Source organism: Carcharodon carcharias, chromosome 3, assembly GCF_017639515.1.
Source record: "Carcharodon carcharias isolate sCarCar2 chromosome 3, sCarCar2.pri, whole genome shotgun sequence".
Taxonomy (NCBI): Eukaryota; Metazoa; Chordata; class Chondrichthyes; order Lamniformes; family Lamnidae; genus Carcharodon; species Carcharodon carcharias.
In genome coordinates, this window is record NC_054469.1 from 51,229,914 (window position 1) to 51,302,002 (window position 72,089).

At 43.9% G+C, this 72,089-nt stretch overlaps 1 protein-coding gene and 1 long non-coding RNA gene across 6 annotated transcripts in view; both read left to right on the forward strand.

Annotated features, from left to right (window-relative positions):
• Nucleotides 1-874: 874 nt before the first annotated feature.
• map3k8 (mitogen-activated protein kinase kinase kinase 8) lies at nt 875-39,512 on the forward strand. Of its 4 annotated transcripts, none has more exons than XM_041184824.1 (8): nt 875-946; nt 18,039-18,388; nt 19,984-20,154; nt 22,066-22,327; nt 22,441-22,547; nt 27,747-27,899; nt 30,325-30,571; nt 37,542-39,512. In XM_041184824.1, exons 2-8 carry the CDS (start codon nt 18,065-18,067, stop codon nt 37,667-37,669), a joined length of 1,392 nt encoding a protein of 463 aa, XP_041040758.1. In that variant the 5' UTR covers nt 875-946; nt 18,039-18,064; the 3' UTR covers nt 37,670-39,512. The 4 variants fall into 4 exon arrangements, with proteins under 4 accessions (XP_041040758.1, XP_041040757.1, XP_041040754.1 ...); XM_041184823.1 differs by lacking the exon at nt 875-946 and adding an exon at nt 13,696-13,800 and having other exon boundaries at nt 18,034-18,388; XM_041184820.1 differs by lacking the exon at nt 875-946 and adding an exon at nt 13,706-14,144 and having other exon boundaries at nt 18,034-18,388.
• Nucleotides 39,513-67,986: 28,474 nt separating this feature from the next.
• Nucleotides 67,987-72,089, forward strand: part of LOC121276512 — a 7,632-nt gene continuing 3,529 nt past the window's right edge. For both annotated transcript variants that reach the window (XR_005942670.1, XR_005942671.1), the window contains exon 1: nt 67,987-68,066. This is a non-coding gene — a long non-coding RNA (uncharacterized LOC121276512). The remainder of the gene's footprint in view (nt 68,067-72,089) is intronic.

Below are 72,089 nucleotides of genomic sequence, written 5' to 3' on the forward strand. Positions count from 1 at the left end.
TTCCATCTACCACTTATCTGCCCTTTTGACCATCCCTTCCATATCTTCCTGTAGCCCAAGACACTCATCCTCACTGTTAACCACCTGGCCAATCTTTGTGGCATCCGCAAACTTACTAATTCAACCCCCCACATAGTCATCTCTGTTGTTTATATAAATGACAAATAATCGGGGACCGAGCACAGATCCCAGCGGTACACCACTGGACACTGGCTTCCAGTCACTAAAGCATCCTTCTGTCATCACCCTCTGCAACTAAGCCAAATTTGAATCCATCTTATCAAATTACCCTGTATCCCATGTGCATTTGCCTTCTTTATAAGTCTCCCATGTGGGACTTTGTCAAAGGCTTTGCTGAAATTCATATAAACTACATCAACTACACTACCCTCATCTACACACCTGGTCACCTCCGTCCCCTCCCCCCACCCCACCCCCACACGGGCCATCTGTCACTTTCCAGAGTGCTTACCCTGGTCCTGCCATTATCACATTCAGCTTTCCACTCTTAATGTCACCATTAGCATCTTCTTTAGCCAGTACCACCACTATCAACAACCCTTTAACCTTTTGTTTATGACATCTTTCGCAACCAGTATCTGGCCTTCTATCCAGCTTCACCTGTCCCACCCTCCTTAAGCAGTATATATTTCACCGCCTTTCTACTTCCCTTTAGCTCTGAAAAAGAGTCATATGGACTCGAAATATTAACTCTGTCTTTCTCTCCACAGATACCGTCAGACCTGCTGAGTTTTTCCAGCATTTTTTGTTTTTGTTTCAGATTTCCAGCATCTGCAGTATTTCACCTTTACTCCATTCCCTCAGATCAGAAAGTGATACAAAACTGGATCTGGCAGGCTCCTCCTTTCCGAATAGGCAGTGCTTTCAACCATCATGACGCTCTGAGGTGCTCTGAGCACACACTATGGGGTGTACCTGAAGCAAGGTGAAGTTCACAAATACATTGAGCTTTGTGTATGAAGCATATTATTGCTGGGTGCAAAACAGGATTTTCTGTTCCTGACTAACAATCCTCAGAAACACTTAAAATTGAAGCATTGTTCTATTTTATTGAACCCATGAGCAATGTAGGTTAAAAGGACTTAGGGTTTAGCAAAAACGAAAGAAGGAACTTCCCATTTTCTAGATTTTAGCGGGGGAAGTACATGAAGAAACTACCACTTCACCACGAATTTAGATATGCTTTCCTTCGTTTAGATGCATGAACTGTTAGGGGCTGGGGGATGTAACTGCACAGTTTGGGAAATAATTCCCACTGACATTCCCGTTCTTGCAATGTGGGCTGATGTAGGATTGCAAACAGCGAATACGCGCTGTGGGTTTTATGCACTGCTTACAACTGCCTTGCTGACCCGCTTTAAATGGTGAAAGCAGCAGGGAAACCGAAGCTGATTAAGTTTCGATTCACTTCGCTAGTGTGGAGCTCACGTCGGTCAGACATTGAACTGATTCTCGGAATACTTTCTACAACAACGACCAGGCCGAGCCAGACATCTCATGATTGGGATTTTAATGTCAATACGCTTTTTTTAGGGGAAAAAAGTGACTCATTTTTATTATCTTCCATATGCATGAGTAATGTTTATGTATGTGCTGTGTCCTTTGGGATTGAGGTTCGCATGATTACAGAGGAATCATCATTACTGATTTCGCAGAAACTCAGCAGCTCTTGGCACAAATTATATCACAGCAGCGCATGATATAATTTTAATATGCATATATCTTCTATCCTTGAAAGGAATTTATACCGCCATTCAAATTCCACCCTGCTGTGGTGTTGGACTCTACTAAACATACGTGCCTGGCCCTGTGTAGCCACCAAAGTAAGCCGTATATAACATGGTTTTCACATGTTAATGAATCGGCTAATTAAATGACCGGAGCAGGCAGCAATCCAAGCCTGAGAGAAGTCAATTCATAAACAGCAAAATAAAAAACCCTCGGGCAATCACGTCCATCAGCAAAAATGAGAGATTTGTGCTTTTGAAGCACAAATGTCCAGACTTTCCAGAACCTAATTCTGGAACATAGAGTGGTAGTGAATGGGTCACCCACAGCACAGTCATACTCCAGAATTATAGAATCACAGAATGATTACAGCACAGAAGAAGGCCATTTGGCCTATCGTGCCTGTGCCAGCCTTCTGAAGTAGCAAATCATCTAGCACCACTCCCCTGCCTTTTCCCCGTAGCAATACATTCTCCCCCCTCTGCAGATAATGATCCGATCCTTATGAAAGCCACACTGGGCTTCTGAAGGTTACATTATGAGGAGACTTAAAAGGACTAAAAAGGTGAATACAGAGTTGGGCTTTCTAGAACAAGGGAACATAGTCTTCAAATTTAAAGCTAGACCATTTCAGAGGGAAATAAAGGGGCATTTTTTTTCCACACAAAATGTGATAGAAATCTGGAATTCTCTTCCCCAAAAGGCTGCAGAAGTTGAACAGAGCTTTCAAACCTGAGCAGGACAGATCTTCAATCCAATCTGAGCTATCGCCATGTTTTCACTATCCTCTCTGAGCTGACCTTAAATGACCAGTCCTCAGCAAAGGCCTTAGCTTCATCGCCTTATGCGCCCACTTCAATGAATTTCAAGCTTAGCCATCGCTGAGTTCTCCCATTGTCTTTGCCTCTGCATTCACTTCTTTAGCCAGGAGTCCTCATCCCACAAGGTAAATCCTTTTCCCTGTCTTCAGAATTCCCATTCTATCTGGAGCTCTCCCTTTGGCCTCTTCTCCACATTTCTGATGAGGAACTGCTGCATGACATCAGCCATCTCATTTTCTCTGTTTCCCTCACTGTCTCTACCTCCCTCTGAAATTGGATTCCCATGTTCTCTCAGGTCTGACTCTGACATTGTCATTAAACCTGTTGACAAGAGAAGGATTGTTGTAGGGCACACAGACCTCTACCTTGTGATGAGTGAATGGCAACTCTCTGGCACCTCCTTTTACTTCTCCTGGAACTTGACCTCAGCATTGAACATCAAGCCATTGTTCCCCAGTCCATCACTAATATACCCTGGAGACCTTCCTCCCTGGCCTTCAGTTTTATAGTCCATCAACCACACATAGTTTCCATTCCTTCTCAAGATCCACAACAGGGTTATCCCGGTAGATCCACTGTTTCAGCCTGTTCGTGCTTGATAGAATTTATTCCTTCCGACTTTGACTTTACTTTTTCCTCCCCTTGTCCTGTCTCTATTAAGCCCCATATGCAACTCTTTCGATACCCTCCACCACTTTAACAGTTTCCAGTTTCTTAGCCTTAACTGTCTCCTTTTCGCCTTGGACACCCAATGCTTCCATAACTCCATCCCCATCAGGATGGGCTGCAGGTTCTTGGTTTCTTCCTTGTATAGAAGCCCAACCAATCCATAATCACTTCCCCCATCCTGTGTCAGGCTGAACTAGTTCTTACTTTGAACAACTTCTCTTTTGATTCCTCACACTTCCTCCAAAATAAGGTGTCACTATGGGAACCCATTCAAGGCCTAGCCATGCTTACTTCTTCATGGGATAAATGGAACATTCCGCATTCCAGTCCTACACACATTCCCTCTCTCTTCTTTTTCCTGTGCACTGATGATTTTATCAGTGTCACTTCCTGCTCATGTTGTGAACTGGAAAATTTCATCACTTTACTTCTAATTTCCACACTTTGCCTTCATACGGTCCATATCGGACACTTCCATTCCCTTTTTAAATTTCTTTATGCATATTTCCGGGAATAGGCTGTTAACAAATATTGACTATAAATTCACAGACTCCTATCATGCTTCCTGTAAGGATACTATTCAATTCTCCCAGTTTCTCTGTTTCCCTCACACCTGTTCTGATGATGCCACCTTCCTTACCTGCAGCTACTGCTACCAGGAAATCTGCTGTCATGCTATGTCTCGCTAAGTTGTCTTGCGTCATCCTCACACATTCACTGTAACTTGTCTGCCAGCTATGCCTAGGCTGACTCCTCTTCCTGCTGCCCTCCACATTGCCTTCCAGAAGAGATATCTGTAGCTTTTCAGTTCTGATCAAATGGCCAAAATACTGACATTTTCTTTTCTGGATGCCACTTTTTTTAAAAGTTCTTTTTGACCATCCTTACCAGCTCTTCTGATTTGTCTTCCATTGTGGTTGACAGGATCCTTGACTGTGTCGCCAATTGTGCATTTATCCATTCCCCTCCCTCGCAGAACCAAGATAGAATTCTCCTTGTCCTCAACTTCCACCCCACCATCGTCCATATTGTGAATCATTTTCTGCCATGTTCACTGCAATGCCACCACCAAACACATCTTCTTCTCCCTTTTAAGTATTTCAAAAGTATTATTTCCTTTGTGACATCTTGGTCCACTCTTCCATCACTGCAAACTGCTGCTACCCTTTCCATGGCATCTTCCTGTAAAAGCACTGGAGCGATTTTCTTGTACTACTTCCAATTTAGTATACTGTATTTGCTGCTGAAAATGCAGTCTCCCCCCATGCTGGGGAGACCAAGTGCAGATAGGGTGAATGTTTTTCTGAACACCTCCTTTTAGTCTACAAGCATAATGCCAAGTTTCCAGTCACCTGTCATGTTAATTTTCCGCCCCACTCCCAGTCTGTGCTCTCCGTCCTCCACCTTCTAGACTGTTTCAATGAAGTTGAACACCTCCATTCAGTCCACAAGCTGACCCTGAGCTTCTGGTCATTTGCCATTTTAATTCTCTGTCCCATCTCCATTCTGACCTCTCTGATTATAGCCTCCTAATGAGCATTCTAATGAACCTTGACAGAAGCTCGAGGAACAGCACTTCGTCTGTTGATAAGACACATTACAACTCAGCAGCAAGTTCAAGAGTTTCAGATCATAACCACCGCTCCCATTTTTTTCAGACAGCAGATGCTGGTAAAGATTCTGGTGTTGCCATTTACAGCTGCTGTACATCCATCTCTTCCTTCTTTCCTTGATCCACTTGCCTTGCACTGTAATTGCTTTTGTCATTTCAATCTCTCCTACCTTCCACTTTGAGCTATCCTTTCATTCCTTCCTCCCCCTTTTCCCTGCCTCTGTACTTGCTTAAAAGCTGTTAAGTCTCTAACTTGTTCCAGACCTAATGGAAAGTTGTTGACCTGAAACATTAGCTCTGATTCTCACACTGCAGGTGCTGCCTGTAGAGATGTACTGCCGAGAGGCTTCTTCAGTTGAACAACCTTCTTCAGTTGAACAACAAGCTTTATTTACAGAGGTGTTGGATTAGCTGCCTGCTTCTAGAAAAGCTACAATATACTCCCCCAGGCCAGAAAAACTCCACCCCCTTATGAGATTCCCCACGTTCAGTGTTGATTGGCTGTTCTGACCACATGACCCTTAGTAAGGCTATCTTTAAAGTAACAATCACCACATCCCTTTAATTCCTTGTTTTACATTCCTTACACAAATTACTTTATACAGGTGAATAGAAAACAATATGAAAAATCTTAGAAATAATCACACTTGCACTTTGTCATGAATTCAGATTATACACTTATATACATAGACCCAGCAATTACAAATCAAGTCATTGAGGGAGTTTTCTGTTTCAGGTAGAGTGGTGTAATTCTATAGCCCGAGGCTCTACTTCAGGATCGACACTACCAGGAACCGTGATAAAAGGTACCTCTTTTGGCACAGGCAGTTCATCACTATTTGATTCAATGGAGACATCCATGTCTATAACAGGTTGATCAGGTACTTTGGTGCTTAAGGGTTCGATAACATTCCTTGATGGCAACACTGACTGTGGAAGCGTCTCCCTGCTCCTTAGGTGATTCACATGATCAACCTGGCCTTCCACGTCTACTTGGTATGAAAGGGATCCTGTCTCACAGACAATAATCCCTGGGATCCAGCTTGGACCTCTACCGTAGTTCCTAATATATACAGCTTCATCTACCATAAATTTCCAGCCTCTAAAATGCAAATTGTGGCTTGTTTTCTGATTACCTTGATTCTTCTCTACCCTCCCTAGAAAATTTGGAAATATGAGGCTCAGTCTTGTTCTGTGATGATGCTTCATAAGCATTTCTGCTAGTGGAACTCCCACTGTTGCACCCGGAGTCGTGTGGTAGCTAAGAAGGAAGTGTGAGATTTTGGTTTCCAAGGTTCCTCCCGACAATTTTTTTAGTCCTGACTTGAAAGTTTAGACGGCCCTCTTGGCTAGTCTGGTTGATGCTGGCTGGTAAGGTGCAGTTCGGATGTGTTTAATGCTGTTTAGACTGGTGAAGTTCTGAAATCAGCACTTGTAAATACGGCTCCATTGTCTGATACAATAACTTTGGGCAATCCATGAGTCGAAAAGCATTGGCGTAACCTTTTGATGGTAGCATGAGATGTAGGTGATTTCACCTCAAAAATCTCCATCCATTTTGAGTGTGCATTGATTATAAGCAAAAATGTTGTGCCTAGGAATGGACCCATGTAGTCTGTATGGATTCGCACCCATAGCCAGCCAGGCCATTCCCAAGGGCTGTGGCTGGCAACTTTTGCTGCAGTTGGCATTGTTGACAGTGCTTGACTAGCTTCTTGATATCGGCACCTATACCAGGTCACCACACCTAACCCCTTTCATCTTAGAAACACCAGGATGAGCACTGCGTAATTTGGTTAGGAGCAGTTTCCTGCCTGGTACAGGAATGACTACTCTTGATCCCCAGAGTATGATGCCATCCTCACAACTCAATTCATATTTGCGGGTAAAAAATGGTTTCATTTTCTCAGAGACTGCCGCATTTAACCATTCTGGAAATATCTGGTCTCACTTTCGACAGAAGCAGATCTCGATTGGTCCAGTTCCTGATCTGCTTCGCACAGATGGACGATGTGTCTAAGAAGTTCAATGCAAGGACGATGTCTTCGGGTATAAGAATATACACAATGCTTTCTTGCAAGGGTAAGCAGCTAAGAGCGTCCGTGTTCACTATGTGTATCCCAGGTCAGAGCTTGAAAGTGTATTCGTAGGCGGACAGAACCCATTGCTGAATTCTTGCTGAGGCTATCAGCGGGATAGCCTTGACTTCTTTGAAAAGGCCCAAAAGCGGTTTATAATCGGAGATGATAGTAAAGTGCCTGCTATGTAAGTACTGGTGGGATTTTCTAACTCCAAAGACTATTGACAGTCCTTCCTTCTCAATCTGAGAATAACCTTTGTTGGCCACTGAGAGCGCTTTTGATACGTAACCTATTGGCCTCTCAGAGCCGTCCTCCATTTCATGGGACAATGCTGTACTATTGCCATATGGAGAGATGTCGCAGGTCAATATCAATTCTTTAGATGGGTTGAAGTGCACTAACAAGGTTAAGTAGTGCAGCAGTTATTTTACTCTGTTGAAGATGTCTTCCTGTGGAGCCTTCCAGGACCAATGATGGTGTTTCTTCAGCAGCATATGCAAGGGGGCCAATACAGTCGATAAGTTGGGTAAAAATCGGCCATAGTAGTTTACCATCCCTAAAAATGATTTGTGTTTTGTGATATTTGTGGGGGAAGGTACCTCCTTTATCGCCTTAACCTTTTCTTCTATGGGGAGTAATCCTTGTGCGTGTACACGCTGCCCCAGATAGGTAATCTCGGTTGCTTGGAAGGTGCATTTCTCCTTTTTTAGGTGAACTCCCCTTTCAGAAATCTTTTTAATACATCCTCTAAGTTTGCTAAATGCTCGACTTCTGTCGATCCAGTTATGAGGACATCATAAAGGTATTCTACAACCTGTGGTAGTCCCTGTAGCAGACTCTCTATTATCCTTTGAAATATTGCACATGCTGAAGACACCCCAAAAAGGAGGCACGTATACTGGATCAGGCCTTTGTGCGTGTTTACTGTGGCATACCCCCGGTATGTGTTATCTAACTCGAGTTGCTGGTATGCGTGGCTCATATTGAACTTATTGTAGGATTGACCTCCTGCCAGCTTTGCGTACAAGTCTTCAATTCTTGGAATTGGATATTTATCCAACTTGGTGGCCTGATTAACTTGTTAGCTTATAATCCCTGCAAATGCGGATGGTCTTATCCGGTTTCAGTATGGGGACAATAGGTGCAGCCCATTCTGAAAATTGAACTGGCTGTGTGATGCCTAGTTCCTCCAACCTGTTTAACTCAGCATCCACATTTTCTCTTAAGGCCATTGGTACCAGTCCTGCCTTAAAAAATCAGAGAGTTGCCTCTGGAGAAACATAAATCTTGGCTTGCAAGCCTTTAATATTTTGTTGCGAAAGATGCTGTTGTATTTTTTCAACAAATCTAGTCCTCCTGCCCACACTTGAAAAATCTCGGAACAATTTAGCTTGATTTCTTTTGGCCAATCATGGCTTCCCCAGTCACTATTATTACTGGGAGCTGGGCTGACTGCTGCCCATAGCTCACAGGTACCATGGTGGTGCTTTTTACTTTTATTGCTTCTCCCATGTAAGTCTTCAACTGGGCAGAAGTTATCTCTAGGCTTGAGGGTTGAGTACCTTCCCTCAGGTACTGAAATGTGTGCTCACCCATCACTGTGGCTAATGCCCCTGTATCTATCTCCATTACAAGAGGCTTCCCATTCATGTGGAGTGTGATAGTAACAGGGTCTGCCTTGACTGCTTTAAGATTAAAAAGAGAGTGACTGTCAGAATCAGTAACTTCAGGTTCTTTCACATTATGTACTTCTAACATCTTTGCTGGCTGGTTACTTGGCGAATGGACTAAGCTCTGCACAGCTTTATCAAATATCCTGTTTTGCGATGGTAATAGGCCTCCTTAATTCTACGTATTTCAGGAGTGTGGTTACTCCCACATCGATCACATTTCAACTTCAGGATTGCGGTCTAATTGCCTCCAGTATTTTTTTTGATTTCTGGGTAATTGAGAATGATTCCGACTTCACTGCTGCTTCAGCGGTTTTAGTGCCATGCCTGGTTGCAGGTTCCTGTCCTTACTGGTAAATGGCATTATTTGGCAAGCTCTGTAGCTCCTGCGAATCTTTCTCAGTGCCTTCCATGTACTGTGCTATCTTCATTGCTCATTTATAAGTTAGATCATCTTCTACAAGCATTCGACGCTGAATGGCATTGTTGCGCACTCCAAAAACTAACTGATCCTGTAGAATGTCATTCAATGTCACTCCGAAATCATAGTGCTCTGACAGTTGCTTCAAGTTGGCAATATAAGTCACGATTGATTCACCTGAGGCCCTCACTGCCACATTAAATTTGAAGCTTTACATATGACCAATGGTTTGGGCTGAAAATGGTCCTTCGCTAAACCCTTGAGCTCACTGAACGATTTGGAGTCTGGCGTGCCTGCAGCTGTGAGACTGCAAGTAAGGTTTGACTCCGACAGATGCTCAAGAGAATTGCTTTGCCTCCTCCCCTATTTCATTGGCCTGGAAATAAACCCCAAGGTGCTCGATGTATTGACTCCAATCCTCCATGAAGGAGTCAAAGGGTTGACCCTCCCGAAGAGAGGCATCCTGGTGAGTATATATTTTTTCTTTCTTTCATTCTTTAAAATGAGATACTCACAGTTGCAGGGCGAGAGATAGTGCCAGGATCACTTATCCTCATCACTAGATGTAGAGATGTACTACTGAGCAGCTTCTTTAGGTGGACAACGAACTTTATTTACAGAGCTGTTGGATTAGCTGCCTGCAAGGCCACAATACAGTCCCCCAGGCCAGGAAAACTCCACCCCCTTATGAGATTCCCCACGCTTGGTGTTGATTGGCTGCACTGACCACATGACCCTTACACTGTAGGGCTGGTTTTAAAGGACTGCAAGGTCTCAATATTTCCAGCATTATCTGTCTCTATTTGATTTCCAGCATCTGCAGTATTTTGAACTTGTGTTAGAGCTTTGTTAGGTATGGGTATCAACAGATATGGAGCCAAGGACTGAAAATGGAGTTTTGATAGAGATCAGCCATGATCTAATTAAATGGTGCTACAGGCTTGAAGGCTGAAAAGCTACTCCATTTCCAAGATCCTATCTATCTAGTAGACTAAGTGCTGAAATGGTGGAAATGGAGAGATTTCTTGGTAGGGAAGGACAGCCCCCGAACATTAGCAAAAAACTGCGGATGCTGGAAATCCAAAACAAAAACAAAAATACCTGGAAAAACTCAGCAGGTCTGGCAGCACCTGCCAGTTCAACAGAACTGTTGAAAGGTCATTTGGACTCGAAACGTTAACTGTGCTCCTCTTCTCAGATGCTGCCAGACCTGCTGAGTTTTTCCAGGTATTTTTGTTTTAGTTTCAGCCCCCGAACATGATGGCTGTAAGTCTGTGACAGTGTCAATGCTGCCTCCTGCACTGGGAGGAACTTTCAGGGCATTTGGAAGAAGAAAAGCAGAGAGCAAGCAATAAGTATTAATGTAGAGAATCCAGCTAAAAAGATTTATGGCAAAAATACTGTATTGACACTGTCATGATATGACATTTTATTTGCATCTTTGACATGACTTGGAACAGGGTTTTAATGACTTTAACTGGCCTTTCCTCAAGCATTTCTAATCGGCGCACCTTTTTTTTTGGAGATTGGGAATGCTTGGTGCATGATTGAAATGATGATTCTGGCATCAAAACAGAAAATGCTCAGCAGGTTTGGCAGCATGTGTGCAGAGAGAAAGAGTTAACCATGTTTCTGATGAAATGACATTCACATGAAGCAATAATAACAATAATAAAAACAAAAACAAAAAACTGCGGATGCTGGAAATCCAAAACAAAAACAGAATTACCTGGAAAAACTCAGCAGGTCTGGCAGCATCGGCGGAGAAAAGCAAAGTTGACGTTTTGAGTCCTCATGACCCTTCAACAGAACTAAGTAAAAATAGGAAAGGGGTGAAATATAAGCTGGTTTAAGGGTGGGGGGGGGGGCCGGGGTGGGGAGTGGTGTTGTTGGGACAAGCAAGCAGTGATAGGAGGAGATAACCAAAAGATGTCACAGACAAAAGAACAAAGAGGTGTTGAAGGTGGTGATATTATTTGCCCTCACGCCTTCTCCTCCCTCCCAGAAACATGATAGGGTCCCCCTTGTCCTCACATCACTCCACCAGCCTCCGCATTCAAAGGATCATCCTCTGCCATTTCCGCCAACTCCAGCATGATGCCACCACCAAACACATTTTCCCTACACCCCCCCGGTGGCATTCCGCAGGGATCGTTCCCTCCATGATACCCTGGTCCACTCCTCCGTCACCCCCTACTCCTCAACCCCCTTCTACGGCACCTCCCCATGTGATACAGAATATGCAACATCTGCCTCTTCACTTCCTCTCTTCTCACCGTCCAAGGGCCCAAACACTCCTTTCAAGTTAAGTAGCATTTCACTTGCACTTCCCTCAACTTAATCTACTGCATTCGTTGCTCCCAATGTGGTTTCCTCTACATTGGAGAGACCAAACGTAGACCAGGTGACCGCTTTGCAGAACACCTTTGGTCTGTCCACAAATTACCCAGACCTCCCTATTGCTTTCCATTTTAACACCCCACCCTGCTCTCTTGCCCACATGTCTGTCTTTGGCTTGCTGCATTGTTCCAGTGAAGCCCAACGCAAACTGGAGGAACAGCACCTCATCTTCCGACTAGGCACTTTACAGCCATCTGGACTGAATATTGAATTCAACAATTTTAGATCTTGAACTCCCTCCTCCATCCCCACCCTCTTTCTGTTTCTTCCACCTTTTTTTTTCCAATAATTTATATAGATTTTTCTTTTCCCACCTATTTCCATTATTTTTAAATGTATTCCACCCATTGTTTATTTCACCCCGCCCCCACTAGAGCTACCTTGCTTGTCCTGCTCTCCACTCTTAATTAGCACATTCTTTTAGATAATATCACCACCTTCAACACCTCTTTGTTCTTTTGTCTGTGACATCTTTTGGTTATCTCCTCCTATCACTACTTGCTTGTCTCAACAACACCACCCCCCACCCCCCTTAAACCAGCTCATATTTCACCCCTTTCCTATTTTTACTTAGTTTTGTTGAAGGGTCATGAGGACTCGAAACGTCAACTTTGCTCTTCTCCGCTGATGCTGCCAGAGCTGCTGAATTTTTCCAGGTATTTCTGTTTTTGTTTTGGATTCATATGAAGCATCTCTGTCTTACCACAGATGCTGCTGAGCATTTATTTTTATTTCAGATTTCAAGCTTTTGCGATACTTTGGTCAGTTTCGCCCTGCTTTTTTTTCCTTTGAATGAATCATTAAACTGAGAGACCGCCCATCCCATCAAAGTTCCCTGGTACTATTTGGTGCTTGAAAACTCATCTTGGAGTCAGAGTGAGGTGGGATCAAGTTTCATTCCAGGATTTGACTATATAATCTATGCTGATTGAGCATATCATTTACATAGTCTAGCACTGTATTTTGTTTTGAAAAATATACTTTATTCATAAAATATCTGAAAGAACATTACAAAACATTTCTAAAGCACCATCACAAATAGTACAGATTCAACTTTTACACGGATCACGAGGTGCTTCAATACAATCAATGAATATTACAGTCATTTCAATATGGCCATTACAGTCAGTGCAATGGTATTGGCATTATCAACATACATCATGTTGCACTCTGAGATGCTTCAATATAATTATAATACAATTAGTATTCAGTGCATATATTCAGTGCATACATTCATTGCTGCACAGCCTGTGGGGTCTATACCTTTCCCAGCCCCTGGGTGCACAATGGCAGAAAGGTCTTAGACAAGGACCTTTCCCCATTGCGCCTTTGCGGTGGCAGCCCCAAGCTTTAGTGCGTAGCACCGTATTGTTGAAGCTATTTGCAGAATGACTGACACGTCCCTCCACCCACATAACAGTCAAAGTATTGTAGATGTAAGAAGCGCTTGAGGCAACCATTGATGAATCATGATAAAGGCAAGTATTTCTCCCAGTTCTAGTATTTCACCGATCTGTTCACAGGTTTTTGCGTTTGTTACAGCTCTACAAGCTCTACTCAAATGCCGATCGATAATAATGCAAACTCGGCGGGTCGCTAAATGAAAGCCACATTGAAACACTTGCAAACTGCTAGGAGCATTTGTGAACGCTTTTACCAGTCAAAGTCCGTTCATGTATTTTCACTAGCTAAGCATATTCTCTTTGTAGCGATGGCTGGAATCGGTATTATGCAGTTTCTAATGCATAAAAAAGAGTTCAAATCCAGATAACTGAGGGTTTAAAAGGAAAATAAACCTCATGACTGGAAAAAAAAGGCTCTGCGTACTATTGACGTACTCAGGGTAGTGGTTATTTCACAAAGAGACCAGTGAATGACCATAACAGAAAACAGGAAGCCATTTACTGGCAATAGGAACAAGTTTTAAAGTTACATGTCCCCTAAAGAGGATATGCTGGGCAGCCCAAGTTTTTATATTTTAGCAAAGTCAATCCCGATAGTGGCCGTGCTCACAGACCTGAGAATTTTGCACCATATTGGAGCCCAATGAAGTAAAAATCGGTTGCATGATTATTAGGGTCGATCAGATGTTGCCTTCAAACTGCGGAAAATGTAAAAATAAAGCGTGAAACCCTTAAAACAAAAGACGTATTTATAATCACACTCAAGAATTGGATTAAAATTAAAAGTTAAACGATGGGTTTATTATGACTAAGATATGACAAAAACACTTGGAGAAGTTTCTAGGCTCGGTTCTAAACTGAGTCAGCCTCAGCCCTGACTGGTCTTGGTGCACAGAGGCTCTCGTTCACACCCGGGTCACTGAGAACGTTGCCGATACTAACTCAAGAGTTAATATAAAACATGCTGCAATTCCGTGAGTAACCGAAGTGATAACCCCGCTGGTAGCGCAGAAAGGGGGTAGCCTTCCATGAATTGTGGAGGAGGTATGAATCGGTAGGGGAGGAATTTCCCAGTGGTTGCCACACAGGCCAGACGCTCGCAAATTGCACGCATTTTTCTTTTCCGGATAGACAGCGTACCCTCATTCGGAGTATTTGTTTTCACCCGCCATGGGTCGAGTTGTTTTCGACAGCAGTTGTAAACCTTTTATTACCGCGAAACGGTCGGCACATTTCCTGTTTTAATTGTGTTGTTTACACCGTTGGCTTGATTCGGGGTGTGTGCAGAGGAGCGAGGCGCTGGGCTGATTCATTAATGGTCAGTTTGCAATTCGCAGTTTTATAATTTCCTCTTCCCGATCTCCACTCTTTCCTGATTAACAGCTATAATATTGTCGGAAATGTTTCCCTCCAGTGCCTGGATACAGGATTCTCGGCAACGATGGTATGGTGTCTGATGCAAGGTTATTGACCTGAAACGTTAACTGTTTTTCTTTCCAGAGATGCTGCCAGACCTGCTGAGTATTACCAGCATTTTCTGTTTTTATTTCAGATTTCCTTCTGCAGGACATTGTCTTTGTTCTAATCCAAGAGCCCTGGACAGTGCTTTGGAGAATTCAGTTCAAATCTCACCACACAGCTGAGGAAATTAAGTTCAGTTAATTAACTATGGAAAATAAAGTTGTCTCAGTAATGGTGACCATGTCACTATCCGGTTGTTATAAAAGGCCGTCTGGTTCACTAATGCCCTTGGGGGAAAGAACTCTGCTGTCTTTACCCAGTCTGGCCTATATGTAACTCCCACAGCAGTGTGGTTGACTCTTAAGTGCCCTCTGAAATTGGCCTAGCAAATTACGCAGGTGTATCAAACTGCTACTTCAAAGACTAATTATATTAAAACTGGCAAGGCTACCCAGCATTGGTTTTGCATGTGAGGAAAGCATTACCCAGCCCAGCTGAACCTGCAAAGCCCTCCTCGCTTACAGTTGTGCTTGAATTGGGGAAGCTATCCACCAGATTAGACAAACAACAGCTTGATATAGTTATGCTCACGTAATTATACCTATAATCCAAAGTCCCAGACACTTCTGTCACTATTTGTGGATATGTCTTATCCCATCAGAAGTGGTGACCCAGTGGTGAGGAGTGACCCTGGGAAGCCTGAACATTGACCCCAAACCTCAAAGTCTCATGGCATCAGGTCAAACATTTGCAGAGAAACCTCATGATTACCACCTACCATCCTCCTTTAGTTTAAGAATCAGTACTCTGTCATGTTGAACAGAGCTTGGAAGAAGCAGGGCATAGAACTTTCTCTGGGTGGGGGATTTCAAGACTGGCTCAGTAGCATTGCAGCTGCCTGAGCCCTGACGGCTGGCCTTGTAGCAGAGTAGTGAGCGAATTAATATGAGGAAATAACTTGCTTGAACTTGTCCTCACCAATCTACCCATTACAGATGTATTTTTCCATCACAATATTGATAGGAGTGACCACTGCGAGGTCTTTGTGGAGACAAAGTCCTGTCTGCTCACTGAGGATACTCTCCACCATGTGTGGCACTATCACTGTTCTAAATGGGATAGATTCAGAACAGGTCTAGTAACTCAAAATTGGGCATCCTTGAGGTGGTGTAGGCCATCAGCAGCAGAATTGTATTCAACCACAATCTTTAACTTGGCACTTTTTAAAATTCATTTTTTAAATTCATTTGTAGGATGTGGGCATTGCTGGCTGTCCAGCTTTTATTGTTCATTCCTAATTGTCCTTGAGGCATATCCCTCACTATACCATTACCATCAAGCTAGGGGATCAACCCTGGTTAACATAAAAGTCAGCCAGAAGTAGCACTAGGCGTACCTAAAAATGATGTGCCAACCTGGTGAAGGTACAACACAGGATTGCATGCATGCTAAAGGTTGGAAACAGAATGCTCTGGACAGAGCTAAATGATCCCATAACCAATGGATTACATCTAAGCTCTGCAGTCCTGCCACATCCAGTTGTGAATGGTGATGGACAGTAACAACTAGCTAGAGGAGGAGGTTCCATTAATATCCCCATCCTTACTGAGCCCAGCACATCAATGCAAAAGACAAGGCTGAAGCATTTGTAATCATCTTCACCCAGAAGTGTTGAGTGAATTATCCATTTTGGCCTCCTCCCGAAATACCCACCATCATAGATGCCAGTCTTCAGCCAATTTGATTCAGTCCATGTGATATACGGAAATGGCTGAAGTACTGGAAATAGCAAAGGCAATGAGCCCTGACAACATTCCAGTCATAGTGCTGAAGACTTGTGCTCCAGTCCTACCTGTGCCTTTAGCCAAACTGTTTCAGTACAGCTGCAATGTTGCATTTACCTGAAGATGTGGAAATTGCTCAGGTATGTCTTGACCAGAAAATGAAGGACAAATCCAGTCTAGCCAATTACTGCCCCAACAGCCTATCTCAATCATCAGCAAAGTGATTAAAGATGTTATTGACATTAAGCGGCAATTACTCAGCAATGATCTGTTTGGGTTCCACTGGAAGAACTCAACTCATTAAAACTTTGGTCCAAACATGGACAAAAGAGCTGAATTCCAGTGCTGAGCAGAGAGTGACTACCCTTGACATCATGGAACCACTTAATCCATTGTGGCATCGAGAAGCACTAGTAAAGTTGAATTCAATGAGAATCAGGTGGAAAAATCTGGTTGGAGTCATATCAGAAGAAAGGAAGTTGGTTTGTGATTGTTGGAGGCCAATCATCTTAGCCCAGAATATCACTGCAGGAGTTTCTCAGGACAGTAACCTAGGCCGAGTCATATTCAGCTGCTTCATCAATGACCTTCCCTCCAACATAAGGGCAATGTGAGAATATTCATTGATGTTTCCATAGTGTTCAGTCCTGTTTGCAACTGCTCACAAGCAGCAAGATCTGCACAACATTCAGGTTTGGACTGATAAGTTCAAACCATGCAAGTTCCAGATAATGTCCATCTCCACCAAGAAAGATTCTAACTATCTCCCCTTAGCGTTCAATAGCATTGCCATTGTTGAATCCTGCACCACCAGCATAGAATAGAATCATAGATTAGAACAGAAGGATCCCAGGGGTTACCATTGATCAGAAACTTAAATGGACCAGCCACATAAATACTGTGGCTACAGAGGCTGGGAATTCTGCAGAAGTGCCTCCTGACTCCCCAAAACCTGTCTGCCATCTACAAGGCATGTGTCAGGAGTGTGATGGAACACTCTCCACTTGCCTGCGTGAGTACAGCTCCAACAACAATAATGACATTCAACCCCATCCAGGATAAGGATAGCCTGTTTGATTAACCTCCAATGCTCCGCCACCTTAAACATTCACTCCCTTTACCAGTGTGAATGGCCTACAAGATTCACTGCTGCAACCTCACCAGGTTTGTTCAACAGCACCTTCCAAACCCTCAACCTGTACCATCTTGAAGGACAAGGGGAACACCACCACCTGGAAGTTTCCCTCCAAGTCACACACAATCTTGACTTTGTACTATATTGCTGTTCCTTCATTGTTGGTGGGTCTAAATTCTGGAACTCCCTCCTTCGGGTCACAATGGGCATTGGGTCAAGATTGCAGCTCACCACCACCACCTTCCCAATGCATACTGGCCTTGCCTGGGATATCCACATCCCGAATTAATAAGAACAATGAATGAATAAGTGAACTTGTTGCATTTTGATCATTTAATTAGTGTGACTCACCAGCAGTTCCTTCGTGCTTTGCAACTAGTTGGCTATGTTACATAGGCTTATAGTATAACAGCATAGTAATGGGCCATTCGGCCCAACAGGTGTGTCCCACCCTATTTCATCTCAACTAGAAATAACTGTATTTAATTGAGACATGCATTTTGTTGGAACATTGGCTTTGCCGACATTGATATGCTAAATCATAAGAGTCACACGGCACAGTATGTGATATTCTCAAACCGCGCAATTCTATCAAATCTGGGGCAACCCCGTCTCGTTTGCCGCCCGCCTCCTTCAGCTTCCTGCCCACTCAGAATGTCTACGTACTGAAAGTCCGCTCCTCTGTGCCGTGGGGAATCTCTGCTTGGTATCACATGCTTGGCAGCATAGACAGCAGGATGGCAGCAGCGAGCGGCAGCTGCTGTGTGTTCGGTGTGCTGAGGAGCTGGCGGGCGTGCTGATGGTTTCTGCTGCCTCTCTTTTGTCAGGACAGACTGCAGCGATCGAAAGAGGAAGGCAATGGAGTACATGTTCACGCAAAATATCGATAACGCCAGGTTGGAATTGCTGCTGGAACATATGAACGTGATGGATGTCCTAGGGGCGCTCTACCCTTTGGAGGACACGGCACTGTACCGGGACAACCTGCTCTCGCTGGCGCAGCACTCGGGTGAAGACATTTTAGAGAACGGGGCCAGGGACGGGCAGCAGCCGCCTTTCCTCGCCTCTGTCAGATATGGCACAGTGGAGGATTTACTTAACTTTGCAAATCAGGTGTCCAATACTTCCCGCAGTCTCTTCCAACACTTCCGAAACCGCGAGGCAGGAGTGATATTAAACAAGGTGAGTGGGGCACTTCATTGTCTTGTGTGCACGCAGGAGATTATTCACCATACAGTAGCTCGTAAAAATAAAAACAAAAAAACTGCGGATGCTGGAAATCCAAAACAAAAACAGAATTACCTGGAAAAACTCAGCAGGTCTGGCAGCATCGGCGGAGAAGAAAAGAGTTGACGTGTCGAGTCCTCATGACCCTTCGACAGAACTTGAGTTCGAGTCCAAGGAAGACTTGAAATGAATTTGAAATATGCTGCCAGACCTGCTGAGTTTTTCCAGGTAATTCTGATACAGTAGCTCGTGCTGGATGGCCTGAATTTATTTTAAAATTAGGCTTATGCCCTATAACCTTGTTGCAGTTGCTAAAGATGGAAATTGGCCTGAAGCGGGTCCCAAATTTTCGGATATGTTGAATATTGAAAGATAAGAAACAGTTGCATTTATGTGTCGCCTTTCATTTACAGCCAATGAAGTGCTGTCGAAGTGTAGTCACTGTTGTAATAAAGGAAACACAGGAGCCCAAAGGTTGCTACCTATTTCACCCAAAGAGCATTTATAAACAAATTTCCCTGAAATAAAAGCTATTGGGAACACAACATAAAAATTTGGCATTTCTAAATCAAAATATTTGGCAAATTAGCAGGTGTCTCTAGTAGAATGTATAGTTTGCATATATACCACATAAGGTACATTTATTGAACTTATATATCAGTGGAAAAAATGGAAATTAAAATAGATAACTGAATTATCACATTTTTGACTTTTTTACTGTAATTTTGTCAGTAAAGTCATCTTTAAAACAAACTTTAACTTAAGCATGGAATGAAGACGATCTTTTCCGCTATTGATTCTCATGATAAAAAAGTAGCTTCCAACAACACAGTCAGAATATTTATCGCCTCAGCTATGTTAGGAACAATAACAGTTGCAAACTATAAAACCTGTTCCTCGAATCAGAGGCATTAGCTTTAACCATAGTGTAGTTTCAAATTTGTTTAGAGTACCGTGATTTTTTAGAAAAAATAATTATTTGAAACCATAAAGTGCAACAAGTTGATTTAGCTTTTTAATGCCCACAATTAAAACACAGCTCTTACTTTTTTCACGTTAATGCAATCCAACTGAAACAGGTCGGGAGCTGCAAATAAGATGTACGGCTCCAGAATTGCAGATTTCAGACCCTTGCAGCAGCCAGTTTGTGCACAGCAAAATCCCACATGCAACAATGGGATAAAGGTCCTCCTTTTTTTAAATGATACTGGGGGGAATTCCCCTGCTCTAATGCAAATAGCACTGAGGGATCTTTAACATCCATTAGAGAGGACATAGGGGACATTGGTTTAATGTCTCATCTGAAAGACAGCATTCCCTCTGTACTGCACTGATGTGTCCACCTAAATTTCTTTGTAAATGGAAAATGCTTTGCGGCACAAACTGGTTTTAATCTATTTTAAGCCTTTCACAACTGCTATTAATGTATAAATATGAATTTTCCATTTCCACAGTAGGCGTGTGTACCTCAAATTTACATGGGGGGAGGAAAGACTGAATTAGTTTTCTTATTGTGGTTTGATTGTTGTGGCTTTCTTTTTATTCTACAGAAGGATATAGCTATTAAAAATGGACACTATCAGGTCGATTCTGAAGTATTCTTGTTTCCATGGAAATTTGCCCATAGGAACATTGGTCCTGGTTACATTCCTCGAGGTACTTTTGGAAAGTGTCACCTTGCACAGGACAGAGAGACAAAGAAGCGAATGGCATGCAAATTAGTAAGTCATGTAAAAGTTTAAAAAATAAATTCCTTTAACTACTGAAAGATATTTTCAATTTTCAAAGCACATAACCAAAATTATATAACACAAGAATTTTTAGTAAAAGGAAACATCCGTTGTCTCATCAAACCCAACTCATTTTGATAGATCTCAGTGTCTTCAACTCACTTTATCATGTATCTCAGTCTCTTCTTTCTAGAAACACATTCATTTACCTCTTAAAACCATTTATATTGTTCACTTTAATGGCCTCCTCTTGTAACTTGCATTACAACTCTTTGTCTAGAAATGGTTCTACATGACTCCTCTTTTCACTCCTAACTTCCTAATTTTAACTTGAGACTCCTGGTATTTGAATCCAACAACACAAGCAACAATTTACTCCAATCAGCTTTGTTATTTCACATTTGGTATAAAAGTATTTAAATGGAAGGGCAGTTGGACAGAAGATTTTAAAGATGTGCACTCTGTCCTACTCAATCTTCTGGCATTGCTGCAGCCAGACAATGCAAGCCCAGGAAAGTTTCCCCTGTAATGCCATTATCTATTTAATTTGAGTGAAAGAAGACTAGTGTATCCCTGAAACATATGATAAAACTGAATGTCCTGTATGTTGCTGGGAAAAGCGATTGCGGTTTGTCTCATAGTCCACGAATCAATCAAGCTATGACTGGATTCATTTAGTTTACTGCATAATTTTTTCCCAACAAGGTGTATTTTGTAAACATAAAGATGTGGGTAAAACTAATTAAACCACAAAAAAGTCATTACCTTTATCTGACCAGTTAGTGATTAAAAAGTAAATGAATTTGCAATATCTTGAATTAATTCTTCAAATGTCGGCACATTACAATTAACAACAATGTTAAAATGGCACATAGGTCATTTTACTACATAGTGTTTGGAACACAGAGCAGCAGGAGGAGATGTCATGCCACAAATGCTCATGAGGCAGTTTCCCACTTTCAGATATGCTGTCAGTGGAAGTGAAAGCAAAGGCCGAGCTCTTATTTGACAGGAGGTAAAATTGGGTGGAGGGAGGAGGAGACATTACTTCAGGCCTCTTTCACTTGCCTCCCGGGATTTGAACAAAGGCTGACACTGTACAGGTGTGACTGTAGCTTAGCCAATAGGTGGCCAAGGGAGAGCTGAAATGTAAAATAATAAATTATCAAAAAAGAAAAGGGAAGACAGGAGGAATGAGATGTAAAAGAGAAAAAGATTTAAAAAAATATAGGCTGAAAAACCTTATCAGTGATTTTAGCAGGCCCTTATTTTTGGGGTTTCCCTGAGGGCTCTGTGAGTATGTGCTTTGTATGCTGTATTTCTGAGCTGTACAGTCTATAAAGGAACTGAATTTTGCCACTGGTTTGTATTGAGTTAACCAACACAGCATAAAAAGTTGGCCTCAGTATCGTTGGGCTTAGGCTGGGAAAGGCTAGCCAGGAATCCAACTTCTGTTTGGTATCTACTGGTGTTATTGGAAAGTGTGAAGCTTTATAGATGTCAGCTGAGGACTATATCAGGCTTCCCAAAATGGCAAAAATGCCAGCTGTGCTGCACAGTTTAGTCATAGAGGCCTACAGCACAGAAAAAGGCCCTTCGGTCCATCGAGTCTACACCGGTCAAACAAGTACCTAACTATTCTAATCCCATTTTCCAGCACTAGGTCCATAGCCTTGTATGCCATGGCATCGCAAGTGCACATCCAAGTACACATGTTTATATTCTCACTTCAATAATGGCCACTTAGGTGACACCCAATATTCCAACTTGTATCATTGCCAGGGAAAGGATGCAAGAAAATTGGGGAAATAAATGTTCTTGTTCCCCAATTTTTGATAGAATTACAATATGTATGCAAATCTTCTTTTATGGGTCACACAATGCATTTGTTTTAAATCTAAGATTCCAGTGGAATTTTTCAAGCCTGCTGACATACAAATCCAAGCACAGTTCCGCCATGAGAACATTGCAGAGTTATATGGAGCCTTGCTGTGGAATGAGACCATACACCTCTTCATGGAGGCAGGAGAGGGAGGCTCCATCTTGGAAAAATTAGAAAGCTGTGGGCCTATGAAGGAATTTGAAATCATATGGTTGACCAAACATGTCCTCAAAGCACTTGACTTTCTGCATTCCAAAAATGTCATCCATCATGACATTAAGCGTAAGTTTTTCGTCCTTTCTATAATTTGTGCATAACAACAAATCTGTTGAAAGAAGTCTGTCAGCAAAAAGGAATGTTGGAATGATTTGTCTCATTTGTTCATGTCCTCCCAGCCAGCAATATAGTTCTCATGTCAACCAAGGCAGTGCTGGTAGATTTTGGTCTCTCTGTCCAGATGACTGAAGAAACCTACATTCCCAGAGATATTCGAGGAACAGAGGTGAGAATGGTTACTGTGTTCCCAATGCTTCAGTTATGTAGGGCCATGATTTTTTAAAAATAAGGTTAATCTCTTATCTCTTTCAAACTGGATGCTTTTAGTTTGCTTGGCTCTTTATATAAGTTCCTGGGACTTCTTAAATCATTCACAATAACTTTTGGCAAAATATCCAAATGACTTTCCCTGAGTTAGTATGTTTCTCTGGTCCTGGGCAGACTGGGACTATGAAATGGCAGTGGTGTTTTTCATACATCCACTTAACTGTGAAGAAACTGTAGAGGTTTTGAGATCTGTCATTGTGCGTATATTCAGAACTGAGGTTTCACTTCCTCAAAAAGTCTCTAATTTAAAAATAAATTTGGTGTGCCACTTGTTTAACACTTTGGAGTACTTGTACCTCTGGAATTGTTTTTGCACCATTGCACATGTTTGTGACAGAATTTCTCCATCTTTGATGACTGCTTCATCTTTGGTGAACTATCCGTTCCATGTTTGGGGAAATATCCGTTACAGGTTTTGCAATGAACATGGTTTGCTGATCGACACAGAAGGCTTATGTAGAGGCTATGATATAAGTGGACAACACTGAAGAAAATGGTGGAATGAACACCAGTGCAATGCATCTAAATTATTTTGAACAAAAGTGCCCCTTATGCACCAAACAATCTTTTCACACAATTTTTTATCAAACCTGACTTTGTGCAGATTTTGCAAGAGGTGTATTGCAGGGTAAAACAGAGCAAATGTGCAGGCTTATAGAAAGTTAAAGAAATGGAACCCCACTGAAAGTCATGATAGCACTTAATGTAGGCTATAGTTTGTGACTTTAAGTTGATGCATTAAGAGTTCCTAATTTAAGGAAGACAAGACAAGGCACTCAGTGCTTCTTTACAGGGCGTGAGGGGAAATTGAAGCCATGAGATGTTTTTTGAGGTTTCCTAGCAACCAATTACACTGTGAAGCTGGGAGATGCACAGAAGTATGGAAGCCCTGTCAGCTGGGGACAGCCAACAAGTGTGCCTGCTGTGGGGAGACTCAAAGATGAGAGGAGTCAAACCAACCAAAATAATTAATAAATACCAACTGGCTCTGCCAATTAATACGCTGATGGTTGATCACTTTCCTGCTGGCTCCTCATATTCATTGATTTTCTGAGAGTCTGGAAATCTGTCTTTCCCAGCCTTAAATATACTTTACGATGAAACATCCACAAACCTCTGGGGTAGAGAATTCCAAAGATTCACAAACCTTTTAATGAACATATTTCCCCTCATTTCAGTCCTAAATGATCACCACCTTAGCCTGAGACTGTTCCCACATGCTCTAGATTCACCAGTTAGTGGAAACATCCTCTCAGTTTCTGCCCTATCAAGCCCTTTCAGTATCTTGCATGTTTCAAAGGGAACACCTCTCATTCCTCTAAGGCCCAGAGATTATAGGCCCAATTTACCAAGTCTCTCATCATAGGACCCTCTCATTAAAGGGACCAATCTAGTGAACCTTTGCTGCATCGCCTCCAGTGCAAGTATGTGCTTCCTTAAATACGGAGACCAAAATTGCACACGGTATTCCAGGTGTGGTCTCAGCAAACTCCTGTGCAATTTAGCAAAATTTTTTTATCCTTATATTCCAATCCTCTTACAATAAAGGTCAACATGCAATTTTCCTTCTTAATTGCTAGGTGTGCCTGCATGCAAACATTCTGCACTACTTGTACAATTGCACCCAAGTCCTTCTGAATGTCAACATTTACAAGTTTCATGTCTTTTAAAAAATATTATGCTTTTCTATTCTTCCTACCAAAGAATAACCTCATATTGCACCACATTATACTTCATCTACCCCAAATTTCCTGATGACTGAGTCGTTAAAGGCTCCACCCATTCTGCAACTGAGCCACACCAACCAGGAAAGTTCCTGGCTCAATCCTGGGTCTGTCAAATTAGTTGACTTTGGGCCAGGAAGCAGTTGGGATGATGAAATTACCTTTGTTGTCCCTGGGATAGGGAGGCCAAACTATCTACCAGAGTTTCTGCTTCTGATCACTATCCAGTAACTGTTGCAGGTAACTGTGGACATTATACTAGAATACGTCAAGACTGTCAGCATCCCAAGGAACTGTGCTCCAGTATTCTTTTGGGATAGGAGGGGTGGAACATGTGAAAACTATGCCAAGTAAAATTGCTGATATAAAATAAACTGCAAGGGTGGAAATGAGTTTAATTAATGTCAGTAGCAGCAGTTTATAATGTATATATATGTGTAGTAGTGTCTTGGAAAGTTCTACATTAAGTGTTGAAAATAAACATACGAGCATATGAATTAGGAGCAGGAATAGGCTACTCAGCCCCTCGAGCCTGCTCCATCATTCAATAAGATCATGGCTGACCTGAATGTAACCTCAACTCCACATTCCTGCCTAACCCTGATAACCTTTCACCCTCTTGTTAATCAAGAATCTATCTAGCTCTGCCTTAAAAATAGTCAAAGACTCTGCTTCCACCGCCTTTTGAGGAAGAGAGTTCCAAAGACTCTCAACCCTCTGAGAAAAAAAAATTCCCCTCATCTCTGTCTTAAATAAGTGACATTTTATTTTTAAACAGTGACCCCTAGTTCTAGATTCTCCCACAAGAGGACACATCCTCTCCACATCCACCCTGTCAAGACCCCTCAGGATCTTAAAAGTTTCAATTAAGTCACCTCTTACTCTTCTAAATTCCAATGGATACAAGCCTAACCTGTCCAATCTTTCCTCATGGGACAACCCACCCGTTCCTGGTATTAGTCTGATAAACCTTCTCTGAGCTGCTTATAATGCATTTACATCTTACTTTAAATAAGGAGACCAGAACTGTACACAATCATCCAGAAGTGGTCTCACGAATGCCGTGTACAACTGAAGCGTAACCTCCCTACTTTTGTAATCATTTCCCCACACAATAAATTATAACATTCTGTTAGCTTTCCTAATTACCTGCTTTACCTGCATACTACCCTTTTGTGATTCATGCACTGAATCTCTGAATCTCAGAGATGCGCAATCTCTCCCCATTTAGATAATAATCTTCTTTTATATTCTTCCTGCCAAAATGAATGATTTCACATTTGCCCACATTATACTCCATTTGCCAGATCTTTGCCTACTCACCTAACCTATCTATGTCACTTTGTAGCCTTGCTACATCCTCTTCACAATTTACTTTTCTACCTATCTTTGTGTCATCAGCAAATTTACCCACCATACCTTTATCCAAATCATTTATATAAATTGTAAAAAGTTGAGGCCCCAGCACCATCCCTGTGGCACACCACTCATCACATCCTGCTAACCAGAAAAAGACCCATTTATGCCAACTCTCTGCTTCCTGTTAGCTAACCATTCCTCTATCCATGCCTACATGTTACCCCCAACACCATGAGCTTTGAACTTTTATTTTCTGCAAAGTCAACTCCATTCATCAAGCTTATTTCCAAGCATGAGGCAATTAAATAATTTTTTAGGCTATAGATGGATTTCTGCCAATAGAGTTTCTCCTTGGTAAACAAGGTCACATTTCTTCCCACTAAAGAATGCATTATCAAGTAAAAGAGAGGTAAAACGGTAAACGGGTTTTTGTTTTATTCCTGTAAGTTATTGTACAAGTTTAAGGGGACACTGTTTCCACGACACTGTTTTGACAGGCTTTTTTATTTGTTGTCATTTTGTCACCGTGCTTTTGCACACAATTGGCAAAATAATGAGTTTCTACTCTTAAGTGCCATTTCATTGTGTGCTGCAGATCAAGTAAGCAAGTTTGAAACAGCGTTTCATGAAGATAGTTCCCCTTTAAATGGGATAAACATGGGTCTAGCAAAACAGGTTTTACATTTATGTGGATCTTGAATAGTCTTAATAAGTAACTTTTGTTCTGTGAACAAGTACATTCCTTCCTGGAAGACTTTTAGTACAGGTGATTAGCAAGATAGCGTTCACATGCCTTTGTGAATGGTGGGTCACACGAGGTTCATATAAAGTTTTGTTCACCTTGGAGAGCCCTTTTTCTTGTAAATTTATTATTAGTCTATTCTCGTTTATCTGGTATCGATAGTACAGAGCTATTTAATTCTCTTTCGTCTGTCTCAGTATATCACTTTGGATGGTGGTTATGAACTAACTGTGATGCAGGAGGTTTACACAAAGCTGCATTGGACCCCTGATGCAATCCTCTCAGCAAAGTTGATATATCAAGCTGGAAACCAAGTGGGTGTGACTGACTGAAGATTTATGTACAGAGTACAAAAGCACATAGACATTCTTATGGCAATAAAATGAAGGATAGAAGTGGTATAAATGCAAATATTATACTTGGTCACAAAACCAAGTATTGATGTTTATGTTGGAAATTTTAAAAATGATTAATGCTGGGAATGTGGCATTTGTTGCCCATCCCTAGTTGCCCTCAGTTTGAGACAATTGAATGGCTTTCTAGGCCACTTCAGAGGGCAGTTAAGATTCCACAAAATTTGTGCGGGACCTAAAATCAAACTAGGGATGGACAGCAGGTTTCCTTCCCTGAAGGGCATTAGCAAACCAGTTGGATTTTTACAATGATCCAACAGCTTATTTTACCAGATCTTTAAAAAAAAATAGGCTCTTAACTGACACGATGGGATATGAACTTTTGTTTTCTGGATTATTAGTCCAGGTGTCAGGATTACCAGTTTAGTAACATAACCATTGCCCTAATTCCCATCTATTCAGAGAATATTGGCAACAAAGTGCTTGCAGTACATTAGAAATATTTTGTCTTCAGTTTCTGCAGCGAATGTGCTCACTAATCATTTTTGATGGGGTCACTAATCTTGATGTACTTATCAGTTATTGCAATGAATGGCAACAGTATTTAGTGCAGATTGTTATTTTTTAGGACAGTACATTCGGTAGGCAGATAACAAGAGTCATAAACATTCTTCTGGAACCTTCTGTTGTCTGTTACTTTTAAAAAAGGTTAACATGTCTTTAAATCTCAGTTTTTCTGGAAATAATGGATGATAACCAAGACATAAGATAGATTGCTAATGGCTTTGCATTTAAAACATTTTAAGTGTGCAGTTGGCTTTCCCATTAATCTACTTTGACGTTTTGTTATGGCTAGATGACAAACTTTGTGAGAACAATTGGAAGTCATGAATTAACTGTAGATTTATATTTTGTTTTAGTTCTATATGAGTCCAGAAGTTATTACCTGCAGAGGCCATTCAACAAAGTCAGACATCTACAGTCTTGGTTCTACTATCATCCACATGCAGACTGGGAATCCACCCTGGGTGAAGAGGTATCCTAGGTCAGCTTACCCATCATATCTGTACATTGTAAGTTTACATAACAACAAATCTAAATAACAAGTAGGAATCACATCGAAGTTAAACAGTGGTCTAATCATACAACTACCATGTTGAGTAAGAGGGCAAGCAAGTTTGGAAAACTGTGTTTCATGAAGATAGTTCCTCTTTAAATGTGATCAACATTAGTCTAGCAAAACAGGTTTACCATTTATCTGGATTTTAAGTCGTCTTAATAAGTAACTTCTGTTCTGTGAACAAGTACGTTCCTTCCTGGAAGAGTATTGGTATAGGTGATTAGCAAAATAGTGTTCACATGCTTTTGTGACATGGAACAAATGTGTACATCAAGGAAACTGCATTGTTGTAAAACAGTGAAACTCTATTTTAAGTTAAGAAACCTGGGCGAGGAGCCAAGGTACAGAATGCAGGACACCACCAAGTTTGAAAAATAAGACAAATGAAATAAACCAAGTGGTAGTGATTAGATATTGTCATCTGATGGATAGATAATGGAATGTAGACAAGACTGAGAAATATAAGTTCCAGTTTTAAGACCCCAAGTCCTAAGTTTAAGCAAAGCTTTTTTTAAATTAACTAATGCAATTTTATTAGAAAAGGATATTTGTCCTCGTGTCTTCTCCATGACCTAGGAAGTCAGTTTACTCGACTTGTAGAAATGTGGTTTATTCAAGACCGTAATTAATAAGTGTAAAACTAACTGCCATTGGATTCGATTTTGCTGAAACAGAGCATCTCATAGTGTGTAATGTTAGACTTGTCCCTGCACCATTAGCTCAAAACATTTTTTACCTATTAAGTTGTACAAAGTGTGAGCTGACAATGGCACAGTGAGGAAAAGAGGACATCCAAGCGGACAGGGCAAGCAATTGTTTATCTCCTTAACCAATCAGACTGAAGGATTGAGAAATGAATCATGGGAGGAGTAAGAAGGAGGGTGAATTAAAATAGATATATTTAGTATCAAATCAGGCACAGAAAGAGAAATAAAGGGGAGAAAGTTTAGAAAACATATATAACAAGGAAAACTAAACATTTGAAAAATCATTTTGGTATTTACAAATTCTCCAACTACAATTAACACCTGAAGGATTGAATCTCCATGCTTTAAATCATTCATTTTCAGTATTAGAGAGGCTGATTGGCAGTAAATAACAATGATCACCTTGTTAAAAGGATACTGGTACTTGTGATGATGGGATTGAACCTTCTGCAGTAAATTTAGTTCATATCTACCACTCTGAATGTTATTTTCCTCAATAAACCCATATTTTTGTTCTTCTTCCAGTTAGCAAATGTAACAGCCTGCTTTGTTGACTAGTATGCCCTCAGATTTGACCAGGTTAGCTAATCTCTTGGTAGGGGTTTTACATTTGGTTTTAGTGATCCTGGCTTAGTGAGAAAAATCATTCAGACATTTAATTGCTGATCACTCTTTAGTGATCACTATTTGAATGAGTACGATAGTGGTAGTGGGATCAAGCTCAGCTGTGATGCCATCCATATTCAGATTTCGTGCCAGCATTCACTATCTTGGTTAACAAATAAAGAATAGCCACCTTGGTAAAGTGCCAGAGTGTAGCTGATGATCTTATATCCAAAGTTCATCACCAGTCAGACAAAGAGAGGAGAATTAGGACAAATTAGGCTGCCTCGTGCTGTGGTGTGTAAGCAACACCCAGGTAGTTTTGGAATTTAATTCCTGGCAGCTGTCAGTCAGGCCACATCAATAAGAAGTTCCCCAAAAAGCAGAACAAAAACTCAGGCAAGGAAAGGAAGTCAGACAAGGCACACCTTGGTTGAAGGGTAAGGGTGGAAGAAGCCTAATAGCTGCTTGACCGCTGTCTCATTTAGACATTGGTAGCTAGCTGTAGAGAACCCAGAGAGAAAGAAAAGAAAATGAAAGTGGAAGAAGTAAAGGAATAAATGCTCATGAATACTTGCCGCCAAATTTCCACTAATAGCCATTGAGTATCTGAATCATACAGAGCAGGAAAATTCCCAAATTGTTTACCAACTGATTGGCTTGTTAATCTCCATCAAGGTGGAGATATGGAAATTAACAATAGGCCTGTTTGCCCTGGGATGGGGCGGGGGGGAAAGTTGTTCTGATTTTCGGCTCCTGATCCCCAAATTCATGGATCCTGCTGAGAGTGCAGGTGCGGACATCAGTCACGAATAGGGTCAAACTCGACCCCTGCCTTCCAATAATGTGCAGGCGTGTGTAAGGGAGCTGTTTTGTATATGTGGAACTAAGTCTCTGAAATGAAGGGTGGGGATTGGAGACAGTTGGTGAGCAAAATAAAGGGGCAGGTGCTGCTGCAAATATAAAGATATCAGCAACACTACTTCTTGCTTCTCTTTGCGACAGTCTTATTTTTCTGGTCTGTAAACTCGATGAGCTTTTGTGTTAATTCTTTTACCTCTGCTGAAGATCCACAAGCAGGCTCCACCATTAGAAGACATTGCGGAGGACTGCAGCCCTGCCATGAGGCAGTTTATTGAAGCCACGTTGGAGAGAAACCCAAAGCAAAGGTGGTGTGCAGGAGAGCTGTTGAAGCATGCAGCGCTGAGCCCACCTCCTGAAGATCAACCACGCTGCCAGAGCCTTGACTCTGCTCTCTTCGAAATCAGCCGCACCTTCAGGAGAAAAGAGCTGGAGTTACCTGAACAAATTTGTGGTACGTCCTTCCGATTTCTTCCAGCTGGGGCAAAAGAAGTTATTTTGAGACATGATGCAGGCAATTTTAACGCAGTTCACCAACTGGGTGACCCATGGGATCAGGTGGAGCTACGTTTTACAGCCTGCCCAATATTACCCTCTGTTGACTACAGTGGGGAGTCAAACCAGTTGGAGTATGAAACCAGTGTTGCACTTGATCCCGCCAGTTTCGCAATGGGTGGGAGAGGTTAAAATTGTCCCCAGTGATTTTAATGATACTCTGTCAGCACAGGGCTGAATCCTTGGTCTGTGCTGGGTCTGGCTGCTACAAGAATCTCAGAACCCTTGAGCTGGGGAGCTTGGTAGGTGAGCTAGAGTTTCCATTCCTTATCTTGCTCAACAGTGCAGCTGTGGTCATTGATTGAGGCCATTATGTGGTTCACCTGTGATTTTCCCCTCTCTCCCCACCCCATCCAGTTGATTAGCCTGCCAATGTTTGCTATCTGGGTTCGCATGAATGAACAAACAAGCTTTTTAAAAGAAGCTTTGGTGAACTCAGGAGGTCTCAAAGCATGTTACAGCCAGTGACATACTATGTTGAAGTGTAGTTGCTGTTGTAATGTACGAAACACAGATTTCCCACAAACAGCAATGATAGAATGACCAGGTAATCTGTCTTTACTGATGTTAGTTGAGGGATAAATATCCTTGGCCAGGATATCAAGTTGAACTCCCCTACTGTCCTTCAAATAATGTCTTGGAATCCACCTGAGAGCCGATAGGACCTCGGTTTAACCTCCTATCTTAAGGATGGCACCTCCAACAGTGCAGCACTCGCTTGGTGCTGAGCTGAAATGCCATCCTGGTTTATGTGCTCACCTCAAGAATGGCTACCGGGGTTTGAGATACAGAGGTAGGACAGCATCTGAGTAACTGTGCTCAGCATAAGTTAGCACCTTCAGGAGTGGAAAGGAATCAGTTTCAGATGGTGGTGGGTGCTGGATGAGGGGTGTGGGCGGGGGGAACATGAGAGTTACAAATGAAAAATAATCTTGAAGCCAAACACACAATTGTGGAGTTTCTTAATTCAAATCCACTATACATTTATAATTTATATTACTGGAGTATTAGATGCACCATTGAAGATAGTAAGTGTATAGTGAGGAAGAATATTGCAATGTCAATGGCTCGACTCAACCCTGAGGGATAAAATTTCCACTGTTTATGAATGATAATAAATAACGTTTGAGCAAAAATAAGGTTAATGACCATGTTTAAATAACAAAGGGATATCATCTGAAGGCATTAACTGGTTTGTTCAAAATAGTACAAAAGGAATTAGTACTTGTACCGATGATCACTGCAGCCTGGATGGTGAAAGCCTCTCATTCTAGTACAGGATCTGTGCAGTTTTCAGCCCAGACCCATATTACCTTCTAGTTGTAGCTTGGGAATATTTTATTCTTAATGGCTCTGTCTCATTGGTTACCATTTTCTCCAAATTTCTCCCCTCCTTTCCTAAAATCAATGGCCCCTAGTGGATTTACCACCACTTACAACCACACGTTCAGATTTTCTCCTTGCACATGGCTATTGTTCAGAGCACCCATTGTGTCAAATGACTCGTGGCAGTATGACTCCATGGTGTTTTGTTGGAAGGATGCATTAGAATGGAATTTATTTTATTTTCCATTCTTGCCCCCCATCCTATCTGAATTAATGGCAACCAAATTCAACTGTCAATTTGGAGGGAGAAGAGGCACTTGAAAAATCAAATGGAATACTGGGTTTTATTGCAAGATGCATGCAATATAAACCTCCATATAATGGTGACTGATCAGTAAACTCACAGTTGGAGTACTGTACAGTTCTGAGCTCCACACTACCAGAAGGTAAAGGCAATAAAAAGAGTGCAGCACAAATTTGTTGGAACCCTACCTGGTAGGAGGAAATCAAATAGAAAAGAAGACTTGGAAGAATTGGAACTGTTTTTGTTCGAACAGCAGACATTACAGGATGATTTGATAAAGGTGTTTAGAATAATGCTGCAGTGGACCAGAACTAATTGAAACAGATTGTATGCGGTGGTTGAAGGGACTTTTTTAGAAGATTAAAAGTAAGGGATTAAAGACAAAGTAGAGGAAAGTATTTTGCACAGAGGGGTAGTAAGGCTCTGGACATCACTAGAGCTAGTAATTGAAGCAGAGAGTATCTCATCATTTACAAATAGTTTAAATAGGTGGTTGTTGAATTTCAGACATATGGCAGTCACATGCTATTCGTGCGGAGGATAAATGGTAACATGGACTGCCCTCCATGCCATTTTTGTGTTATGGAAGGGTGTATATAACCTGGATCTGATGTTGGCGACATTTGGTAACAAAAATCGATCAGTGACCCAAACCTAAGACTTGTCTATCTCATTCTATAGCAAACACACATCAGTGGAACTCACTGGTGCTGTTTATGAATAGTGTACATGAATATGTGCACCTCCTTCCTTATCCCAGACACTTTGCATGTATTATAGGCCTTAACTTCTGAGCTCCACAGCATCATGCTGGGTGGTGGGGTACCTCAAAGTTGCAGTGGGGAGTCCCCTTTGGAAGTTCCCAGGTAAGGTTTGCATGGCAATTGCTGGGAAGTACAAACTTCCCCTGGGCAATTGCCCTGCACTGGGAACTATCCTAATAATGCAACTTAAATCACAAACTTCAGTTGGTTCCAACTGGGCTACACCAGTATTTACCCAGAAAAAGTTAGAAGAATTAAATCTAGCTTCTGGATAACTACTGTACAGACCCACACTCCTCCCCCTTCCCCCTACCCCCCCGGCACCCACACACCCCCAGGGGCCTCCACCCAATCCTTGATAGCCCAGGGATGACCCTCAACCCCCTGCAAACACTCCAACGCCCCCCTCCCCCCCCGCAAGGCCTGACTCTCACCCCCACCCCCAAGGGCCCGACCCTGCCTTACGCCCCGGAGACCCAATCCCCCCACCCCACCCTTAGGCCTGATTATCTCCCTCCCCACTTTCCAGGACCATTAAACTTACCTGCTTTATGGCAGCTGGTGCCTTAAAAAAAGGAGGCGTGACTTCCTTGCATCTGACAGAGCTGCACTCAATGCTAGGCCCTGGGGACTTGCTGCACTGCTCTGATCTCACCTGGCCTGAGTCGGAAGGTTGGCCAAGACAGAAATTCAGGCAAGAAACTGGGAAAGCAGTGGCAATCCAATGCTGATTTCCACACTGAGGAAACTCAGACCCTATATTATCAATCTGGCTTAGTTTTTATTAAAAACTGAAAATTCCAAATATGCCCTAAATGGGTGATAGATGGCATTTCCCTATATGCTGAGTGTAGCACTTTGTAAAGAAAATGTTACATACTGCATGCAGAAGGAATCTTCCTCTATAAACAATACCTGTGAAATTAAAGCATCTTCCAGAAATTCAAAAGTAAACTGTATTTAACCATAAAACAGAAATGAGAGCATTGTTTTGGAGTAGATGAGATTATTTTACATTGCTTGCAATTGATAGTGGGATGCTTTTAGATGTGATTATTCAATTGTATTCCTACAGAAACAAAGATATGGCGCTGATATTCCTTTAATAATACTGTAAAATAAACCAGCCTTTTGTGGAGAAAAAATGCGGCTTTGTAATGTAGGGAAAGCAAAAAAAAATGTGGAATTTAAACATAGCAGATGGAAGCATCCAGCACATATCATTTGCATAGATAGGAGATTAGGAAAACAATCTCACCCACTGTTACAGTGACAAAGTTAATCTCATCATGATCCTTGAGGGCAGAACTGAAAAGCAATGTTACCCAACCTGTCCTGCACCAATTGCCTGCACAGCACTGAGCTCTCCAAATCATGGTGAATGTCAACAGCTAAGCAAGTTTGTGGGTTTTGAGCTGATAAACATTGACCTGAGATGCTGGGGCCAGGGGAAGCACAGAGTAAGCAGATTAATCATGATGGGGAGACCACAGTCAACATGGACCTGCCAGGCCCCCACCCCTCATAAAAAGCAGTCCTAATTTCAGTCAGGTGGAGGCGAGGGGAATAGGTGCCTACTCCCATTATATACTGGGGCTGCTTTGTGGGAGGTGGAGGGGGGCGTTTTTGGAGATTTCCCAAGCTACCTGAGAAATTGTGCTCATTACACCCACAGTAAACACCATATAAATTCATGCCAGCTGAGCTCCTCGGGCAATGGAATTGACAGGGCGCCACTTTAATTTTCCATACAGCTGTTGGGGCGGGCACCTCTCTTGTTCCAGTACAGGAGCAGGCTGCCTGCAGCTCCTGTGAAAATGACGGTCCTAATCGTTTCCTGAATACCGATGGGAATCCAGCTGCACCATGCTTCCCCCTGCAGGCCCTGGGCCACTTGGTTCAGCTCACATTTTCTCACAGTGGCCAGAAGGAATACCTGATGTTAATGGGTGTTCGTACCTCCTCCATTTCTTAGCCACAACTGCCACAAGAGGCAGATTTGATGAAGGAACCCTTAGGAGGAAGTGACCATAATATGATAGAATTTACCCTGCAATTTGAGAGGAAAAAACTGGAATCAGATGTAACGGTATTACAGTTGAATAAAGGCAACTACAGAGACATGAGGGAGGAGCTGGCCAGAATTGACTGGGAGATGAGCCTAGCAGGAAAGACAGTGGAACAGCAATGGCAGGAGTTTCTGGGAGTAATTTGGGAGACACAGCAAAAATTCATCCCTAGGAAGAAGAAGCATACTAAAGGAAGGACGAGGCAACCATGGCTGACAAGGGAAGTCAGGGACAGCATAAAAGCTAAAGAGAAAGCATACAATGCGACAAAGAGCAGTGGGAAACCAGGGGATTGAGAAGCCTACAAAGACCAACAGAACACAACTAAAAAAGAAATAAGGAGGGAGAAGATTAAATACGAGAGTAAACTAACCAGTAATATAAAAGAAGATTGCAAGAGTTTTTTTAGATATATAAAGGGTAAGAGAGAAGCAAAAGTGGACATTGGGCCGCTGGAAAATGACGCTGGAGAAGTAGTAGTGGGGAACAAAGAAATGGCGGAGGAACTGAATAGGTACTTTGCGTCAGTCTTCACAGTGGAAGACACGAGTGACATCCCCAAAGTTCAAGAGAGTTGGGGGGCAGAGGTGAGTATGGTGGCCATTACCAAGGAGAAGGTGCTAGGAAAACTGAAAGGTCTGAAGGTGGATAAATCACCTGGACCAGACGGATTACACCCCAGAGTTCTGAAGGAGATAGCTGAAGAGATAGTGGAAACGTTAGTGGTGATCTTTCAGGAATCACTGGAGTCAGGGAGGGTCCCAGAGGACTGGAAAATCACTAATAATATAACCCCCCTGTTTAATAAGGGAGTGAGGCAAAAGACGGGAAATTACAGGCCGATTAGCCTGACCTCGGTCGTTGGTAAGATTTTAGAGTCCATTATTAAGGATGAGATTTCAGAATACTTGGAAGTGCATGGTAAAATAGGGCAAAGTCAGCATGGTTTCATCAAGGGGAGGTCATGCCTGACAAATCTGTTAGAATTCTTTGAGGAGGTAACAAGTAGGTTAGATAAAAGAGAGCCAATGGATGTTATCTACTTGGACTTCCAGAAGGCCTTTGACAAGGTGCCGCACAGGAGGCTGCTCAGTAAGATAAGAGCCCATGGTGTTAGAGGCAAGGTACTAGCATGGATAGAAGATTGGCTGTTTGGCAGGAGGCAAAGAGTGGGGATAAGGGGGTCCTTCTCTGGATGGCGGCCGGTGACTAGTGGAGTTCCGCAGGGGTCAGTGTTGGGACCACAACTTTTCACTTTATACATTAATGATCTAGATGAAGGAACTGAGGGCATCCTGGCTAAGTTTGCAAATGATACAAAGATAGGTGGAGGGACAGGTATTATTGAGGAGGCGGGGAGGCTGCAGAAGGATTTGGACAGATTAGGAGAATGGGCAACGAAATTGCAGATGGAATACAACGTCGGGAAGTGTGAGGTCATGCACTTTAGTAGGAAGAATAGAGGCATAGACTATTTTGTAAATGGGGAGAGAATTCAGAAGTGTAAAGGGACTTGGGAGTCCTAGTCCAGGATTCTCTTAAGGTTAACTTGCAGGTTGAGTCAGTAGTTAAGAAGGCAAATGCAATGTTGGCATTTATTTCGAGAGGACTAGAATATAAAAGCTGGGATATGCTGCTGAGGCTTTATAAGGCTCTGGTCAGACCACATTTAGAATATTGTGAGCAATTTTGGGCCCCATATCTCAGGAAGGATGTGCTGGCCCTGGAGAGGGTTCAGAGGAGGTTCACGAGAATGATCCCAGGAATGAAAGGCTTAACATATGAGGAACATTTGAGGACTCTGGGTCTGTATTCGATGGGGTTTAGAAGGATGAGGGGGGATCTGATTGTAACAACAGAATACTGAAAGGCCTGGATAGAGTGGACATGGGGATGATGTTTCCATTAGTAGGAGAGACTAGGACCCGAGGGCACAGCCTCAGGGTAAAGGGAAGACCTTTTAGAACAGAGATGAGAAGAAACTTCTTTAGCCAGAGAGTGGTGAATCAATGGATTTCATTGCACAGAAGGCTGTGGAGGTCAGGTCATTGAGTGTATTTAAGACCGAGATAGATAGGTTCTTGATTAGTAAGTGGATCAAAGGTTACCGGGAGAAGGCGGGAGAATGGGGTTGAGAAACTTATCAGCCATGATTGAATGGTGGAGCAGACTCGATGGACCGAATGCCGTAATTTCTGCTCCTATGTCTTATGGTCTTATGGTCTTATGGTCTCATTACTGAATGGAGAGATTGCGCAAACTATCGAACTGAAGTGTTGAAAATTGAGACAGAAATGCTGAAGCAATATATTTATTGTTTCCTTTCCCATAAAGCAGCTTTTGTTTTTTGGAAGTTTTTGAGTGTGGGAGGCTTGACTTTCCTAACTTACTTTATTTTAATTCCAGATACTTCTGTGAGCAGCGCTGAAGAATCAACTGTAGGAAAAAGGAATCGCTCTCTCTATATTGACCTGGGTGCCTTGGCTGGATACTTCAACATAATCAGGGGTCCTCCTGGATCAGAATACGGCTGATTGTGAAACCAGCAGACTAAGGGATATCTAAAGTGTTGTGAAGAACAAATGGCATCAGGTTTCTGCTGTCCTGCTATAGAATCAGAGGAGTTGGCCTGAGGGTAGGGCAGAGACCACTGAATGTTTCACCAATGTGATTATAGCATGAAGAAAAAATAGTGTTTTTTTTATTTAAAATTTCTTTCTACTTCTAATGTATTTTGTTGGTTAACATCCCCTTGCTGTATGTTTTCTTAGTTTGAAAGGTGCAGTGATGGAAGAGTGCGTTGTAAGGAAAGTGAATGATGCTTGAGTGTCTTCCACAACAAAAGCACTATCCTTTCCTTTCTCCTGTTACGTGTAATGGTTTGGTTGATGGATTAATGCTCCCTCTCCCTCTTTTTGCTTTCAGTGATCATCGCTGATTAATGTATTTCTCTAATGGAAAAATTACTCAAAATGATGAGAGTTAGACTTGTCAAAATACATGTGTTCCTATGGAAACAAGAGCATGTATGTAATAAATGCCATGCAGGTGACTAAATTGCACACAAAGTGTGCTGTGGGTTTACAGTAACCCTGTAGCTCTGTAAACATTATGAGCTGATAGTTCTGTACACCCTATGGGATGGGTTAGCCTCTGCTTTGTTCTGCAAAGGGCTAGTTAAGCAATAATGGAAACATAACATGCATTAGCACTATGTTATATGTCATAGTCATGCTACTTCATCTGCTCAAAGGTAAAAAAAAGGTTCTCCTTATTACTGAGGTAGCATATTTATGTATCATAACTTCTACCATGTTATTATCCTATTTTAATAATGTTTTTACTAATTAGCACTTTTTGTTTACTGTTAGAAAGGCTGAAAATTTGCAGCTGAACCAAACTAATGTTAACTATTGTGTTGGTACCTGCAGTATTCGAATCAGGGTGTCTGCACAGGCAGTTATGGTGGTGTACTGGTTATGTTACTGGACTGGTTATCTAGTAGCCTGGATTAATAATCCAGTGAAGATGTGACACTTTGAGAATTTAAATTCACCAAATGTGAAATCTAGAAACAGAAGGTTAGTGGCAGTAAAAGTGACCATGAAGCTGTTGGGTTGCCATTAAAAACCCAACTGGTTCACCAGCGTCCTTTAGAGAAAGAAACCTGCCGCCCTTACCAAGTCTGGTGCAGCTACTCCAGTGCCCCACCAAAGCGACTGCCTCTGAACTGCCCACTGAAGTGACAAAACAAGGCACTCAGCTGTATCAGACTGCTTAAAAAGACCCGCCACCATCTTCTTGGGGAAACCTGAGATGGACAATAAATGCTGGTCTCACTGGCAACATCCAGAGAGTGAATTGAAGAAATGTCTCGCTGAAAAGACATGACCTTTCTAAACATTTGAATACAGGCCTGAATCTTCCACGGGGTGGCAATCACCGTCAGATTGCCACTCCATTCCTACTTTCCCGCGCCACTCTGGAGCTCCGTATTTCTGGCCGGGACCTCCGATCCTGCCTTCTTCAGAAATGCAGAGTGTACCTTCAGTTCAACTTCCTCTTAGTGCTGGATTGTCGGGGGAAAACAAGCCACACCCTGTTTTTACGCCACTAGCTGCCGTATTCTGGTAAGTGTTCATTAACACACTGAAAAGCTGAGACATTTAAACAACTTTTCAGTGTGTTAGTGAATGTGCGAATGGGTGAGTGAATGGGTAGGAAAGGGAGTTGGGCGGGTGTGGCAAGTGGGTAAGGGGGCAGGGTAGCATCTGAGCAGGGTGGTGAGATGAGGTCCGGTTGGGTCGGGAGAACTGGGGTGGTGGTGGCTAGTCAGGTCAGGTCGGGGGAATCAGGGGAGTTGCTTGTCAGGGGAGAGTCAGGTGGAGAGGTCCAGTTGCAGGGGTCAGTGGGGAGTCGGGTAGTGGATGGGGTTGGGGGGTTCAGCGGACAAGTTGGCTGGTAGTGGATGGTCAGGTCGGGTCGAATAGGGTGTCAGGGGGTGGGTGTCAGGGGGTTGTCAAGAATTCAAGGGGAGAGTCAGGGGTATCAGGGTGAGTGACTGGGGGGGGTCAGTTGTATGGTTACCCAAGAATTATACTAGGATTTTGGTGTCTAACGTTTCTTGGATAACTAACCGGTTAAGGAACTAGGAACCATCCAAAGAGTCAGAGATTTTTTCGGCAGGTCCCAGGGAGCAGGGGAATTGCCCATCGGAAGTTCAAACTTCCCAGGCTATTCCCACAGAGTCAGTGTGTTAGGACGTCCGAGGGGTCCCGTAGCACAACTTGGGAGGTACGACCGCTCTCCAACTATCCAGAGACTGGAAAATCTGGGCCATATATTCTTTTCACATAAAACTAGTTAGCCTAGCCTGTCCAGGTTTACTGTGTCTTCCTGAAACCATGTTAGTTTGAATCTTGCAGGCACCAACAGTATATATTTTGCTTCAGGTTAGGTGTGGGTTTTCTCACTGTCTATCCTTGTAATGCTGTTGTAATTCTAATAAAATATCTCTAAGATTGCTGAGTAGACTTTCATTTGACATTGAAAGGTTTTTTATTTCTGCTGTGAAACCAGGATTTTGATAATTTCAAGTCAGATGTGTTTGATTTATATTCATGTCAATTATTGATGGTGCAATAGCCAGTCACAATCCGGTTCAGAAAGAAGTTCTGAAGATCTTCTGATGGGGTGCACAGCATGTTTGAGTGCTCCATTATGGCATGTTGTGGATTTGTAGGCCATGGATTCACCTAGATGTCGAACCATCCAATATCAGTAACATATGTAGGGAAACACATTTGCATGGTCTAAAGAAGGAGGGCATGTCAGAGGGAGAGTCACTCCAGATTGCTTTTTGCATTAAAGATGGCAACACCAGAAGCTTGGTATCAAGTTACATGTGAGAGGACTCAAAAACATTATATTTTAAAGAAAGTTAGCCATGAAAGTGCCTTAAACTGCATTCACACTCAATCAACATGTCAACTGGTGTGAAAAGTAGTCATCAACATGGATCAAATCTGGTTTCCCAGTGGCTCAGTGGGTGGTGTGGTATTGATTCTATGGAATGCCCTGGATCAATAAAGAGGAAAAACATCAGCCAGAGTGGCACTGCTGATCACAGTAATGAAATTCATGGTTTGTGCACACCCTTATGAGTTAGATTTTGACCTAGGCCGGAGGATGGGCAGGAATTGAGACAAGCTACAGACACCTCTCGAATATGCACAGGCTGTGTTGGTGTTGGAGTGGGAGCATATTCCTCAGGACTATGAAGCCTGGGGAGGAGTGCCTGCCCCATTTGTCTCCAAGAAAAAGAAAAATCTCATTGGTAACAGATATGACACATGGGCCTTTCAATTGTGGTTAGGACCCTAATTAACATATTAACAACTGTCTTTGATGTCATCTGAGATGCCACATGAATTTAGCAGTGGGCCTCATGCTTGTGCAAAGGGGCCTAGCACCCATTGACAAGCCTTACCACAAATTAGTCATCAGTGAGTGAGGTAGGAGTCAGGTCTGAGCTGCAATGGATTCTTCAGTGGCCCCTTGGCCAGGTAAATTTAAAAATGATTTTTAATTTTACAAAAAGTTGTTTGTGTGGAGCCAGAAATGCTTCCCCTGACTCCACAAGTGTCACACTAGTCAATTCATACTCTCAGGACTTAACCTGAGGTTGATGGCTTGAAACTGAAGTCTTGGTCCAGGCAAGCTGTCTGTGGTGATGTGTCCAGCACTGACAGCTCACGCTAAGTAAGTTTTTGAGACCCTAGGACCAACTTCCATTGATCCTCTTGGTCTGGGTGCACAGTTGGCATGAAAAATGACCCAGACCAAAATCCACCTCTATATGCCTAAGCAGCCGCTTACTGCTGTAGAACCTGAACCACTGGTATATCAAATACCTCCCAGAATATAACTGCTCCTAAGTTCCTCTGTCATTGTATTATATTGTGGTGAACAACAGAGGAACAAGTTTACAATATGTGATATATTTCATTTAGTGATTGGAAGTGAACTTGAACAAATGCTTACTGAGAGTTTCTTCCCATTTGTAAACATTATGAAAACATTGTGGAAACAACTTAAGATTGATTGTTCCTAGATCTTACTGGCACTTGATGTACTTTTTTCTTCCTGATTGTTCTCTTTTCCAACTCTTCTGAAGATTTTGACTGCCTACAAATATATGGTTTCAAGGGCATCAGATTCTTTTTGCAACTTTGTAAAGAAAATAATGGTTGAATAAACAATAATTTAAATAAACTCTTGTTTATTTTGATACAATTGCCTGAATATTTTTTCTCGAGTGATAAGTGAGCCAATAGTCCTGTAGAGTGACAACTGACAGTTCACCACATGGAGCCTGACTCTGTAGATTCCATGCTTGTTAAGATTGTTAATTATGCATGAACAGCATTTGGCACACTCATCTGAGTGATCTATTCTGGGTTAGGCCTGGTATTAACAAGCTTAAGCAATTCGTCTCCAACTCTGACTCGTTCTCAGAAGCAACACTGCCCCCCACCCAGCCTTGGTATTCCATCTCCCTAGAGATAAATGCCAACATCCCCTTAGCCTTTGATAGCTTTTTGTACTTGATTACTAAATGACCTGTGCACTTGGAACCCTGAATGGCTTTACTCTTCTGCATTCCCTAACCACTTGCCAGAGCAAAAATATTCTGCTCTGCCTTTGAGATCCGAAGTGGACGACCTTTCACATCCCCACGTTGAACTCTGTATTGTCCAGTCTATGTCCTTTGTAGTTTCCAAATATATATGGGAGAAATGTACAGTGCGGAACAGTTTCATCCATCCATGTGTGTAAAGGATCAATATCAGAAGCATACATGATGCGAATGTAATAATGATGTCAGATCACATGACAGAAATAAGAATGATCTGGAAGAAGAAGCTCCAACCTCGTGTAGAGGTCCAAATGTGTAAAGACTTGGGCCAGAATTTTCACGGCATGTGGGGGCGGGTCCTGCACGTTGATGTGTAAAATGATGCGCGGTGACGTTGGGCAAGTATCCCGACATCTCCGTGCGCCATCGCGATATTTCGGTGAGCGGGCGCATGATGATCTCTGCTGCGCACCTGCCATTAATTAACGCGCCACGTAAGGCCCTTGAGGCGGTAATTGATGCTGATTTTTTGGGGCCTGTGCAATCTTCAGGTCGTCGCTAGGGCGCAATGGGCAGGTGAGTAGGCCACATTTTTATAAAGCTCATCCTGTGTGAGCAGGAATACTTCAAAAATCTTCACAGCTGCTTGGACAGATGTGATAGGCTTCAGGTCAGGACTCTGGAGTAAACATCATTTTTGGGGCCTGCAGGCTTCAGGAAGCCTTCCCACTGGAGGCATCTCCTCTGAGGAGGAAGGGAGGGCCAGAAGGGGAAGGAGGCCAGGAATCCACATTCAGCCTCTAGGGGAGCCACCTTTGGCAGGAGAGGTGCAGGGCCAAGAGGTTGTCCAAGCTGGAAGGGGCCGCAGAAGACACCACTATCCTATTTCTGGGGTTTACAGGCGGTGAAGCAGCTACCTCAATATGTCTGAGGTACAATGCCGAAGGAGGCTCCATATCTCAATGGAGACCGTGACCTCCAGTGTCAGATGATTGGGTCTGAGATCAGCTCCAACTGTGTGGTTGGGCACCCCATGTCATTGGGATTTAAGGTCATGGCTACCCTAAACTTCTATGCCTCCTGCACCTTCCAGGGGTCTGTGGGTGATCTTTGCAGAGTCTCCTAGTCAGCTGTCCACACTTGTGTCAAGCAGGCGACAGACGCTCTGTTCAGGCGCGCATTGACTTTCTTTCACTACTGCTGGGACGAGGCCAATCAGACACAGCGAGCCAGAGGCTTCCTGGCCATTGCTGGCTTCCCCCACGTCCAGGGTGCAATAGACTGCACACATGTGGCCATCAAGGCGCCAGCGGGTGAGCCAAGTGCCTTCGTCATCAGGAAGGGATTCCTGTGCTCATCCCAAGGATGAGCACTCCATGAACGTGCAGATAGTGTGTGATCACAGGATGCAGATTCTACAAGTCTGTACAAGGTATCCAGGCAGCTCCCATGACGCCTACATCCTCAGACACTCCCAGGTGCCGGGGCTCTTCAATGCTCCAGCTCGACTGGATGGATGGCTGCTGGGTGACAAGGGCTAACCTCTCAAAAGGTGGCTCCTGATGCCTCTCTGCCATCCAAGAACAGAAGCTGAGCAGCGGTATACTAGCAGCCACACTTCCACAATGGCTGTGGTAGAGAGAGAATCATTGATCTTCTCAAGATGCGCTTCCGATGCCTGGACCACTCAGCAGGCACACTGCAATACCCCCCAGATCGTGTGTCGCTGATAGTGGCTGCATGCTGCTCTCTCCACACTCTGGCACTGGAAAGAGGTGAAACAGTGGAGAAAGACGTAGACGCAGTTGCTCTGGCTGCACATGATGAGTGGAGCAGTGAGTCCGAGGATGAGCACACACAGGAGAAAGCTGATGGGGTAGATGGTGACCTGGGCACATTCCAAGGAGGCAGGGACACCTGGGAGGCTTTAATCCAACGAACCTTCAGCTAGTACACCAGAGATGGACCTCCAACACGCGCCAGGGCTGCAGGCTCCATACTTGATACCTGAGAGCAACATCTGCCTGGTTAGGAACATTAACGAGGTGCCTTGTCAATAAAGCTCAATGACAAACACGTCACTCATAACATCATGGGTTCCCGTCCACCTGCAGGAAGTAAGGAATCACCCTCAGCCATGCTTACGTGTAAACATTTAATGAATTAACAAAATGAAGCAGAAAGTAAAATGAATACAAAGGTGTTACACATCACACCAACCTGTCATCAACTAATGGCACAGAGACACAGAAAACCACCAGTGAGAAGCCTGTGGTGTGCCTAAGGTGCCTTAAGTTTACGTTTCCGGGTGCTACGTCTAGGTGGTGCCCCCTCACTGGCACTGGCATCTGAGACAGCCTGCTCACTCTGCTATCCTGTTGGCCTCGATGGCCTTGGCGGGCATCCTCTGGCCCATGGAGCCTTTGATGGCTCCGCCTGGGAGGGAGTGGCCAGTGCCACAGCTGGCATCTCCCCAATCGCCGCAGCCTCATCGGATCCCACTGTCACTGGCAGAGGGGTGGAGAGTTGCCATGCTCAACTGGAGTGCCCTGAGTGGTGCCCGCAGAGACGACAGGGAGCTGCTGCACCAATGTGAGATTGCTTCAGACCTCCCTGCTCACCGCAAATGGATGGGCACCAACCTGGGATACTTGGTACCCCATTCATCTCCCACACTGGTTCTGACCAGCTGAATTCAATGCTGCTGTGAGGACTTGCAGGTCCGTGTGCAACTCCAGGGGCCCTTGATTGTTCTCCTGGAGGAGCCTCTCCACAAGAGTCACCACTCTCTCCTTGGAGGAAGCATGGCGCTCAGCCATGAGGGTTATTGCATCAGTGATGCTCTGTATGGACTCCTCCAGCACGGGCACCATGCCTCCTGTATCTCTGCCAGATCCTCTAGCAGACCCTACTGCAATTCCAACATTTTCTGCCTCACAGATGCATCCAGAGGCACATCATCAGCCATCAACCAAGCACATACCTGGTCCCCTGCAGTCCTCTGACTGCTGGCACCATGGGCCCTCTCTATCTCCGCCTACACCTCAAGCGAGTGTGAAGCACCCTCACCGTGGTGCCTCAGGACACTAGCCAATGATCTAATCCCCACCAAGGTGCTAGTACCTGCGCTGGTGCCTGCCTGGCAGAGATGTTGTGACGCTGGTGATTCCCATTTGTTCAGGGCCCTCAGGTATGAGAGGTGGCCCCTCTACCTCCTCCTCCTAGCCCTGCTCTGGTGATGCTGAAAGGAAGAACAAGGACATGTGATTAGTTGAAGTGGAAACAATGTCAATGTGCATCCCTGTCCCCCGGATCAGTATGCACTCATCGTTCCATAATCAATGGCCGATCCATGTTGGAGTCTTCAGTCACTGAACATTCAACAGTGGGATGGCTGCTGGGACACACATGGTGACCTCAATTCACAGCAATCTTACTTCCCGCTGACACCCCAGCCTCACCACCACTGGTGGACCTGGGCGCTGGCACCTTTCCAGATCCATTGCCTCCTGCTCTTATCTGGTGATTATAACCAACTGAGCCTGGCCTCTGCCAGTCCGCATCCGTTTGGCTGGATTGTGTGTGGTCTTCTGAAAAGGAGAGAGGAGCATAGATTAGTCCAGCCTGTACCTGGATTCCCATCGCATCCCTGCCACCCTAACCAGAGTGGTACATTGCAGGGCTCCAGTGAATCGTCACCCTGCAGCTGCCGTACACTCACACCAAGAAGCCAAGGCTGACCCCCCTCCTTGCCCACATGCTGTTTCCATCACATTTGCCACCACACGGTCTAATCTTGCAAAGCAAAGAGGCACAAGCACGTGGAACGTTAAGGGCAGCAGATGGATTGGTGCCCTGCCACCTGGAAACTCCCCTTCCAGCATGTTAGCAGCCTGACTTTGACATGTTTCCCAGTTCCAGCACTGCGTCTAGATGCAGATCCTTGAGTTTGTCCCTGAAACTATACTCTGGGGGTCAGTGTCACACATGCTGCGGGTCATGGTGAATTCCTGCAGTGCATCTTGTAGATAGTACACACTGCTGCTACTGTGCGTCGGTGGTAGAGGGAGTGAAAGTTTTTGGATGTGGTGCTAATCAAGCAGACTGCTTTGTGCTTGAAAGTGTCAAAATTCTTGAGTGTTGTGGGAGCTGCATTCATCCAGGCAAGTGGAGAGTATTCCATCACACTTCTGACTTGTGCCTTGTAGATGGTGGACAGGCTTTGGGGAGTCAGGAGGTGAGTTACTCGTCACATGATTCCTAGCCACTGACCTGCTCTTCTAACCACAGTGTTGATATGGCTATTCCATCGTTCCTAGTCAATGATAACCCCCAGGATGTTGATAGTGGGGAATTCAGTGATGGTAATGCCATTGAACATCAAGAGGCGATGGCTGGATTCTGTCTTGTTGGAGAGGGCATTGCCTGATACTTGTGTGGTGCGAATGCTACTTGCCACTTGTCAGCCCAAGGCTGGATATTGTCCAGGTCTTGCTCCATTTGGACATGGACTGCTTCAGTATCTGAGGAATGGTGTTGAAAACTGTGCAATCCTCAGCGAACATCCCCACTTCTGACTTTACAATAGAAGGAAAGTCCTTGATGAAGCAGCTGAAGATGGTTGGGCCTAGGACACTACCCTGAGGAACTCCTGCAGTGATGTCCTGGAGTTGAGATGATTGACCTCCAACAACCACAACCATCTTCCTTTTTATAAAAACAAAAAAACTGCGGATGCTGGAAATCCAAAACAAAAACAGAATTACCTGGAAAAACTCAGCAGGTCTGGCAGCATCGGCGGAGAAGAAAAGAGTTGACGTTTCGAGTCCTCATGACCCTTCGACAGAACTTGAGTTCGAGTCCAGGAAAGAGCTGATATTTAAGCTCTTTCCTGGACTCGAACTCAAGTTCTGTCGAAGGGTCATGAGGACTCGAAACGTCAACTCTTTTCTTCTCCATCTTCCTTTTTGCTAGGTATGACTCCAACCAGTAGAGAGTTTTCCCCTGATTCCCACTGACTCCAGTTTTGCTAGGGCTCCTTGATGCCACACTCTGTCAAATGCTGCCTTGAACTCAAAGGCAGTCACTCTCACCTCACCACGGGAGTTCAGCTCTTTTGTCCATGTTTGAACCAAGGCTGTAATGAGGTCAGGAGCTAAGTGGCCCTGGCGGAACCCAAACTGGGTGTCAGTAAGCAAGTGCTGCTTGACAGCACTGTTGATAACTTCTTCCATTACTGTGCTGATGATGGAGAGCAGACTGATGGGGTGGTAATTGGCCAGTTTGGATTTGTCCTGCAATTTGTGTACGGGACATATCTAGGCCATTTTCCACATGGCCGGGGAGATGCCAGTGTTGTAGTTGTACTAGAACAGCTTGGCTAGGGGCATGGCAAGCTCTGGAGCACAAGTCTTCAGTACTATTGCTGAAATATTGTCAGGGCCCAGAGCCTTTGCTGTATCCAGTGCCTTCAGCTTTTTCTTGATATTGCATGGAGTGAATCAAATTGGCTGAAGACTGGCATCTGTGATGCTGGGGAGCTCCGGAGGGGGCCGAGATGGATCATTCACTCAGCACTTCTGGCTGAAGACTGTAGGAAATGCTTCAGCCTTATCTTTTGCACTGATGTGCTGGGCTCCTCCATCATTGAGGATGGGGATATTTGTGGATCCTCCTCTTCCTCCAGTAAATTGTCCACCACCTCTAACGACTGGATGTGGCAGGACTGCGGAGCTTAGATCTGATCTGTTGGTTGCAGAATTGCTTAGCTCTGTCTAGCACTTGCTGCTTATGCTGTTTGGCATGCAAGTCGTCCTGTGTTATATCTTCACAAGGTTGACACCTCATTTTTAGTTATGTCTGGTGCTGCTCCTGGGCATGCCCTCCTGCACTCTTCATTGAACCAGGGTTGATCGCCTGGCTTAATGGTAGTGGCAGAGTGGGGAATATGCTGGGCCATGAGGTTACAGATTGTGTTCGAGAACAATTCTGCTGCTGATGATGGCCCATAGCGTCTCATGGATGCTCATTCTTGAGTTGCTTGATCTGTTCGAAATCTATCCATGATGGAGGATATCCTCAATGTGAAAATGGAACTTCATCTCCGCAACGACTGTCTGGTGGTCACTCCTACCAATACTGTCATGGACAGTTGCATTTGTGGCAGGCAGGTTGGTGAGAATAAGGTCAAGTATGTTTTCCCCTCTTGTTGGTTCCCTCACCACCTGCCGCAGACCCAGTCCAGCAGCTATGTCCTTTCGGACTCAGCCAATTCGTTTAGTAGTGGTGCTACTGAGCCATTCTTGGTGATGGACATTGAAGCCCCCCACCCAGAGTGCACCCTTGCCACCTTCAATATGGAGGAGCACTGATTCATCAGCTGAGGGAGGGTAGTACGTGGTAATCAGCAAGAGGTTTCCTTGCCCATGTCCGACCTGATGCCATGATGTTTCATGGGATCCAGAGTCAATGTTGAGGACTCCCAGGGCAACTCCCTGCCCACTACATACCACCTCTGCTGGCTCTGTCCTGCTGGTGGGACAGGGCATTCCCAGGGTTGGTGATGGTGGTGTCTGGGACATTATCTGTAAGGTGTGATCCTATGAGGTTCACTATGTTAGGTTGTTCCTTGGCTAGTCTGTGAGACAGCTCTCCCAATTTTGACACTAGCCCCTAGATGTTACTAAGGAGGACTTTGCAGGGCCGAGATTGCCATTGTTGTTTCTGGTGCCTCGGTTGATGCCAGTTGGTCTGTCTGGTTTCATTCTTTTTTTGTGAGTTTGTAGCAGTTTGTTACAACTGAGTGGCTTGCTAAACCACTTTAGAGGAGTCAACCACATTGCTGTGGTCCTGGATTCACATGTAGGCCAGACCAGGTAAAGTTGACAGATTTCCTTCTGTAAAAGACATTAGTGAACCAGATGGTTTTTTACAACACTTGACAATGGTCATCATTAGACATTTAATTCCAGATTTTTATTGAATTCAAATTCCACCATCTGCCATGGTAGGCTTTGAACCTGAATCCCTGGAGCATTACCCTTGGTTTACTATTCCAGTAGCAATACCACTACACCACCGCCTCTCCATAATGCTTTTGATGTAATGGTTTTGAGAAACTACAGACTTGAGTAGCTTATTCTGAGAGAATAGACAATTCCTAAAACCCCATCTAGACTCCAATCGCACCACAAAACATGGTGGCGGTGTGTAACAGATCCAGAAAACCTTAAAAAGATGACAGAGTACTGGCAAGACATAGAGATCCTTGAAGGAAGGACAAAAGGGAAAAAAATTAAGACTCGCCAAAATGTCAGAACATCGTGGGAGGAACAGATACAAGCTGAGACACAGACCCAGAGACCAAACAGCAGTGAGCACAAACCCAAAGCAGCAAGCAGTAGCACAGAAGCAGGAACAATCCCAGGATTTAGCAGAAGCATGGAACCTACACTATCACTCCCAGAGACATTTCAGAGTGCAGAAGGCTCACAACAGGCCCAGAACTGGGACAACTGGAGAAAAAGGTTCACAAGGTACAGAACTGCTTCAGCATAATACAAAAAAAATCAGAAAGACCAGGCCAGTACACTACTTCATGCAGGAGGATCTAGCACGGATGATGTGACAGCATGGCCGGGGAGTTGATGACTTCAACTTCTTATGAAGAAGTCCTGCAAGCTTATTTCAAACTCCATTAGAATTTAATAATAGAGAGGTCTAAATGTAATAAATGAAAGCCAAGACCAGGTGAAAGCATAGATTCATTTTCTATAAGATGGAAGGCAACTGCGATAATGGAATCTGAAAGGATGAGCTGATTCGCAACAGGATCGTAGTTGTGGCTCTAGATGAAGCATTATCAGATCTCTTAAGGAAAATAGAGGATTTAATACTAGTGAAAGCAGTGCAGACTGTGAGACAAACAGAAGTCAGGAAATAGAATCATGGGGAAGGAGAGGTCCCGTGGAGAAGATGGAGTGAGGCTGTTCAGTTTGTTGACCATAAGAGAGAAAGCACGCCAAAGCCTCAGTCTGCCAAAATGAGGAAAAAGTGCCCCAACCACCATTTTGAAATCTTTGATGTGGCAGGAACAAAACACACAAGCAAGAAGAATGTCCAGCAAAGGGAGCAGAATGCACAACTGTGGAAAAATAGGCCACTTCAAAACTGCTGCTTGACAATGCTGACAACCTGTAAAAAGAGGGAGAAAATATTAAAACAGAGCCACACCCAAGAAGTGGAAGAACCACAAGCAAATAAACTAACCTTCCTCGGGGAGGTAAATGCTACTGCAAACATGTATTGGAGTGTTAAACTTGATGTGGATGGATAAGTTTAAACTTTATCTGATGAAGCCAAATGGCTCTAGCAGATTGCATTGTAACCCTCATCTATCAAATTGCAAGGTCCTGGTGGCACAACCTTAAAAGTAAAAGGCCAACCCATGACAAAACTTGAACCTCTCTATGTCATTGAAAATCAAGAATGCTCTCGGCCAAGCAGAAAGGCACACCTAAAACTGAAATTAATCTGTGAAGTGGGTGAAGTTGCTGTTGTCAACCACGGCAGTACATGTTGAAATTAATTTTTAAAATTGTTTACAGGCCTAGGGAAATTAAAGACCGGGAACCATATCACCCTTTGAGCTAATGATAAACCAATCTGCCTCATTACTGTTTCTACAGATTGCCCTTTGGAATAGAGTCCGCTCTGACATGGAAGAAATGATATGCCAAATCGGCAACATATGTATACGCGGCTCCAGGAGAGATGATTGCAGAGCCAGCGTAGCCATAAGAGTCTTACAGGATACAGGCCTAACATTGAATGAAAAATGTGAGTTCACAAAACCTATGATCAAGTTTCTAGGTCACATAGTACAAGCACTGGAATCACAATTGATCCACAAAAAACGAAAGCAATCAGGGAACATAACTGAGCTTCAAAGATTCCTCAATTGGTCCACCAAGTAGGCAAGTTCCTACCAAATTTAGCAGAGGTCAACAAGCCTTTGAGACTGCTGTTGAAGCAGGGTCAACAGTGGTGCTGGAATGTGGACCAGCGAAATGCTTTTGAAAGGATTAAACAATTTTAATTCTCATCTGAAATCTTGGCACTATACGACCCAGAATTACTGATCATCATATCAGCAGATGCATTGTCTACAGGCCTGGGGGCAGTTTTATTTCAAGTGCAGAGAGGCAGCAAGTGTAAACCAGTCTAATATGCCCCTAGGTCACTAAGAGAAACAGAGGGCAGAATTTTACGTCCCATGGGCAGGTGCATGCCTGACCCGATCCGGCATAAGATAGTGTGCAATGATATCGGGCGAGTGTCCCGACAACATCACGTACTCACGCGATATTTTGCTCGCTGAGCACGCGCAGGTGCTGGAGCCACACCCGCCATTAATTAACAACCCACTTAAGGCCATTAATAGTCCACTTGATAGCAATTTTTCGCTACCTGTACAATTTTGCGCTCATTGCACAGGCAAAATGAGCAGGTGGCCAACTGATATTTTCAAAAGCCCCATCCAAGGGCGGGATAAAAAGTGTCAGCAGCATTCCCAGTGTGAGCAGTGAGGGATTAGGTAGATAGTTTGCTGCTGGTAACTTATTGGTACTTGGCAGCTTCATCTCTGTTCGGGGCTTCATTCTTGCATTTTCTGGCTTCATTTCAGGACTCCTTGGTATCTGCAAGGCCCCCGGAGGATTCAGACTGTATGGGCCCTTCTGGGTATCAGACAGCCTTTCCTACACTGGTAATGGGAATTGTGGTCTCCGCTGGAGGCACTTCCTCTGAGGAGGAAGAGAGGGGCAGAAAGGAGAGGAGGCCATGTGTTCCTATGCAGCTTCCAGGGGAGGGACCTGTGGGAGGAGAGGCGCAGGCACAAGGGACGCAGGGCCGGCAGGAAATCCAAGGCGGAAGGGGCTGCAGAATACGCCACTATCCTGCTGCCAGGATTTACAGGCAGCGATGCAGCTACCTCAATATGTCTGAGGTGCAATGCAAAGGAGGCTCCGCCTCTCAAGGGAGACAGTGACCTCCATTTGTCAGATGATTGGGCCTGAGATCAGCTCCGACTGTGTGGGTGGACACCCCATGCCAATGGCTCTGAAGGTCGCAGTGGCTCTCAATGTCTATGCCTCCGGCTCTTTCCAGGGGTCAGTGGGGGATCTTTATGGAGTGTCCCAATCAGCTGTCCACAGTTGAGTCAAGCTGGTGACAGAAGCTCTGTTCAGGCGGGTACTGACATTTATTCTTTACTGTACTAACGAGGCCAATCAGATTGAGCGAGCCAGAAGCTTTTCAGCGATTGCTGGGTTTCCCCACGTCCAGGGTGCAATTGACTGCACACATGTGGCCATCAAGGCGCCAGCAGGTGAGCCCGGTGCTTTCATCAACAGGAAGGGCTTCCACTCCATGAATGTGCAGATAGTGTGTGACCACAGGATGCAGATTCTGTAAGTCTGTGCAAGGTACCCAGGCAGCTCCTATGACGCTTTCATTCTCAGCCACTTCCAGGTGCCGATGCTTTTCAGTGCTCAGGCCCGTTTGGATGGATGGCTGCTGGGTGACAAGGGACATCCTTTGAAGAGGTGGCTTATGACACCTCTCCGTCACCCAAGAACAGAGGCAGAGAAGCACTACAATAGGAGTCACGCTTCCACAAGGGCGGTGGTAGAGGGGACCATTGGTCTTATCAAGATGTGCTTCCAATGCCTGGACCATTCAGGGGGTGCACTACAATACCCCCCGAGCGTGTGTCACTGATAGTGGTTGCATGCTGCATCCTCCACAATCTGGCATTGGCAAGGAGGGACCCGCTGGAGGAACAGGATCTTGATGCAGCTGCAGAGGCCACAGATGATGAATTCAGTAATGAGTCAGAAGAGGGGCACAGTGAGGAGAACACTGAGGGTGTAGAGGCAGACCTGGGTAACCTGCAGGGAGGTAGGGACACCAGGGACGCTTTGATCCAACGCTCCTTCAGCTAGGATACCAAAGATCAGCTTCAAGCTGACATCCCAGATGTCAGAAATGATCCTTTCATTTGAACACAAAGAACACTCAGTGCCTGTGCAATAAAGTTCAGAGCCACCTACATCCAGAATTACACACTGGTGTACCCTGCACCAATAAAATAAAAAGGTGAAGCTTGACGAGGCCATGATGACAAAAACAAAATTGATCTCATTTTGACAATTCCAAACTATTTACATAAACTTCTCTGGTCTTCATTCCCAGACCAGCATAGATAAAATAAACTTAATTGAACATAAAATCATCCATGACTTGCTCCTCTTGTGCTCAAGGTGCCTTTAACTTACACTTGCAAGTGCTACACCAATGTGCTCCCCCCTCGCTGGCACCAGCACTGGAGATAGTCTGCTGACTCTGTTGTCTTGTTGGCCTTTATGAACTTGGTGGTTGTCCTCTGGCCAGTGAAGCCTGTCTGGTTCTACCTGGGAGGGAGCGGCTAGTACCATGGCTGGCATCTCCTCAGTTGCCACAGCCTCATCAGATGCCACTGTCACTGGCAGAGGGACAGAGGAGCTGCTGTCATCATCCAGAGCACCATGAGAGGAGCCCGCAGAAACGACAAGCAGCTTGCGCGCCAGCATGAGGTCGCTCTGTTCACCATTGATGGACGGGCATCTAGCTGGGATACTGGGGGCCTCATCCATCTACTGCACTGACACTGACCACCTGAGGTCAGTCCTGTGTGAGGGCTTGCAGGTCCAAGCGCAATCCCAGGAGCTCCTGATTCTGTTCCTGGAGCTGCCTCGCCATGACAGTCGCCACTCTCTCAATGGAGGAGGTAGTGCGCTCGCCCGTGACAGTCAATGCAGTACTGATTCTCCACATGGATTCCTCCACAATGGAGACCATGACATGCGCACCCTCATGGATCTGCACCAGATCCTCCTGCATCTCGCTGGACATCCAGCATCTGCCGCCTAATGGACGACTCCAGAGGCACATCATCTGCCTTCAACTGAGCATTTTTCTGGTCCCCAGCAATCCTCCGACTATTGGTGCCCTGGTTGCTCTCTGCCTCAGTCTGCACCTCAAGCAAGTGCGAAGTCCCCTCACCAATGTGCACTGAGATACTAGCGCCTGAACTAATGCCCACCGAGGTGCTGGTATTTGCGCCGGTGCCTTGTTCAGAAAGCGGGTGTGACGCAGGCGCAACAGAAGCTTGGTGGTCTTCCCATGTTAGGGGTGTGCCTTTGAGGTCTGCAGAACGAATGTCTGCTGGTGAACCTAAAAGGGAGAACAAAGACATATCATTAGTTAAAGTCATCACACTGTCACTGTGCATGCCAGACACCCTGGGGAGACAATGGAGATCTGCATCATGGTGCCATCATCTTCCAATGATCAATGGGGACTCCAGGTTTGAGGCTCACATCAATGAAGAGACTACACTAAAATGGTTGCACAATCCAAAACTCTTACCTCTGTGCACTGCACTCTTACCTTCACCTGACACCCTCGCCTCTCCATGCCCGGTTGCACAGGGAGTGTGCTGGCTCTCGAGCTCCGGGGCGTCTTGCTCAAACCTGCCAAGCAGCAGAAGGTTGGACTGTCCATCGCTTGTATGTGACCTCTCTGCCTGTTTATGGTTTGTCTTCACCTGAAACAATAGAGGAACATTGATTAGTCCACTCTCTGTCTGCAATGCCTTTGCAGCCTGGCCAACCCCAGCTGAGGAACACCTCCCAGGGCACACTTGAGTCGTGGCCCTCAAGCTGCAAGGCACTCAGTCCAAACAGCCAGGGCTCATCCCCTTGGCCAGCCCTGATGCCATTGGCAGTTCTCACTCAGACTCTAGCGCCCTTGAGCTCCACAGGGGGGGACGGCCACAACATAACATTTTTGCTCACTGAGCCATGCCGACACAGTACTCACCCTTCCTGAGTGCAGCAGGTCATTCAACCTCTTCTGGCACCGCACCACATCATGGCTGCTCACCATTGCTGCCACCTCCCCCCATGCCCTCTTGGTGAGGTGCGGTGGCCTCCTCCTCCCAACTCTGGGGGCAAGGGTGTCCCTCCTGGCAGCCACCTTCTCCAGGAGAATGGTGAGGCACGTGTCAGAAAAGTAGGGAGCCAAGAGCCCACCCGACCTGCCTTCCCGCCTGCCGTGTCCAGCCGCACTCGACTCCATAGCTTCAGTTTGGGAATGCAGAGATGTCCTTCCATGGCAGCCTTCCAGGGGCGGCCTGGGCTGCCCGGTCACCATTGGACCCAGTGGCCGACAGGCACCCCCCCCACCCCAACCCCCCACCCCCCCCTCGGCTCTTTCCAACCAGTGCGGTGCTGTGTTTCATGCTGGGCAGGCTTTAATTGGTCCGCCAGTGCGAAATCACAGTCGGGATCAGATTGTGGGCGGCGGACTGTTTCCCGGCTGCTTCCCGACCCACCCTTTGTGCCCACCTGACCGCCTCAAATTCCTGCCCAGAACAACAAAACGCGACGATAGAAAAAGCATTGGCAGCAATGTGGGCATGCGACAAATTCTCAGACTACGTTATGGGATTGTGTTGCAAAATCAAAACAGACCATAAGCCAGTAGTCACCCTTCTGAACAGGAAAGAAATTGCATAGATACTGTCCAGAATCCAAAGGTTCAGATTAAGATTGATAAAGTATGGCTCCACAATAGAGTATGTGCAAGAGAAATATCGAAAACCGGCAGAAACACTGCGTGGAATTTTATGCCAGTGGGATTTTACGGTCCTGCCAAAGTGAATGGAGGTTAGAATGGCTTGCCACATTTTATGGCCCCATCCATGCCATGACGTTCCCGTAAAATTCCACCCATGTCATGAATATCATCAGAAGGAGCCAAGCAAGAGGATTTATTCTTCATTGAGGAGGTTGAAGCATATACATCATTAATCATTCAGCAGTTACCTAGATGGAGATTTTGGGGATTGTCCATTTAGCTACTGCAACAAAGGTGCAGGGAATAAAACAAGTCCAGCAACGAGATGAAGGAAGTCTCCAAGTCCAAGTATATTGTCTGGAAGTATGGCCAGACTGTATCCCCACTAATCCGATACCACGGCAGTACCATTAATAGCGCAAGCACCTCTCTGTCAATGACGACTTACTAATGTTCAACGATAGAACAACCATATCGAGAATCCTTCGGCTTGATATTCTTCAAGGACTTCAGCAAGGTCACCAATGTCATGCGAGAGCCCAGCAATCAGTCTGGTGGACAGACATTATTTGCTCTATAGAAATAATTTCTAACTGCTTTACTTGTGCTATAAATAGCCAAGAACTAAAAGAACCGCTATTACTTGTAACTTTTCTGCTAAGGCTGTGGGAATGGACTTATTTGAATTTAGATGGAAACCTTCCTTATCGTCATTGATTACTACTCATGGTGGATTGAAATAAAAAGATTACAAAGCATCACAGCAGAAGCAACCATCCAAATCCTCAAGAAAATTTATGTGACACATGGAATCCTGAACATCGTAGTGTCCAACAATGGGCTGCAATTTGCTAATCAGCTATTCCAGAATTTCACAAACAGATATGGCTTCATTCAGGTAAACAGTTCACTTCACTACCCTCAAGCAAATGGAGAAGCTGAGACAAACCATCAAAGATTTATTGAAGAAAATCCTTAATCTAGCTCTTCTGAGTTATTGAACTCACCAGTACAAGATGGTTTCTCACCTTCAGAATTACTAATGGGTAGGAGATTGAGAACACAGCTTCCATCTCTAGCACAAAAATTCAAACCCAATATCCCCATGAACTACCACAAGAGAGTAAAACATTGTGAAGAAGAGCCGAAAAGCAACTTAAATCACAGGTGTAGAGCACATGCTGAAGCCCAGGGAGAGAGTATGGGTCCGAGACCAATAGGAAGGAGGGCACAATCATTGAAAATACTCTACTAACACGATCGTACCGGATTGAGACAGATGAGGAGAAGGAGAAACCGTAGCGCCTTAATATCCTTGGAGAGAAAGCCAACAGAATCTTGGACTTACTTATCAGATCCTGATGAAGAAGAGGAAAGACTTACTACAAGCTCTGCAGCCACCCAGGAGAAGAACACTCATACAGACAGGAGAATATTACCAAATGTCCTCAACCTCAACACGACAGCCCCTGTAGCTGCCTCTGCATTGTTTTTGGGGGTGGTGGCCCTGACTCCCTCTAACACCTCTAGCACCCCTCCCCCACACTCAGAATGAAAATCATCATATCCGGGGCACTTTCTCCTGAGTCGGATTTGCGGAATTGGGAATTTTCAGGGAGATTAGTCAAGGCACCTCAGAGACTAGCCCTGTGAAGACTGAGACTGTGGGGGAGATGTAGAAGGATGTAAATGTGATAGGGATAAAGGCTTGCAGGAAGATGTAGAGTAAAGGGTTAACATCAGAAGTGCATGATGCTGATGTGCTGATGATGCCAGATCACATGACTGAGAAGTAAGAGAGATCTGGAAGGAGGAGAATCTCTAACCTCGTGTAGAGGTCCAAATGTGTAAATGTTTGTTGTAAATAAAGAGTAATGGTTTTGAGAAACTACAGACTCGAGCAGCATTCTTTGGGAGAATAGACAATTCCCAAAACCTTCATGTAGACCTCGACCACCAAATGAAACAGTGTGTTGTGCTATATGTCCTGGAATGGGACCTCAATTTCCTGGCTGCTCCAGCAGCACCATGTAAGTGTGAGCAGCATCGAGAGGGGAACGGAAAGTAAAGGGGTGAGTGAACTTGGGGACATTCCTGTGGGAAAACAGTCAAAGGTTGTTTCCCTGATGGGAAAATGGGGAACAAAATTACAGAGATTGAAGATTTTCATTTCATGCCCTGATCTTCCATTGCAAGCTCCAGTAGTTGGTAGGGAGTGAGGTGCAGGAGGGCCGAGTCCAGGCTGGCAACAGTTCATTGTGGAGCTGGGGGTTGGGGGAGGTCTCATGTTTTCTCATGCTCCACAGAAGTTGAAGTTAAGAAAGAATCTTTCCTCATCAATCTCAGTGGCCTCCAGAGATCAGAGCTTGCATGGTGTGTGCTCTACCAAGCTTTTCATGCATTTTGCATTTTTAAATCAATCAATAGTTAATTTCAGGCAGCCACCAGGGACGCCTAAACGCTATGAGGACCAATATGGAGGTGACATCAGATTAAATGCAGGCCCTCATGCCTGTTTTACACCCAAATACGTGCAAAGCACAAACTAATTTCTACTCAACTGTGTCCAATTAACTTCTGCTGAATGTAGCCCATGGCACGTGCCAGGATGTGGTATCAGCCCCATCATATAAATTGAGTTTGATACCTTTAGTTAGAAGGAAATTCTCTGAATGCAGCTGGTCAACTAGGCAATTCCTGTCTCTTCCCAAAGGATCACTCGTGTGAACAAATAAAATACATTTTTTGGATTCAGAGCTGTTATCAATGAAAAGATAAAGGATCAAAGCCAAATACTGCAGATGCTGGAAATTTGAAACAAAAACAGAAAATGCTGGAAAAACTCAGCAGGCCGAGCAGCATCCGTGGAGAGAGAAACAGAGTTAACGTTTTGAGTCCATACACATCTCTCCACAGATGCTGCTAGGCCTGCTGAGTTTTTCCAAAGGTAAGGATGGTTAGACTATGCCAGAACCAAGCTCTCAACACAAATTCTGTTGCAAAATCTGTCCTGCAGCCTGAAAACCTCTGACTCCACCTCTCACTCTTTATCCTCCTAAATATCTGAAGATGCACGTCCAAATTGCTGATGCCAAAGGGTAAGGCTTTCTTTCACACACAAAACTCTGCCACATTTTCACTAATATATGGTCTCTAAAACTGCTTATGTGCTCACAGTCTTTCCTTACATACGAAGGCCAAGGTCAAAAGGAAAGGTGTCGTGGGATCCACAGACATGTGCCTTAAAAAGCGTGCATTCTGAGCCGCAAAGTATTCTGCTCACAGACTATTCCTTTCCCACAGTGATCCGAAGCTCTGCTGCCTGTATCCTAACCCGCACCAAGGGTTGAATTTTCCTTCCTGAGCCGAGAGCGCAGAGTCAGAAAAATTCCCAATCCCACAAACTCAACTTGGGAGAAAGTGCCCCGGATATGATGATTTTCATTCTGGGAGTGGGGGCGGGATGCAGGTGTTAGCGGGAGTCAGGCCCACCACCCCCAAAAACAGCATAGAGGCAGCTACAGGGCCTGCCATGTGCAGTGGTGGGCTGTTTAAAAAACCTGCCTCAATGCTCTGGGACTTTGTCACAGCTGTAAAAAAAGCTATAGCCCTCTACCCCTCATCCTTCACACTCACTCATCCTCACACACTCTCAAAGCCTCAGCCATGCCACCTCATGTCCCCATGGTCCCGTATACCCTCCATTCCAGCCTCTACCCATCCCCCTTTGGCCTTTATAGCTCCTATGCCAGCTTAGTGCCAACTCATGCTGACCCATGACCCGCCACTCTTTCCCATGGTTCTTTATAGCCCATGTGCCAACATAATGTCAACTTACGCCCTCACCCACCTCCCTTTGTCCTTGCAACCTCCATACCAAATCATCCAGTATCCATCATGGGCAGATTCAGGAGACAGGGTGAGATGAAATTAAATAAATTTCTAAGTTTCTATTGATGACTTTACTATTTAAAGAAAAAGCACTTTCATTCATAAAAACCCATTCAATACCTTCAGATTCTTTCAAGTACTTAACTCCTTATAAAGACAAACATATGCATTCATAGCCCCAAATCAAAGACTGAAGCTGTCAATCAAACTGAATTTACAGGTTCCCCCACTGTAACATAGGTTGTGGACTCATTAATTATAGCACTAATGCTATAATGATAACCTGAAGACTTATTTCAACTGACCACTTGTGAAAATGCAAGCATTGATTTTTTTAAACTGCAGGCTAGTTTATTTTAACATTTAAAGAGCTTGAGGAATTAAATGGCTTGACAGTTTGACAGTTCCATTTGGTTTATCCACTTTTTATGTACATTCGTATCTAATTTTAACAATCCCAGAGGGCACTTGATCTCTCCCATGTGTAATTTACCTCCCCCAAAAGGGCACCTAGGCCTCTAAAAATGGGCACTTTATCTCTGGAAAAGGGTACCCTACCTCTCCAAATAAATCCACCAGCTTAAGGCCTTTTGCTCAAATGTCTTAAACCCTCAAGTTGTGTTTTGGACATACCACAAATGAAAATTGCATCATAGAGCCATAGAGATCTACAGTACAGAAAAAAGCTCTTCGGCCCATCGAGCGCGCTGGTCAAACAAGTACCTAACTATTCTAATCCCATTTTTCAGCACTAGGCACATAGTCTTGTATGCCATGGCATCGCAAGTGCATATCCAAATACTTCTTAAATGTTATGAGGGTTTCTGTTTCTATCACCCTTTCAGGCAGTGAGTTCCAGATTCCTACCACCCCCTGGGTGAAAAAATTCTTCCTCACATCCCCTCTAAACCTCCTGCTCCTTACCTTAAATCTGTGCCCCCTGGTTATTGATCCCTCCACCAATGGGAAAAGTCACTTCCTGTCTACCTTTCTATGCCCCTCATAATTTTATACACCTCAATCATGTCTCCCCTCAATCTCCTCTGCTCCAGGGAAAATAACCCCAGTCTATTCAATCTCTCCTCATAACTAAAACTCTCCAGCCCAGGCAACATCCTGGTAAATCTGCTCTGCACTCTCTCTAGTGCAATTACATCCTTCCTGTAATGCGGATTCCAGAATCGCATGCAATAGTCTAGCTGTGGCCTAACCAGCAGTTTGAAGGCAGCTGCACTTATACATATACAGCTGCCTTTGTGAACCACAGATGTGCAAATGGCGCTAGGTTCTGGGGAATGGGACTTCCAGAATTGGGGCTCCAGCATAATTTTGGCTAAGGTATGGAGACCTTCCGTCATTATGAAAATTTGGGTTGCTCACCTATCACCCCTCTGCTTGCTGACCAACAACGGTTCTCAGTCTAGTCAGGCCTCAATTTTAAAATTCTCATCCTATGTACAAATCCCTCAATGGCCTCAACTATTCCTTTCTCTGTAATTTACTCCCACTCTACAACCATCTGAAATCTCTCTGCTCCTCCAATCCTGGCCTCCTTTGCATCCCCAATTTTCATTGAGGCCATGCTTTCAGTTGCTTCAGCCTTAAGCTTTCGACTACCCTCCATAAACCTTTCTGTCTCTCTCTACCACCCTGTCCTCCTTTAAGCCAGTCCATAAAACCTACTTCTAGGGCTAACCTTTTGTTCGCTCCATGTCAAGGTTCCTGTGAAGTGCTTTAGGACATTTTACTATGTTAGAGCCACTGTACAGATGCACATTTTTATTGTGACAGTACAGCCAACTTGTACTCAAAATGAAGGCAGGCCTTTCAAATAATTGAGCTGGAGGCCACAAAAGGAGTAAGCAAAAGCTTGGTGATATAATAGCTAAAATACTGTTCTGCTCTGCACACTGCCCAGCAATTTAGCAGGTGTAGATAGCATCTTTATTGATCATCACAGCAACGAAAGCAACAGTATAGACCATGGGCTGAAATACCTGGGAGGAATGTTTAGATGCCACCTGCAGATTTGTTTATCATTTTTGAAGTGCCAGGGATGCATCGTCCCCAGTCAAGACAAGGTAACACAGCTCTGTGTTTGTGTGTGTGTGTGTGTGTGTTTGTGCACGTGTGTGCGCACGTGCGTGTGTATATATGTGTGTGTTTGTATGTGCGAGTGTGTCTCTGTGTATGTGTTTTGTGTGTGTGTGTTTCTGTATGTTTGTAAGTGTGTGTGTGTGCGTGTTTTGTGTGCATGTGTTTGTGTGTGGAAATAACTGAAACTGCACCTGAGGAAGTTGTGATTTTATTCCAAAACTCAGTAATCTATGAATCAGCAATATCAGTCCTCATAACAATTCCTTCTTTTCTATCATTAATGTTGTGCATGACCACTTCCCATTTTTCCCTATTGCCTCCATTTCCAGTTTTGGCAGAACTATGTTCACATAGCTTAAGGCAGTGGTTCTTAAACCTTTTTGTCCATGGAACGGTTGGCTGGACTAGTAATCCAGAGACCCAGGTTAACGGTCTGGGGATCCAGGTTTGAATCTCACCATAGCAGATGGTGAAATTTGAGTTCAATTAAAAAGAAAATCTGGAATTTAAAGTCTAGTGATGACCATGAAGCCATTGTCAATTATTGTAAAAACCCATCTGGTTCACTAATGTCCTTCAGGTAAAGAAATTTGTCATCCTTACCAGGCCTGGCTTACATGTGACTCCAGACCCACAGCAATGTGGTTGACTCTTAAATACCCTCAGAAATGGCATAGCAATCCACTCTTTTCAAAGATAATTAGGGATGGGCTGGCTTAGTCAGCGATGTCCATGTCCCATGAACAAATTTTAAAAAACACTTAGGCAGAACAAATAAGACCCCGTGGACTGCCTATTGGCCCTACCCAACGCGCTTTCTCTTGTTACCATAAAAACCTCTTTGGAATTAATGGGAGCTTTTGAAAACTATAAATATTTCTCACTCCCATGTGTAATAAATTAAAGTGCATTAATTTATTTTATTAAATGCCCTTAGCAAATGATTAACTCATGCTAGAGACAAAAGGCAAAAGGAATACGTTTTATTTGAAACATTCCAAAATGTTTTATAAAATCATCACAATAATTGTCTACTGAGAAATGAATACCTATCTTTCATCTATATTAATCAAACAAAATCAACTGTAACATAAAACTTGCTTATAAAACAACATTGTTGTCACTCGGGATAATGATGACTCATGCCACGTATCTGGGATTTGGTCTGGTTATGTGATATCATGTGAGTGATAGGAATCAGGGTTCTGCCCTGTTCTCTCGTATGGCCTCGGTTATGGCATGACACGTCTGTGACTTGCACTTTGGGCCAGATTGCGATCACTTGGCCCTCATTGATCACCAGCGGTCTGCGGCCCACCCTTGGAGAATCACTGTCATAAGGGAGATGTTTGAAGAAGTTATTGGTTATTATTCCATCAGGTGAATAATAATTAATGTTTCACACAATTAAACAAGATACAGAGCTGTAGTGACTGGGGTCACATATGAGCATACGGCATATAAGCATATGACAGCGATGGACCGAACGAGGCTGTTTAATTCAACTGGTTTATCCCACAGAACTGAAATGCTCTGTGCCTCACAACACACACACAGCCCACCACACTCCAAAGCCATATTATCTCCTAGGAGATTTGATAAAACTAGGTTATCACCCAATTAGCAGTTAATATTTTTTAAATCTCCAACCCTCACTAGGCACATAATACATCAAGTCAAGCTATCCTCATTTTGCTTGCAAGCAAAAATATCAGGTACATTCCTGTCATCAGAAATAAGGGCCTACGATACTTCTGTTTTAGATCTGGATGTCGGCCTGGTTCTGGCCTTGATAAAATTAATCTTTACTAATTTTTAAAAAAAATTGTGTTGTGGGTTTCCTGTTTGAAGAAACAAATAAATCTTTTATCAGTAGTTGCTGTCAAAAGCACGCCTGTCAGCATCTGAGAGATAAATATTCTTTTGTACTTTTTCTCAGAACCATCCTCTCGGGTTCCTTCACAGTTTTTGTGGTAAATGGACTGCCGAGAACAAACTGTGTGATATTCAGAGCAAAGGTGTCTGTGGTGTCATTGCTGCATGATTGTAAAGAATTAATTGGCAGCTCACCGAGGGGGTATCCTACAGAGATTTGATCAATTCGCTAACTTCGTCAAAACAAGTCCTTCCCGGTACGCGACCATTCAGATTTACAATATATGCATCATCAGTCAGTCTTATGGACGGTGTGGTTAGGATACTTCCCACCTTGTTCACCTTTCATAACATCTTAGACCAGAAATCACTGTGAAGTTGCTTCATTAACAGTACTCGCTTGTTATTATAGGTTTGCAAGAAACCTGCAGCATAAAAGAGTTGCAATTCTCTACAAATAGTTTGATCACCTGCCTCTTTCTGCCAAAGCTTCATTAAAGCCAACAAATATCTCTTCTCGCCTATAATTCCCCACTGAACTTAATGATGATCGTGAAATCGCTGGATATACAATGTCAGCATGCATCATTTTGTCTCTTTCTTCCATTCTTAATACACTCTCTTTCTCACTCCTTATTCATCTTCCTGTCTATATATTTAATTTGGTTCCAATTCACTTTATTTCCTTCTCTGTCGTTCACTGTTTCTTTCTCTATCCTTATCTTTCATTGCTTAAGGAGATAAGTCATCTATTTATTTAACATGTGCATGGTCACAGATCCAAGCAATAGCCTCGTCAGTTGCTAGATGGAGTTTTTAAATACCATCTTCAGGTTTAGTCAGCATTCACGCCTCGACAATGTGACTCGTTGTTTAGACTGCACCACAGCTGCAGCCTGGATGGTCTTGTTGGCCCCACTGGTGTTGGGTGGCTGTGGCCAGTATGGAAGATCATGGGAGATCAAAGCCAAGCGGAAGAGCTTTGGGGTCTATGATGAGAGAATGGTTTCTGGTGCATGTTTTCTCCTATCAATCCTCTTGCCTTAGTTCCTCAGCTGTTACTCCTCAGTGTGGTGGGTTTAGCCGTATGGGGTGGCGTGAGGGAAGGCATATGGCTGGCGTGTTGAGGAGGTCCTTGAATAAAGGCAGGCTTGAGTTGGAGTAGACCTTCTCCAGGAGCTTGCCAGTTGCAATTACCCTCCTGATGTAATGGAGGTTGGTGGGGTTGGGCTGGGGCATTGTTGCTTAGGGCTAGGAGCCAGGGAAGGTGAGTTGTTCAAAGAGTATCTGTGATAATGTGCATTGTTTAGTTGAGTTGCACATTGATAAGTTTGGTGTGAGCGGATTGGTCCTTAGGATATTGTCCTGTGATCTCCATGAGGTATTGGCCAGTTTGCTGAGGACATTATTGCAGCTTTTAATTTTTTCTGCAGTCTTGATGAGGTGCTATCTGTACGTGAGGGTTCTGTCAAGGATGATGTCTAGATAAACAAGGTGGGGATTGTGCTTCAGTCTCTGGCCATCCAGGGTGATATCCAGTTCCCTCTTAACACTGGCATTGTGAGGTGGAATGTGCTAGAAACGGTTTTGCTGGTGCTTGGTTTGAGGCAGTAGTTGCCCAGCTTTGCAATATTGTCATTTAGTGCATCTTCCAGTTTAGGGAAAGTCTGAGCCTGTTTGCCACAGCAGATGTCACCTGGATAGATAAACCTCCAGAACCAGGTTGGGGTAGGTCAATAATAAACAAATTGGGGTTATGATAGACCCCTGGGGTATCCCATTCTGTTTCCTCCAGGTTCTAGGCTTGTCACCCAACGAACCCTGAACCATCTGCCCCAGGGAGGGAAAACTCTTGAGGTTTTGATAAATAGGCCAATGTGTCAGACTGTATCGCATGCTGCAGTGAGGTCAAGGAAAATTGCCCCAGCTTTGAGATTCCTTTGAAAGCAATTTTCAATGAAAGTGGTTAATGTGAAGACTTGATTACACATTATCAATGTGCAACTCATCTCAACAATGCGCATCATTATACGTAATCTTCAACCAACTCACCTCTTCTGGCTCCCAGGTCTCAGCACCATTGCCCCAGCCCCCTACCGAGGAGGGTAATTGCAACAGGCAAGATACTGGAGAAGGTCTACTCCAACCCAAGCCTGCCCTTTCTCAAGGACCTCCACAACCCACCAACAGTACCCCTTCCCTCACGCCACTCCATATGGTTAAACCTACCACACTGAGTAGCAGGAGTAACAGCTGAGGAGTAACAGGAGAAAACCTGCACCAGAAACCACTCTCTCATCGTAGGCACCAACGCTTGAAAACATGGCTTCGAGTCCCGGCAAGAAGCTAAAAGGGCACAAGAGTGGGCAAATGTGAAATTGTTTATTTTGGTAGGAAGAATAAAAAGGAAGCTTATTAACTAAATGGTAAGAGATTGTAGAGCTCTGAGATTCAGAGGGATCTGGGTGTCCTAGTGCATGATTCACAAAAGGTTAGTATGCAGGTACAGCAGGTAATTAGGAAAGCTAATAGAATCCTTTCATTTATTGTGAGGGGAATTGAATACAAAAGTAGGGAGGTTATGCTTCAGTTATACAGGGCATTGGTGAGACCATATCTGAGGTATTGTGTACAGTATTGGTCTGCTTATTTAAAGAAAGATGTAAGTGCGTTAGCAGCAGTTCAGAGAAGGTTTACTAGACTAATACCAGGAATGGGCAGGTTGCCTTATGAGGAAAGGCTGAACAGATTAGGTTTGTATCCACTGGAATTTAGACGAGTAAGAAGCGACTTAATTGAAACCTTTAAGATGCTGAGGGGTCTTGACAGGGTGGATGTGGAGATGATGTTTCCTCTTGTGGGAGAATCTAGAACTAGGGGGTCACTGTTTAACAATAAGGGATTGCTCATTTAAGACAGAGATGAAGAGAATTTTTTTTTCTCGTGTTGTTGTGAGTATTTGGAACTCTCTTCTTCAAAAGGTGATGGAAGCAGAGTCTTTGAATATTTTTAAGGTAGAGCTGGATAGATTCTTGATTAACAAGGGGGTGAAAGGTTATTGGGGGTCGGCAGGAATGTGGGGTTGAGGTTACGTTCAGGTCAGCCATTATCTTATTGAACGGCAGAGGAGCAGGCTCCAGGGGCTGAGTGGCCTATTCCTGCTCCTAATTCGTATGTTCGTATGTTTGAGACAGGGAGAGGGAGAGGCACGTCGAGAAGCCAAAAGAGTGTGAGGGAGAGACCCATTTTTTAAACTTCCTTTACGGGATGTGGGCATCACTGGCTAGGCAAGCATTTATTGCCCATTCCTAATTGTCCTCAAGAAGTTGGTGATGAGCCCCCTTCTTGAACCGCTGCAGTCCACGTGGTGTAGGTACACCCACAGTGCTGTTAGGAAGGGTGCTCCAGGATTTTGACACAGCGACAGTGAAGGAACAGCAATGTATTTCCAAGTCAGGATGGTGAGTGGCTTGAAGGGGAACTTTCATGTGGTGGTGTGTCTATCCTTGTCCCTATCCTTCCATATGGTAGTGGTCGAGGGTTTGGAAAGTCGGGGAACCCCGACGTCATCCCGCCCCATTTAAATTTTCAGGAAGGCAGGCCTGCAGCAAAATCAGCTGTTCGCCCACCGACCTGTCAATGGCCAATTGAGGCCATTGACAGGATCATTGAAACAATTAAAGGACCTGCCCGTCCAACCTTAAGGTTGGCAGGTCAGCCAGGAGCCCCAACGACAAATAGGGAAAACATGAAACCTCATCCACCGGCGGGATGAGGTTTCACGTAGGGATTTAAAAAGTTTAATAAATTTTTAATGTAATTTATGAACATGTCCCATCTCATGTGACATTGTCACATGAGGGGGACATATTAAGGATTTTTTTTTCTATTTTTAACGTTTTTAAAACTGACAGTGATCTGCCTGAGGCAGCACTTAGCCTCAGGGATATGTACGCTCTTTTGTGCACGCTCTCGCTTTTGGGGAATCCCCCCCTGCTTGCACAGGAGGCGCATAGTGCTTCCTGCCGGATGTCATGCTGGGCAGGCCTTAATTGGCCTGCCCAAATAAAATGGCGGTGGGGCCCGCTTCTCCGGCGGGGATTGGCTCCCCACCCACTGGAGATTGGGTCAGGCCCGCCCACCCAGCAGACAGAAAATTCTGCCCCAAGAGTGTGAGAAGCAGCGAAAGCCAGGAGTGCCCAGTTTTGCAAAATAGTGACTTCACAGGAAAGCTGTAAGGTGATTGGCTGGTGAGTATTACTGCTTATGGACTGAGTCTAAACCACTGGGAGATTAAAAAAGCATTAAATATATTAACTATTAGTAACAAGTAGCAAGTGAGTAGCTGGTAAGTCTTACCTTCTATTCTTGATAAGGTTTATTACCACTAGCAAGGTTTAATCGCAGTGACTATTAGTAGGGTTTATCAATATTGCTAATGTTATTAGTATTAGTAAGTTTTATTAGTATTGGTAAAGCTTTATTAGTAAGGATTAGATGCATCCAAGGGTATTGAGGGAAATGAGAGTGAAAATTGCAGAGTCACTGGCTATAATTTTTCAGTCTTCCTTAGACTCAGGGGCGGTGCCAGAGAACTAGAGAATTGCAAATGTTACACCCTTGTTCAATAAAGAATTTTATAGATAAGCTTAGCAACTACAAGCCAGTCAGTTAAACTTCGGTAGTGGGGAATATTCCAGAAATAATAATTCGGGACGAATTCAGAATCACATGGGCAAATGCAAATTAATTAAGGAAAACCAACATGAATTTCTTAAAGGAAAATCATGTTTAACTAACTTGCTGGGGTTTTTTGAAGAGGGAACAGAGAGGGCTGATGTGAGCAATGTTATTGATGTAGTGTACATGAACTCCCAAAAGGCGTTTGATACTGTACTGCACAAAAGATTTGTGAACAAAGTTATAACTCATGGGATAAAAGGGATGGTAGCAACATGGATTTGGAATTGGCTGAGTGACAAGAGACGGAGGGTAGTGGTTAATGGATGTTTTTTGGACTGGAGGAAGGTTTGTGGTGCAGTTCCCCAGGGCTCAGTGTTGGGACCCTTGCTTTTCCTGATATACATTAATGACCTAGACCGTGGTGTACAGGGCACAGTTTCAAAGTTTGCAGATGATGCAAAGCTTAGAAACATTGTTAACTATGAGGAGGACAGTATAGAACTTTAAAGGGACATAAACAAGTTGGTGGAAAGTGTGCAGAGGTGGCAGAGAAATGTGAAGTGATTCATTTTGGTAGAAAGAACATGGAGAGACAATATAAGATAAAGGATACAACTCTAAAGGGGGTGCAACAGCAGAGGGATGTGGGTGTATATGTGCATAAATCAATGAGGGTAGCAGGACAGGTTGAGAATGTTGAAATATGTCTTTAAGGGATAGCAACATGACATCGCTAGAACGAAAGTGTGTCATGTGATCTCGTCTTGTTTCACTTTTGCTTCTGGCAGAGGACACACACAAAGCTCTGCTACTAATGTCTTCAGGCTTTCTACCTATGTATAAATATTGTCATGTGCCGAGTCTAAATAAATGAACCCACAACATGTTTACCCAACCCCTTGTGAGTGATTGGTGCCTTTATATCATTATAAAAACATGACATGGTGTTCAGTGGTGATCAAACAGCGTGGCAGCAGTATTAATTACAGGCACAGCATAGTGAACAGTCTTAGATCATGCTACATGGCAAGGGATGACCCTTGATATTTTGGTTAGACTGCAATGGAGTCCCTCGTGGTGAGATTGCAGTGCATAGCCTGTCAGTTCAGTGAGTGGGAAAGTGGGTAAAGAGGACCAGCACTGGGTTAGCTCAGTTGGGAAAGGCAGGTGACCAGGGTGTAGGCCAGATCAATAGTAGCAAGGGAGAGTCCAACAAAACAAAGAAAAACAAAACCATCATAAAAATTGGGCCAGGGAAGGTTGCAATGTAACAGCTTTGGGAGTTACTAAACAATAAATTGAATAAAACAAGGAGCAAGGTCAAAGCGATATTATTAAAATGTCCACAAAATTTCCCAGTTGGGTTGCAGTTGATTACAATCTGAATTCAGAATATTTAAACAGGGTATGGTGCTATGGTTTCTTGATTCAGATGTGTCTGAACCAGACAAGCAAGCCATAAAAATTTGCCTAGCAATTGGGAACAAAGATCTACACAGACTGAACATGTCAGGATTAACAGAAGAAGAGCTAAAGGAACTTCAAAAGATATGGACCGCATTGGGAGACTAATTCAGAATCAGGTTAAACTTCTGTATTGATCAACTAGAGTTCATGTCATTTTGACAACAGCCTATAGAATTTATAATCCATTTCAGATGCAGATGCAGAGAAAAGGTACATACTGTGATTTTTCAAATGCAGAACTAGCAGGCAGAATTGTTGAGTTGGTGATCGTTTCCACTCCCTTGGAATTGTTTCCACTCCCATAGAAGCATTCCAGAAAGAAATGTAGACAAACTGAAAATGTATAGCACTGAAAACCTACTCAAGGATGGACACAAGTATGAAGCAATCCTCTCACATCAACAAATCTTACAGATACTTTTTAAAAAATTCATTAATGGGATGTGCGCTTCACTAACTAGGCCAGCATTTATTGCCCATCCTCGTTGCCCTTGAGAAGGTGGTGGTGAACTGCCTTCTTGAACCGCTGCAGCCCATGTGCTGTAGGTACAACCACAGTGCTGTTAGGAAGGGAGTTGCAGGATTTTGGACCCAACAACAGTGAAGGAACGGCAATATATTTCCAAGTAAGGATGGCGTGTGACTTGGAGGGGAACTTCCAGATGGTGGTGTTCCCATCTATCTGGGTTTGGAAGGTGCTGTCGAAGGAGCCTTGGTGAATTCCTGCAGTGTATCTTGTAGATGGTACACACTGCTGCCACTATGCGTCATAGTGGGGGGAGTGAATATTTGTGGATGTAGTGCCAATCAAGTGGGCTGCTTTGTCCTAAATGGTGTCTAGCTTCTTGAGTGTTGTGCGAGCTGCACTCATCCAGGCAAGTGGTGAGCATTCCATTACATTCCTGACATTGCCTTATAGATGGTTGTAAAACCCAATTGTTAACACACTTACTAGCACATTCAAACCTAGCAAACCACGTGGAATGAGTAAACTTTTGCATGCACCAAGGAACTGCCCAGCTTTCCATCAATTCTGCAAAGCACATGGCAGAAAGGGCCATTGGCAGCAGCAGTGCACTAGAGCAACGGCTGATGTAGCTACAAAGAGCCGTGCACTGATCCAAACAGACTATGCACAACAAGTATCTTCAAGCAATAAGAATGACCATCTGCTATCATGTCAGGAGGATACACATGAGGTGATTGATGAGCTAAAACATGACAATGATGTGCACGATGAGATGAAGAATGGTGAACACATGCTTTACACCATCAATCTCATGGAAAACATAAATACTGTCACATCATAAAAGATGTTTGCCGAGATTCAAATTACCTGCCCTATGACAGTTGGTTATTGGCCAGGATTGACACAAGGGCAAGTGCCAACATAGTATCTCTGCGGACTCTAAAAGACATGTATCCAAAGACATGGAAGACCATGGCAAAACCTATTACTGTGAAACTTTCAGTGTACAATGGTTCACTTATTCCATGTGCAGGATGTTAATGTTGAATTTGTGTTGCAATGAAATGCGTGCTTTAAATTGGTAATTTAGCACAGCTGTTCCCAACTGGGGAAGGGTTAGGGAATCATTGTAAGAGAATGTAAACCAGTTCATTCTGAGTGTTTGGTTGGAATTTGGAGAATCTATGACTTTACTTTGTTGTCTTAGAAATAAACCTGTTTTAAGGTACAGGCTAGCTTCATACTCATTCTTCCCTCAACATACAATTATTGAAATTAACATAGGATCCATAGTGCTGGTGGGCAAGTACAATCATCCTCCTGGGTGTCATAGGTGTTTTACATAGTGGAAACTAACGGCCCAGTGATTGTAAGTCTACTGGCGTGCCATGACCATGCATTAGCGACAATCCATGGAATCAGTCAGACCTCATATGGCAGATCAAACTCAGAAACTTCACTTATCACCTTGGTTCATGTTCTAACATTGAAATATCCAGAATGTTTTGACAAAATTGGCAGTTTCAAGTGAGCTACAACACTACACTTGCAGGAGAATGCAAGTTTGTCAATTGATCTGGTACATTTTGTGCAATGCAAATGCCAGCAACTACAAGCAGAAATGGCAAAAGATTCCACATTACAGAACATGTGG

What these genes read in the sequence shown, in the direction of transcription:
- map3k8 (XM_041184824.1), top strand. Translation starts at nt 18,065, where the DNA reads ATGGAGTACATGTTCACGCAAAATATCGATAACGCCAGGTTGGAATTG. An exon ending in AGCGAATGGCATGCAAATTA is followed by an intron (nt 20,155 to 22,065) that starts GTAAGTCATGTA and finishes TTTAAATCTAAG; the next exon opens with ATTCCAGTGGAATTTTTCAA. An exon ending in CATCCATCATGACATTAAGC is followed by an intron (nt 22,328 to 22,440) that starts GTAAGTTTTTCG and finishes ATGTCCTCCCAG; the next exon opens with CCAGCAATATAGTTCTCATG.